The following is a 72,089-nucleotide window of genomic DNA, read 5'->3' on the forward strand; positions in this document are numbered from 1 at the left end:
ACATCAGAGCCACGTCGCCAGTAGGGGCCGGAGCAGAGAAGCAATGGCGGCGGACACGGCGCTGGGCCGACTGCAGGCTCCGGTCACCGACACTCACAGAGGCGAGGTTCTGTGGTCTTTCTGGGGTGCACGAGCCAGAACTTGTCAAGGGCTACCCCCCTCATTTAGCGATTCATCTGGGAATAAATGGCCCTGCGAGAGAACCTAGAAAGTCTTGCTGAGGATTGTGAACTCCCAGGAACAAAGCGAAGGCCTCCGGGAGCAGATGGTGTTTTTGTCACTGCTGTTGACTGAAGGCAGGAACTTCAGGAGGGAGACGCAGATCTGGGAGCTGAACAGCTGGTTAAGAGAATGGGGTCTGGAAGCAGGATTCGGAACTTTGGGCTGCGGCTAGAAATACCAGGAGAGTGAACTCTTTGCTGAAATAAATCAACAAAGACAATAAATTGGAATAAAGTGGACCCAGGAAAGTTTAGTAAATGCACATTTGTACCCTGTGTATGTTTACTGTGGGTGCACATACATGAACAGACATACAGACATACACGTGCTGTCTATAGCTGTTCACGTGTCTGAGCTGGTCTATAAGCACATCCATGTGTATGGACACGGCATAGACACGTACACTCATATACATGTGGCTCACTCACGCCCGCTGCGGGAGATGTTCTCGGTGAGATGCAGGACACAAATGCAGCAGCAATGGATGAGACGGCATCAGGTGGCTCCGTGCGTCTTCCTGAACGCTGCTAATGAGCCGAATGATGGAGGGCTAATGTCGTCACCATGCGTATCTCTGAGTGGGGGGAATAGGACTTAGCATGGGATACGTGTCAGGAAGGAAATGACTGACTCAGAAAAGAGATAATATAGCAAATTTAGGTTCAGACAATTGGACCTAAGAAGATGTGATCAGTGAGAGAGTCCAGGAAACAGAGAAGGGTAGAATGTGGGGGGAAGATCAGCAGAGGCAGAGAGAGAGTCAACATTGTTGTCCCATATTCAGTGCACCATGAGGCAGCATCATAGATGATTTCAGGAAACAGATCACAAGTCTGGTCCAGGGGCAACAGAGGAGAGATGGAGGTACTTGTATCCTTGGGAACAAGTTCCCTTGGCCCTTTCCCCAAAATAAAAATTTCCTGGACTATCATGTCAATTTGCAACAGGAAGAGAAAATAATAATTAAAGGAAATAAACTCGAATCAGACTAAGATGAAGGAATTGGTGACTTTGTGGAGCATGTTACAGGCAGGGACTGCACGTTGGAGCCCTGAAGTGGCCCCTGTTCCCCCGGCCACAGATTCATCACACCCGTGGCTCACTCCCTTCAAGTGGGTGTCCATCCTTCATAGAGACGTTTCCTACACCTGCAGAATGACTGTTTCAGAATCAGGGGAGAATATTTACAGCCACTTTGTTTCCTAGGCCATCTTCGTAAATGCCTTTGGTTTGACCTAATTGTGTCTGGTGGCTGATTTTTAAGAGGAAGCATACCCGTAGGGACACATGCATGTGTTAGAACTGAGCATCTGCCGTGAGCGAAATCTGGGACTGGCAAGCACCTCTGGACAATGGCTCGTGACCCCAAACACGGGTGGGTTCACAAGGGGCGTCGGTCTCTTCCAGAAGGAATAGCTAACCTGTTGGATGACAGGCGCACCCCTAAACCACGGGGCTGATTATCAAGTCGATGAAATTGAATATAAGTAAAAGCCCAGTTATATATTGGCAAGTTCAAGTTGACAACGGTACAATGAGTTAGATTTCCCGAGTGGACCCACAGAAAAGACAGTAATAGGGCTCTTTCAGCTTGCAAAGGGAGCTTGAGGGTCATGCCTTAGAGATCCGTTCTCGTATGCTTTGCTGCTTGCCCAACCTGGGCTGGGCAACATGGCAAGTAGTTAAGAGAGGTGCTACGCTATTGAGAAGACAGGTTGAAGTGATGATTTGGGAACATTCAGTCAAGAAAGGAGCGATTACAAAAAGACTTTATCCAACAAATAAAGGAGCAGACCACGCTAGACAAACCCTATTGTTTCTGTCTCTGTCTCTCTGGGCTTTTTTTTTTAAAACAAACTGAAAGTAGAATGCTATAGGATTTTTTTGTCAAAATTTCAGTGAAGCATTTGATAGAATCAATCAGATTGTTTATTTAGAAAAGATGGAGAATAAGAATAAGGATATCAGAAAAATTAGTTGGATTGGAAATTACTTTTTGTATCCAAAGAATAGACTGTCAATAATAGATCTGTTCTAGTGTTAAAAATGCTTAATAGAACATCTGTGGGATGTGTTTTGATAATTCTATGTTGCTTGTATTTTTTGATGGATTTAGATGAAAGTCCACATAATATGCTTATCCAATTTGGGAAATGGCATGAATCTGGAAGGAAGAGTTAAGTTGCTGGGTGAGAAGTTGGGATTCAAATCCACCAGGGGAGAACATTGTGTCAGGTGGGAAATGATGAAAATTTAATACTAATAAACATCATTGAATGTATTGCCAATTACAAATAGCGTTTTAGTCTCTGTCTTTCCACAATGCTCCCACCATTAAATTCAATCAAACTTAAAACAAATTCAAAGCACTTAGTTCGTGCCTGACACTGTTTGTTCTCGAGGATGTGAGACAAAACCGAAAACTGTACCCTCCAAAGGTTTACTTTCTATTTCAACATTAATTGAATTTGATTGGTTTTTCCCCATTTGGGGGTCATCTTCAACAATTTGCTGGATGTAAGGTACAGCATCAGAGATATTTTCATTTTCATTTTTATTATTAGTTATTTGGATTAATTTTGTTTAGGATTGCTGAGAGTTTTCAATACTTTTGAGAACTTTTTTTCCATATTATTTGACTGGGGATTGGCTCAATATTACATAATGGTACCAGTTCTTTTTAGAGCTTGGATAACAGACCTTCACTAGAGATATTTGAAACAATAATTTTTCCTAAGTGACTATGTCTATTTTAACTTTTACATTTTGTGTAGCTGAGCTTTTCAACATTTTCTGGGAGCTCCTCATAAGTTATTTAGTTAATAGTTCTTTCCTGAGTCCTAGTTGTGAATTTTCTCTTCCTTAGAGGGACCACACTTACATTTCTAACTCTACTTCAACTCTCCCTGTTCTTACTCTATTTTCCATATCTTCTCATGGTGGTCGATAAACTAAAGAAATTATTGTAAATTTTCTGTTCACATCTGAGTCAGGTGGGAAAATAATTTTACTTTCCCTTTTTTCATTTTGCCTACTTTTCCCCCACTTTACCAACTTCCTATTTTGCTATTAAGACTTCCTTCAATGATTAACTTATAAGAGAATATGTATTTTTCTTGATAACAGTAATTTAATTACTCTCTTTTCTTTTGTTATGACTCTTTAGGTTAAATCTTTAGTGCCCTAGATTCTTTATTTTCTTGAAGATCTCTCTTTGATCTTCCTTTTAACCTTCAATCATATTTAAAAAAACAATATCTTTACTCCCCCTTAGAAATATAACGTATTAATTTAATTGCTTTGACACTATATATATTTGGTATTTTTAGGTTTTGTTTCTTTTGCTTTGAGTGTTTATATATTGAATGCTCTACTCATGTGTAGTTTATTTTACAGAAAAACATTTCAACATTTTTCTGTTTATGATTTTATTGTTTATTAGGTTCAATTTTGAAAAAAACTTCACATGTTTATTGGGAGGATTCTGGGAAAATGGCAGAATAGGTTAGAAAATTCCAAACTTTCCAGATTTTCCTCACAAACAAAACAAACTTGAACTTTAGGGTGAATATAGACTTGGAACAACTCTGAAAAGACCCAAAGAAAGACCCTTAGATTGGGCTTTAACCAGTGTGAAATATAAATACTTCCAGGCTAGCTCTTCAAAATACCAAGTGGAATGCTCTAGGACTAGTGGGTTCAGAGGAAGCCTCAGGCCAAGCCACAAGAACTTTTACCTCCCCCAAAGCAAGAGGAGTCTGAGGCTAGAAAGACTTCGGGAACCTCTATTAATAAATAACACCTATCTTAGCTGTGCTGCTAAGATATAACCCTGGGTGAAAAAGAACCAGCATACCCAGAGAATGCCGAAGGAGTGGACAGGGATGCTGCTAGCTGTGGGAACTTGCAGAAGAGGGAACCCCTGGAACCCCAAGTTAGAGATGCCAGCTGACGTGAAGTCAGAGACATGATACTCTCACCTCAGGATTAGAGGTATTTACATGAATACTCATCATTTAAAAATTGAACCGGCAAAAAAGAAAGAATCCCACTATAGAAACTTACTATGGGAATAGGAAAGATTGGAGTTTATCTTCAGAGGAGGAGAGTGAAGTAAAAAAAAAGCTTCTTTTATCTCAAAGGGTAATATTCAATGTCTCCCTGCCCAGAAAGAATTTATAGAAGAACTCAAAAAAAGACTTTAAAAATCAAATGAGAGAAATTGAGGAAAAACCCAAAAAACAATCATTCAAGAAAAATAATAAAACATTATTTTTTTAAAAAATAATTAACTTAATAGTTAACTTTTTGTTAACCAACTAGAAAAAAAGATCCACAGTATTAAAGAAGAAAATAAGTTTTTGAAAATTAGAATTGGTCAAGGGGAAGCCAGAGAAGCTCTAAGAGTTTAAGAAATAACAAAACAAAATATAAAGAATGAAAAAAATAGAAGAGAATGTGAACCATCTTACAAGAAAAATAATACATCTAGAGAATAGACTGAGAAGAGAAAACAAAAGAATGATTGGACTATCTGAAAGCTGTGACCAGAAAAAAGTATCTTGATACAATAATACAAGAAATAATCAAAGGAAATTGCCCTGGGGCAACAGAACATGGGAAAGTAGAAATAGAAAAAAATCCACCAAGTACCACCTCAAAAAAAAACACATACAAGGAAAATACCTAGGAATATTGTTGCTTAATTTCAAAACCTTTGGATCAAAGAGAAAATTCTATAAGAAACAAACAAGTAAAAAAAATTCAAATATACTGAAGCTACAATTAGAATTGTACAGGATTTATTAGCAACTACCATAGAACACTGCAGTTTCTGGAATAATATATCTCAACAATAAAATGAACTAGGCTTGTGACCAAAAATATCATATCTGGCAGAACTAACCATAATATTGGATGAAAAACTGCGTTTATTACGCTAAAATATTTCAATTTCTTTTTTATTTTCTTGAATAACTGTAGTTAAGGCAACTCAACAAACATTAATTAAGCACTTCATATATACCAAGAAATGTATTAAATTTTAGGAATTAAAAGAAAGGAAAAAAAAAAAAAAACAGTTCCTGATCTCAAAGAGCTCATAGGCAATGAGAATACAACATCCAAACAATTGAACGCAAATCATACATAGAGGAATAGCATGAACATAAAGGAGGATTAGGAAAGGCTTCTTGAGGAAGATGAGATTTTAGGAAGACCTGAAGAAAATCAGGGAAGTTGGAACCCAGCTGGGAAGGGAGAGAATTGTAGACCTGGGGGTCAGATAGTGAAAATGCACTGATTCAGGAGTTCATTCAAATTGACTCTTTTTCATAGCTTCAGGTTCTTCTCTTGAATGCTTACTAGATATGTGGTTTGTTATAAAATTCTGAAATTTAAACTCTTATGTATGTTAGAATTTCAAGAATGTGGTTTCTCCTCTGTTAGTGATCTGTTGATTCTATTAATATTTTGTTGCCTGTTTTAAAAACTTACACAGTTTTCTATTGCTTTCTGGATTAGGGTATTAACTTTATTATTATTATTATTATTATTATTATTATTATTATTAGGTTGGAAGAGCTATCATTATTATTTTTCTGTGTGTGTATGCATCAGTATATTTGCCTTATGCAAAATTCTATGTTCTTTCTTTTGCTGTTTTTCAGCCACATTTTCTTTTATGTCTGTGTTTTTAAGTTCCAGATCTATAATTTTCTTTTTTAGGGCTTCTTTTATTTGGAAACAACCTATTATATGTTCTTATGAATTCTCTGTTGCTTGTCTATATAATTCTCCTTTTTGACTTTTCCCTCATCTTCATGTCTTATTTGGAATCTTTTTTTTAAAGCCATTCTGGGATTCATTGCCATCTTTACACATAATATTTAGAACTTTTGATTAATTTCTTGTTGTTTTTGCCCAGGACTTAGAACTCACTTACTTTTAGGATATAATGCTGAGTTATGTGAACATATTTTTGGAATTTTTGTTTATTTTCCTATCAGTTTATCTAACTGGGATCTGAGATCATGCTCACCTTTTTCTCTTGGTCTTTTTGGCGTTCAACATTTCATCTTCCTACCTCCATTTTGTCATTTATTTCAGGCTTTGCCTTTTGAACTGATTCTTGTGAGCTCACCTGGGAATTTATATCATATTATCATAACATCATATTACCATTCTCAGAGGATTTTCCTCCCTAAGATGATCAATGAAAGCAAAGATTGCAGCCCCTTTCTCTCAACACTCAATGCCTCCCCTAAATGTAGATGGACCTTGTATGGGGTATGGACAACTGTGCCTGAATCCCTGCTGCGAGGGACCAGGAATCAGCCAGGACAGCACGGGCGTACCCAGTGAGGGTGAATGGCAGATGGTTCAGATAATCTTTCTGCTTCTATTTCCAAAGGCTCTCCCTAGTCTTTGTAAGATTCTCTCCTGTCCTCTAATAGATTCAAGTTTAATTGCTATTAATTGCTATTAATCTGTTTGATTTGGGGTGAATTATGTTGCAAACAGATAGTTTACCATTCCTCCATCGGTGGGTCCCAGAAGGGCTGACTGAGGTTCTTCGGCTCAGGTGTGAGCTGGGCCAGGTGTTCCGAAGGTCCGTTCCAGGCTGGGCTTCCTGAGTCTGTGCCACGCTTTCCAGCATGCATCCTTCCTTTTCTATAAATAGCACACTGTCGCTGCACCAAGTTCAGTGTAAAGCATTTTCCACCGCACTCGTTTTAAGAATCCTTCCTGAACCTTCTTCCCCACGCCTGCCTCCCTGCAATTCAGGTCACATTTTATCCCCTGCGTACTTAGCTAAATGTCCCTCCTAGCAGCTCATTCTTGTAGGTGGGTTTAAGCCATTAGCAGCGATTTTCCAATAAAGCTTGTCAAGGAAGCTTCATCGATTCTTTTCTGGGATGGAGAAAATATGTACTTTTTATCGCCATCATATTATAGCTCAGATGACTGATAAAACTGTCACAGGAAAGGAAAGGTCAGGAGCTGCTGAGTGGATGTTGCTTGTGTTTATCTCCCCTCAAAATCTTCCTACAAACGGATGGAGGTGGAGATGTCATGGAGGACTCATGTTTACATGGAGGATGGAAGGAAAAGGGTTGAGATGAAGAAGCCCCCCTGGTCCGCACGTGGCCGGTGGAAGCTGCTCCTGACCCTCCCCTTACCCCCCAGACATCTCTGTCCTGCTCCTGGGAGTGATCACCAGGCCACCAGGGGAACCACAGAACCTGGGAACCTGGCTCATTTTGTCTTTGTAGTTCTGCTACTGTCGGTCAGTCAGCAAGCATCTGTCAAGCGCTGGGCTGAAGGGCAGCCCTGGCCCCCATCAGGCCCCTGAAGTGGAGCTGCTTAGCTGTCCTGCTTCGGGTACCTCCCAAGTAGGGCTGGAGATTTTCAGTGATTGTGCCTTATCACTCACCTTTCGCCCTTGAATATTATTTTCCTGCTCAGATGCCCAGTGTCTTACAAGCCTTACTTGATTGACAGATGGGCCGTTTTAAAGGTGGTTGGTGGATAAGCCCCATCATACTCTGGGTCTGCTTTTCCTCATGCTGCCCTTGGAAGGGCTTAGACCAGGGTGAAAAAAGGAAAAAAAAAGAAGTTAACTTTTCTCTCCGAAGTCCAGGCTTCCCAAGCCTCAGGAGGACAGAGGGAACTGGAAAATGGGGAGGGGGCTCATCTGTTTAACGGATCCTCCCAGGTTTTCCTGGGGCTTAGAAAGCTCGTCTGGCCACGTTTGATGAGGTCACTGTTTGGTTAGCTGTTGTTTCTAGCTCACATTTGTTTATTAGTGCAGCACCCATTGCGGATCTCTCCCTGGCCGAGCCCCTCGCTAGGCCAGGAGGCCTGGGACTGACAACCAGGAGAGACATTATAGTCTCCACCATCGGGCAACTTTGATCTAGAGCCATCAGCTTAAGTGACTAAGGAAGCGGAGACTGAGTGTCTGGGGACCTGGAAAGTATAAAAAGACTTCCGTGTCATTTGGAGTACTTACAGCTGGGGGGAGAGGAGATTTCACCTGCTTCTTGCTCCTCCTTTTGCAAGACTTTTTACAGTTCCCTGTGAAAGGCTCTGGGTTAGGCTGTCAGAGGCTGATGAATGTAAAGATGTGCTCACTGTCCCCAGGAAGCTCAGAGCTTAGCGAGGGAGATAAGGAAATCACAGAAAAGCCAGAGAACACCTCGCATGGGAAAGCTTGGTGAGAAGTCATTCCAGAAGGCTTCCTGGAGGAGGGGACTCGTGTGGTCCTGATGGGCTCTGTCTTCCCAATCCCAACCTTGGTGCAACCTTTCCTGATATTATCTTTCTCCCCGGATTGGGATCTAGATACCAGGTCAGGCTGGGGAGGGCTCTGAGATTGGAGACACGGTAATTGGTTATTAGGAATATCCACCTCAGTATGTGCAGGGTGAAATGAATCTGAATCTGGGGGACCCCCGAGCTCTGACTGTCTCTCGGACGGCGCCCTTCAGGTTCTCCTGGTTTTAGGGTTAAAAGTCTGTTACTCACCACCTGGGGATGTTGACTAAGCATTGTCACTCCTGGGGCTCAGTTTCCTCATATAAAATGGGACTGAGTAGACTCTATGGTTGCTGTAAGGCCTTCTAAGCTCTTAGGACAATGCCAGATATCCCGGGAAACAGGGGAAGGAAGATGAGTCCTTCCCCTGCAATTACAGAATGGATGCTGGAGATGCTCAATCATCACTAACTGAAAGAATTTGAAAGCACAAGCACAAAGCCTGCTCAGCTTCCAAAGACTACTGAGGGGAGAGTTTGCTTCATGCCATTGGCAAAGACTGAAGGAGGAAGGGGGAAGGACACAATTTCATTTTAATACCCTTTACTTTATGGGGGAATTTCCTTGGAACCCTAAAGAGGCAGAGATCTCAGTGAGAATGGACATCTCTTTTGTTCTACAGAACAAAGGGCGATTTTCATTTTCATTTTTCGTGAGTATCTTGGGTACAGAGTTGAAAAAGTCCCTCAGAAAAGTCTTCCCCCCCCAGCCCATGCAGGGCACAGATAAGTAAGCTGAGAGGGCAGGGACTGTGGGACTCAGAGTCCCATGGATGGTAAGTGGAAGTTTGGGGATGGAGAGCAAAGAAGTCGGCTTCAAATGGAGAGCTCTTTCTGGGACCTCCACTGTGACCCATGCAGTCATGGGGAGGGGGTCTGTCTTGTCTCAGCCATCCGTTATCTACCAGACCCGAGGCTTCTTGGCTGTCTCTGGGGCCACAGGAGGGATGTCTGGCCTCTAGAGGCCTCGGTCTGCTCTGGTGAGAAATGTATGATGTGAGATTGGCCCTGCCTGCTTCCCTGGGGCCTCCCAGACTTTCAAGGGTCCTGAGAGTGGAGCCCATTGGCCTTGCCCTTGGAATAGGGAGCGATCTGGCTCCTCTGAAGCTGGCTGGTGGCTAAGGACCCTGGGTCTAGGTCCTCTCCCTGCCAGCGAGGGTCTCTTACTTAGCAGCCTGTGAAAGTGCCAGGCTGGCAGAGGGGGAGGTACGTCCTGATTAAAAGGCTTTAGAGGATGGGAGCAGGCCAGCTAAAAATAGCTGACAAGTCTGAGCTCTCTCCCAAACTAAGTGAAGGATGGTTATTAGAGGCTGCCCTGGCAGCTCACACCCCCCGGCACTGCCTCCGGCACAAACGGGCTCACAAACCCCCTTATTAACTTCTATGACAACCCAGGAGGAGGTTGGAACTGTGCAGATGAACCGGGAAAGGAAGGTCTCACCCCATCATTAAGAAGCAAGCAAAGTCCCCAGAGGCGAGCCAGCCCTCAGTTTATGGGAGAAGGGGATGGGGGAGAGATTTTCCTTGGAATCCTAAAGGGGCTGAGACCTCAGAGAGACTAGACAAGTTCTTTGTTCCACAGGTGAGCCCAGAAGGGCAAGAGCCAGCTGAAAGTCACAAAGCTCACTAGCTTGTGAAGTCAGACTGAGCCTCCCAGGCACAGAGGAGAAAGGGGGCCCATTGGATTGGAGGTGGGGGACCAGACTTGGGCGACCGGCCTTGGGAAGGGTCGCCTCGCCATGGCACCTTAATCTCAGTATCTTCTGGAAGAGGGTGGCCATCACCTTGTGCCCATGACCTTCCAGGGGAAGTTGAGAAAATCAGCTGGTGAATGAGGGGAGTAAATGCTGGGGGAAATGGGAAGGACTCTTTCACCTTGCTGGAAACTCATGGCAACAAGGAGCGGGCTCTTCCCTTAGCCAAATCTCTTGGGAGGGAGAGCATCATTCACCTGTTTCCTGGTGAGGAAGCTGAGGTCCAGAGAGCATAGGGATTTATTAAGGCCATGACTCCAAGGCCAGTTCCCAATTCAGGTACAGTCACTTCCTCTACATAAAAGTATGACTGGAGGAGAGCAGAAAGCCCAGAAGTGAGTTGCTCTTATTGTCTGAGAGATTAGCATTGTTTTTTTTCTGTGGTGTCTTACAGTGTTCTATATACCTATGTATACACTGACATAGGTACATATGTATTTATACATATTTATTTCTTTCTCTCTACCTCCTTTTCTCTCTCTCTATCACTCTCTGACTCTGTCTCTCTGTCTCTTTCTTTCTCTCTAGGTACCCACCTTTCTCTGGTACTATAGAGCAAAGACCTGGAAAGAGAGAAATAACTAGTAATAACAATAATGTCAAATAGGGTGATGATGATGATGGGAGGAGTTTGGTATAATGACTAGCTTGGCTGAGAACTGGCATTAATAAGGCTTAGATTCTTATCCTGACTCTGATCCATACTTTTGGATAAACCGTTAGCTTCATTGTTCTACGCCACTCTATAATCTAAGTGATAATGCAGTGACAGCTCTGCACTGCTCTGTATCAGGAGTGGGCTGTACCATTGATATCACAGGCCCAGATCAAACGTGAAAAATAATCACAAATGAACAAGAGAGAAGCTGAAGGGAAAAGGCTAGGAAAGAGGAGGAGGAGAAGAAACAAAAGGAGGAAAGAGGAAGCAGGAGGGAAAGATGGAGAAGGAGGTAGGATGCTGCTGTTGCTGGAGAAAAGCCTAGGGCACCGGCACGGCTGGCCATCACTGCAAGGGAATCAGTATCCAGAAACCATTTTGCCAGATGATCTGGATGCTGCTGGCAATGCTTCCCCTCCCAAAGAGATCTGGGTACCAATGTGTCTACCCTACAGCACAGGAAGGACAGACTGTCTCGTGTAGGCTTCACATCTATTACAGGGTCCAGTCTGGATGCTTTCATCCCACTGGCTAATCGTGAATTGATGACTGGATTTATAACACTGTCCACTCAGTCCAGCTGTCAATCAGGGAATATCTGAAGAAGAAACCCCGTGCAGCTCCCATAAACCTGTCTGCTTTTGTCCTCTTGTTCCTAACTTCATATCACTCATGGTTAGTAAGTACTCCTGGCATCATCTAATAGTTGTCCGATATAGAGACTAAAAATTAAACCTCAGTAAGTAAAGACGTGTTTTTTGGTTGAAGGTGAAGTATCTCTTGACAATTATCATACCCTTGTACCACAGGGAAAATTCCTAGCTTGATAGCAAATGCTGAGTCCAATATAAATTGAGAACAATCCAATGTCTGGGCTATTCCCAGAGAGAAAAATATCCAAATCTTTCCAAAGTGCTTCCATCTCATAAAAAGAGAATTCTTCATCATGACTTTCAGGTAGTCCAATAATTGTTAGATTGCCTCTTGGATCTATTTTCCAAATCAGTTGTTTTTCCAGTGAGATATTTTATATTTTCTTCTATTTTTTTATTTTTAAAATTTTGTTTGATTGATTCTTGTTATCTCATTGAGTTATTCACTTTCATTTGTTCGATTCTAATTTTTGGTAAATTATTTTTCAGTTAGCTTTTTTACCTCTTTGTGCATCTGATCAGTTCTGTTCAATGACTTTTCCTCCCATTTTGCCAATTCTATTTTTAAGAAGTTGTTCTGAAAAAAAAGAATTCTTCTTTAATTAATTAATTACTTTTTAATAAACATTGCTTTATGAATCATGTTGGGAGAGAAAAATCAGAACAAAAGGGAAAAACCATGGGAGAGAGAGAAAAAAAAACAGAAAAAAGAAGTGCACATAACATGTGATGATTTACATTCAGTCTCCTTAGTTCTTTTTCTGGATGCAGATGGAGTTTTCTGTCCAAAGTCTATTGGGATTGCTTTGGATCACTGAGTCACTGAGAAGAACCAAGTCTTTCACATTTGATCATCATTCTTGCTGTTATTGTGTACACTGTATTCCTGATTCTTCTTGTTTCACTCAGCATCAGTTCATGTAAATCTTTCCAGGCCTTTCTAAAATCAGCTTGTTTATCATTTTTTATAGAACAATAATATTCTATTACCTTCATATACCACAGTTTATTCAGCCATTCCCCAATTGATGGGGATCTACTCATTTTCCAATTCTTTGCCACCACAAAAAGAGCTGCTACAAACATTTTTGCACGTGGGGCTTTCCCCTTCCTTTATTATTGCCTTGGGATACAGACCCAACAGTGGCACTGCTATAGATGGTTTTAATTTTGTCATCTGAAAATGGTCTGTATTCTTTGACCATGAAAATCAAATTTTTAATGTTAATATGAAAACATAATTATTCATGTAAAGAGATTAGCAATGGATCACTACTAGATCCATCAATTAAACCCAGAGGAGTTGAGAATGAATGCAAAATTCAGGAAGGCTCTTGAGCACAACAGGAAAAGAGGATAGAGGACAAAAATAGGACAGGAAACTCGATAGAGCTCTGCCCCACCATTACTATTGGAATGGATAAAGAAGCCTGAAAAGCACAACCAAATAGCATCTCTTGTCTGGCCAAAAAGGGAAAAAAAAGGGAAGGGAGGGAAACCAAAAATCTGCTGCTCTTGTTCTTGGCAGAGAGAAAAAAGACAACTTTATGAGCAAGACTTCAAAAGATGTATGTCTGGGACCCCCCAGTCCTGCTGCTGGTCAAACAAGGGCACTTCTAGGAAGCTGTTTTTTTTCTCCTGATTTGGTTCTTTGGCTACTTTGTCTTTGAGTGTGAAACATTGTTTTAACTCCAGCTTTTCTATCCTTAAGGTTATCATGGGTATCATTCTTTTTCCCAGGGAAGGAAAAAAGTATTGAAAAAAGGATGCCTACTAATGCATTGTCGATGAAGCTGAGAGCTGTTCCAGCCACTCCAGAGAACAATTTGGAACTATGGCCAAAGGGCTATAAAACTATGCATACCTTTTGATCCAGTAATACCACTACTGGGTCTGTATCCCAAAAACATCCAAAAAAAAAGGGAAGGACCTATTGTATAAAAATATGTATAGCAGCTTTTTGTGGTGGTATGAATTAGAAACCAAAGATATGACTATTGGTTAGGGAAAAACTAAGCAAGCTGGGGTCTATGATTGTGATGGGATATTATTGTACCATAAAAAATGATGAACAGAATGATTTCAGAAAAACCTGAAAAGACTTACATGAACTGATGCATAGAGAAGTGAGCAGAACAAAGAGAATATTGTACACAGTAACAGCAACATTGTTTCATGAAGAATTGTGAATGGTTTGGCTATTCTCAGTGATACGATGAGCCAAGACACTCCCAAAGGATGAAGCATAATATCTCTCTCTTAAAAAAAAAAAAAAAAAAAAAACCTAATACTGTTGGAATACAGATTGAAACATGCTATTTTCTCTTTCTTTCTTTCTTTCTTTCCCCCTTCCCTCCCCCTCTCTCTTTCTCTCTCTTTCTTCCTTCCTTCCTTCTCTCTTTCCTTCCTTCCTTCCTTCCTTCCTTCCTTCCTTCCTTCCTTCCTTCCTTCCTTCCTTCCTTCCTTCCTTCCTTCCTTCCTTCTTTCCCTCTTTTCTTCCCTCCTTCCTTCCCTTTTATTTTAGTCTTCTTATACCAAATGACTAATATGGAAATGTTTTGCACGACTGCACATGTATAACCTATATATCACAGTTTACTCTCTCAGGGAAGGGGGAGGGAAGGAAAATAGAGAGGAATAGAATTGAGAACTCAAAACTTAAAAAAATCCAAAAGTTAAAAATTGTTTTTAGCATGTAACTAACTGGGAAAAAATAAAATATATAAAAAGAAAAGAGGAATCCTGCCGCATTAAAAATAGAAAATTTCTTCTTCCTTTCATTTTATATGACAAGTGAGATACCTCAGTTGTGATTCAAGGGTCCTGACCTATTCAACAGAAAAGCAGTCCTCCCTTTAATCTGGGATGCATTCAGGACCATTTTTTTTTTTTACTTTGGATCTATTTTGACAGATGAAATCAAGTGAAGAAGAATTGAGGTAGTCTACCTACTTTCTCCTTAACACCAATACCAAACATTTAAAAAGTAACAGGGTTTTAGTTCTTAATTTTTCTATTACTAAAGATGTAAGCAAACAGAATAGTGCAAAAGCTTCTTAACACTACTCCTCCAGCATTAGCTATTTCAGTTTTGTCATTGATAATTCAGAGTTTGAGGCAATAAAAGGTGATAAAAATATGATTTATTTTAATAATTGGTGACATCATCAGGATCTAGAATGATTATCAGAGAGTCAGAGACATCTGGTCTTAAGATTCCTCCCCTTCCCAATACACACACAGACATACATGCACATATATGCACATACATACACACAAAAAAACACAATTATACCCAGAAACACACACACACACACACACACACACACACACACACACACACACACCCTATTTTAGGAGCAAGAGAGAACATCTAAAAATGTCCATGTGAAATTTAGGCAGGGCAAGCAGAATATTCATATGATATCATTACAGTTCATGAACATGGTGGTTTCCATGGTATTCTCAGCTCCCTTTTCTCACTCACTCACCCTTATCTGCCCTCATTGGCAAGAGTGTGTGTGTGTGTGTGTGTGTGTGTGTGTGTGTGTGTGTGTACAGATGGGTATTTCTCTCCAGATGGATATAATCACACTGCTCCTATTCACATTGTCAGGGACCTAAGGAACATTGTTGTCAAGGAGGGTAAATATACTCATATTGTCCCATGTGGCTTCTGAACTACTCCCATCATTGGGCTTATCATTTACATAAAATTAATTACAATGATACCATTTACTCTTAAAAATATAAGTTTTTTGATGTCCTTCATTTTATAAAAGTATCACATTTTCCCAGTATTTCCCCCTTCTCTTCCACCTTCAAGAAAGCCATAAAATATTAGAGATATTCTTAACGACATAGAAAAAAAAGGGGAAAAATCAGTATAACGAATTGATTGATACATTGAAAAAGTCAAACTATGTACAATGTGTAACACTTGGAGATCTTTTACCTTTGCAATGGAGTGGGGGGGGCACTTATTCTCACATAGCTTCTTTCAAGCCCTGCTTGTTTTTTATAATAGCATTCATTTTTGATTTTTCTGTGTGTGGTTATTTCCCTTTCCATTGTTATAATCACTGTATATTTTGTTTTCCTAGGTTCTGTATCAATTCATGTAGTTCCTTTCATTTTTTATTAGTTTATCAATTTCACATTTTTTAAAATGTACAATAACATTCACAGAAAACAACTTGTTTAGCCATTTTCCAATTAGTGAACATGTATTTTCCCCAATTCCTTGCTATCAAAAAAGAACAGTTTTAAATATTTTGCTGCCCATGAGGACTTTCTTTTCATTAATGGCCTTGTTGGGGTATAACCTTAGCAAAGGAATCGGCCGAGTCAGAAGATATAAACATTTTGATCCCTTTATTCACACAATACCCACTTGCTTTCTGAAGCCATTGTATCTATCAATCCACAGTTCTACCAAAAAAGTATCTTACCACAACCCTCCAGCATTAGCTATTTCAATGTTTTGTTATTGACTATATACAGAGTGTGAGACAAAGCCTCAGGCTTGTTTTGATTTTCATTTCTTTTATTATTAGTGATTTGGAGCATTTAAAAATATTTGTCAATACTTTGCAATTATTCTTTTGAGAACTGTTTGTTCTATCCTTTAACCCTTCATATATTGGGGAATGACTTTACCCATACAAATATATGTTGATGTTGTTCATACTTTAATTCTGAAGAGAACGATTGACATCAAAGGTCATGTCTTGACTTGTTTGTGAATTGAAGTGAGGCAGAGTTGCACAAAGTCACCAGTTTCACTTTCTCTTCCAGTTTATTGAAGTCCAGTGGCAAGCGCAAAGTCCAGGTGGCCGGCAATGGTCCAGGACAGAGTGGATGCCAAAGGCACCTTCCACCTTCATTATTGTTGGAACAAATTGTTCTCCCCCACCCATTTGGCTGAGAAAGTCTTCATGTGCTTGAGGTAGACATTTCCCTGATTCATCAGCGGGTTTGAGGTCTGTTGATTTAGCCTGTCTGCCATGATGGTTTTACTGGGATGTGGCCATAGCACATGCACCCATATATACATACATTATGTATGTACATCTAATGCCACACATATATGTACGCATGCACAAATACATACTTGTTAATTGAGAATATATTTTGGATGTCAAGTCTTTATTATAGAAATCTGATACAAATACTTTTTTTAAAAATTTGACTGCAATGTGGGTTTTTTCTAATGTGATCTGTCATTTGTTCATTTTATTGAATTGTCTAATCCATTCACATTTAAAGTCATGAAGCTTAGATTTTATATTTTCCTCTATTTGTCTGTAATATTAAGTTTTTGTTCAGATAAGCATTTTTTCACAGTTTTCTTTTTAAGCAAAGTAGTATGCCCCTTCAGTTAATTGAACTTAATATCTTTTAAGGGAAACCTATTTTTACTAGTTCTCTTCTATTTTCCCTTAAGCTCATTCCCTTTCATTTGTTACCCATTTCCTTAGTTTTGCTAAATGTATTAATTCCCCTGTTCTTCATTTTATCTAATTATTTAATTCTCTTCTTTCAATTAAGTAGTCAAGTACTTTCTTTCAACTTGTTTGCTAGTTTTCAGATTTCATTTTCTGTGCCTTTTTCTATAAAAGAATTTTATTCTCTTCATTATTTATCTTGCCTTTTAATATGCCCTACACTCATCATTTGAGTTATGGTCTTTCTACTTATTTAGTCCTTCATTAGCTTCCCTATTTCTTAAGGAATTAAAGCTTCTAAACTATTTTGGATTCCTTCCAAACATTTCCTATATTATTACCTCTCAGATATTACCCCACTTTTTTGTTGTCTCACTCTTAGAAATACAAATTCATACAAATGATAGAAAGGATAGTGCCCCATATCAGGAATCTTTCTTTGGCCCTGATTATTTGGTAGATCATTAAATTTTACCCTCCTCATTGTCATTTTATCCCTGTTGCTTTAATGTACCCTTTATAAGTTTAGGCCCTCCTAACTTTCCTGAGGTTCCCCCAAAATCCTGATTCCCCCTCTTTTGAGACCACATGAGTGATATCTTCAAACACTGGATCCCTGAAGATCATATCAATTGTATTTATAGAAACTCTTCCTTCTCCCGTGAGATTATTGATTAGTGGTACCTCATTTTGCAACTGAACCTCAATTTCCATTTCTTCCTCCTCTTTTAAAATCACCTTCTTTGCTTCCTCAGCCATTATTCTGTAGGTTCTCTTCTTTAGATACTTCAGGAGTGATTCTTCTTTTATTTTCAGGTCTTTGATTTTGATAAGTGTACATTACATATTCCCCTTTTTTTATTTCCACCTCCACTCTTGTGTGCCCTCCTGTTTTTGTAATTTTGTCTGCCAAAAAAAAATTTACTTTCAGGCAGAATGTTGTGAGATTTTGTGATGTTTCAGGTCTGTTTCTGTCATCACTTCCATTTGACTTCTGCTTTCTCTAATGTCTCCTTACGTGCTTTTAGAAAGAAATCTCTTAGTATCTTTCTGTTATGATTTTGTTCTTACCTTTACTGTATATTAATTGTTTGGGGTATTTTAAAAGCAAATAATTTCTTTATGTCTTCTTTTCTTTCTGGGAGTGTTTTGAATGTCTCTTTTTACTGGATGTCCGGTTTTTTAAACTGATGGCTTTGGTTTTCAGAGTAGATTACATTGGGTCACACCTTGAGTTCCTTTGCTCTTCCAAACACATTACTCCACTCTCTTTGGTTCCTGGTGGGTACAGAAATGGTTATGTTATTTAACTTTCCTTTTTATGTTTGCTGTCCTAGATGCTTGCAGGCCTTGATTGTCAGTGAAGTTGTTACATTTTACCATCACGTGTCTTGGAATTTTTAGCATAGAACTTTTTTTTTTTTTTCCTGAAGGTGACTGTCACTTTGTTTTCTGTTTTCAGAAGTTATCAGCAGTTTCTTGCTTTATGATATTCAGGGGTTTTTGATGTATGTTTTTAGGGAGATACCTACAAAATTGTCTCTATCCTATTTTGGACATCAATGTTTTGTCTGCATGGAGATTTTTGCTTCTCTTCTTCAGGTTTCCTTTCATGTCTGAGTGTTTGCATTCCCATTCATTTATACCCTCTTTTGTCTCTTTGATAAGACTTGCCAAAATTGGATTTCAGCTTTTATATGTGTCCAATTATTTCTGTTGTGTGTGAATTCTGCTTTTACAATTCTTATTTCTATTAAAAACCATTCAGAAATATCATATGGTGGTTTTGTGCTATTGAGGAAATCCACAGGGTCTTTTATCTCATAAATATCATTTTCCTTTGACTTATAATTTTTATTTGTAAATGTCTGGATTATTTTATCTGATTCAGAGGAAACATTTCTTCTATTAATATCTTCTCTTTTGCTTTATTTGATTATACTCAAGGCCTTTGAGTACCAAGATTTTGGTAATACCAGAGTTTTTCTTATAGTTTTCTATTGCTCATCACTTTTGGATAATTTTTCCCTTTGAGTATGATTTCTCTGGGGGCTAGATCTCAAAGTCATATTTACCTCTTCAAGCCATACAAGTTAGGGTCCAACAGCTTTAGTATCTGTCCCAAGTGATTTCTGGTTGGTCCGAAGTGTCTCCAAATTGAAATTGAGTTCTTTCCTTTAGGGTTCATGAAGTGCTATATAATCAAACACATGTCCTGCCCTATTTCCTTCTGTTCCTCAGTTCTCTGGTGGGTTTTATTGTGGGACAGACTGCTACTGAGAACAATCAACTTCTGCCTTTTCGTTTTTTGTGGTACTGAGAAGTATTATGAAAGCAATGGTGTAGAATAGAGCTCTGTTGCAAGTCTATGGATTGGCTTGTTTCGGCCTTGCTGCCAAAGAGTGGTGAGTAAGTGAGAGGATAGTCATTAGTCTTCATTGACATTAACTCATTGAATGTTTACCTCATTTGGATTCTTGGGGTCATAAAATATGGAGATAGCTGGTGCATAATTCCTGATTAGTAACATGATATGAGCCAATTAATACTTTAATATAAAATTTTTGTTAAAGGATAAGATAAAAAAGCATGGATAATCATAACATTTATTCAATAGAATGCAAAATCAGGAAGGATAATTGCAGTTAATAACTAGAAAGTCAGATCCAAAATGATCATAACATTTGATCAAAAGATAGCAAGATAAAGACTAATTAAAAATATAATAGTCCATAAACTTCCATCATATTCTTTTACCAATGCACAGTGTGGGAGGTAACTCTTCTGCCTTTCACGGTTCTCCTGTTTGAAAGCTACTTGCTTGTTACTCACAGATTGGTTAACTAGCAAAACCAAAAACAAACAAAACAACTTTTATCAAATACTTATACTTGGCTGGATGATGAGAAAATGTTACACTCTTTCAGTGACGGCCAATTTCTTTAAGTCAGAGAACTGCCAAGCTCCTCGGGTCTGCTAAGGATCTATGGACTTTCTCCCTCTCACGGTGTAGTCAGTGATGGAACCATGTAGCCAGCTCTTGGAAGAGGAAGAGATTCTGCTTTATCTAATCAGCTCTCAGCAAAGCCATCCCTCTTCTCCCAAACACAAAATTCTATTTCCCCCTTTCAAACCCCAGGCAGCAGTTAATGGCAACCCAGTTAACCACCGGAGAAATTTTCCCTCTCTGTTTTTATATAGAACCGAAAGGAGTTCTTGACTTTCTCTAATCAGCTCTCAGCAAAGCAATATCTCTCTTCACATCAGCACAGTTCCCAGGAACTCAGCTGCACGTCCTACCTGTCACCTTTGGTCAGTCCCTGTCAGCTTCATCTACCATCTACTTTTTTGCTTTCTGTACTGACTGTTCCTTTCAGGCTTTCCTTTTTATCTGACTGTATCCTAGCCTGCCTCTCCTATAACTTCAAATACCTCAAATCAAGGCCTGCTAATAAACATCACTACTTTGTGATGTGAAATTCAAAAATTTTATCTTTATTTCTGATATGACCCTACCACCCCTTATTCCACATTCCCTCAGCACTCTATTCTTGCTTTATAATTTCTCATTTATAACCTTCAAAATTTTTAAAATCATCATGTGCAAATGAGCTGATGGATCCCAATGCATGGCGCCCACCTTTTGCTTCCACCTAAGCTCTGCCTTCAAACAGGTACCCTCAGGACATTCATCTTTGGGGAGGGTCAGTTCTCTTTCATGTTCCCAGAACAATCTGTGTTTCTCTCAATCCTTTTAATAAAACAGTTCTTTTCTACGTTATTTTACCAGTATTCCTTAAATGCCTGTCCCTTTTTCTGTCCCTTTCAGCAACCAAAACAGTCACACACAATAGGGATAGTAACACATACGTGACTGCAAACTGCCTTGCTCAGCTGCCTGCCAGGCTCTATAGAAAGAAAAGCTGGGATTCCTCCCCTTCCCTAGGCAGGTAAGGGGCACAGGAGCAAAAAAAGACTCCAGGACCCCATTAGCCCTAGATTTCTGTCTGTCCATGTTGGTGCTTCATGTGGAGCCAGTGTGGCCAGAGGGATAAATTCAGTAAAATTCGCTTTCAGCACTTGCTTCTGCTTTCCCTGCTCCTCTGGCCAACAGATCATTTTCCTTTGACTGCAATGTCCGGTACCCTCCTATGGTCTCCTGGTTGCCTTCCTTCTCATAGGGCTCTCTGAGTAGATCAATTGACTTCCTAATTATCTCATGCCAGGGTACGAATGGCTGCCCACTTTCAACCATCCAAATATGTTTATGTATAAACAGAGAGACACAAGGACTTGATTCAGAGACGGCACTCTCTTTTGGTGAAGTCTCTGGCCTTGTGACACAGCTTTCATCAATGCTTTAAAATGCATCTGTTTAAACCTCATCCCTGGTTTTCCTCAGATCAAGGCTAAGTCCAAGGTTTTTAGGAACTCTGGCTTCAGGTCCTGTTCAAAGTCATTGTTAACATGATGATTCTTTCCTAAAAGCCTGAAGTCCTCTGGCCACTTGCCCTAAAAATCTGTCCTTTCCTTTGTGTTTCTGGGTGAGAATCCCACTAAGTGCTTACCTTAAACATCAACAGACTGCTGGCCCTTGTGTGGCTCCTCACTAAGGCACATGGACAGCTGAACATTCGGGTGTATGGACAAATGGCCAGAGAGACAGATGGACAGACAAAGAAACGGGTGAATTATCAGATACAAGCTCCGTGACCTTGGACAGTCACTTCCCTTTTATTTGCCTAGGTTTCTTCATGTATAAAGTGAGGACAATGGCAACATCTACCTTGTAGGGTTGTGGGGAGGATCAAATGATCATGTGCTTCCCACAATGCCCAGCACCCAGTAGGTCCTCTATCAAAAGCTGATTTAATCCCTTTCTCTTTTCTCGCTTCCTCTTTTTCACCAGACTCCTCATCTGCACTGATTTTCATCCTTTGTTATGAGAACATATCTTGTCTTTCCCACCTCTTGTGCAGAAAGGGGTAGAGATGAGGGCAGAAGACTTTCCATTCTCTGAGACTCTGAAGTATCCTAGCACTTTCAAAGTAAACACTCTCTCCCCCAGTCCCTCTTATTAAATCAGGGTACCTAAGCAATAGGGGGAGCATAGGACGTTCCTTGAGCCTCATGCTTTGTGTTGGTTAAGACTAGGATTATGTTCATTAACATCACTTAGTGGGAATATATTTCATATTGAAAATTTCCTGGAAATATTTGTTTTCCCCTAAGTCTTCTCAGCCCTGACCAGAAGGAAAGTAGATTGAGAAAGGGACAGGTGGAGAAGGAAGAGGAAAGCAAAAGCAGGACTATGAAGATAAAGAGAAATGACTAAACCATTATGGAGAAGAATACAACAGGTGAGAAAGAGGAAGATGTAGATAGACTAGGAAAGTGAATAGAGGTGGACAGGGTGAAGAAGGAAGAGAGAAGGAAAGGATAGTGAAATGGGAATGAAAGAAAGAAGAAAAAAGGTAGAAAAGAGAGAAAGGAAAGATGGGGGAAGGAAAGGGAGGGAAAAAGGAGAAGAGGGAGGTTAAAAGGAGGAAAAGAAGAAAGGAGGGAGAGAGAATGGGGAGCAAGGGAGGGAGGAAAAAAGAAATGAAAGCCGATAATTTTATGAAGTAAATATGCTAGAAAATGTGGAGAGGACAGCAATCATATTGAAGTGCTTAGAATTAATGTCATATAAATGGTTAAAAATTTAGATGGGAGAAGAGAAGATTTGGAGGGAACATGGTAGTTGTTTTTAAGTATTTGAAAGATTGATTTGTAAAAGAAGAATGTTTTGGTTTTGTTTGGCTCTAAAATGCAGAACCAAGAGCAGTGGGAGAAGTTAATAAGAAATAAGTATTGCTTCAATGTCAGGAATCAAATAAACTTGCTTATACAATACACAGTAGAGCTGTTACACAATAGAATGGTTTTTTCCTTCTTGGAGGGCTTCATGAAGAGGATGGATATCAATTGTTGGGCATTGACTAGATGCCTTTGGAGGTCCCTCTCTGATTCTGTGAGGGCTGTAAACTACCAGGAAGGAGGCACGGGGAAGGGAAGGGTGAGATGAGGACAGAGAAGAGGATGTGAGATAGTGAGCAAAAACCAAGTTCTTATTCCAGGCTCTGGCCCTGTGGTCTTCTTAAGCTATAGAAATTCTATTTCTGGAAGCATCAGGAGACTTTGGCAGCAGCTCTCGTTAGTGCCAGTGTGGCCCCCATGGTCTGCTGTTTGCAATGACTGGGATTATCTCTACAGGAACTGCTTAGAGGTGTCTGGAGCCCTCGTCCTTCCAGGAGAGAAACCCCACCTACCGGTCCTGCTCCTTCTATCCCTTTGCACTGTGATTCTGAGACCCTAAGCAGCTCTTCTTAGATGGAATCCAAGGCTCACCCTTAAGTCAGACCTCTTGGGCAGGTAGGTGCCCCTGCCAAGCTCAGGGGTGGTATACACAGAGCATTTTGCACCAAAGACACATCAGTGCTGTGCTGGAGAGACTGGACAGCAGCAGAAATGATAGCTGGATGTCTAACTTTAGAAACTTGTTTATCCCAGCAAATGTGTTGATATAACCTCTTGCAGATTCAGTGCAAACTGCCTCCAGAAGAACTTCATGTTTGAGCTTATATTGTGATATCTTGCAGAAGCCGCAGCCCTCATAGCTGCGTGCTCCTGTCTGGGAAGAAGCTTTGCCAGCTCCAGGTCTGTTCCTTCATTCTTGATTCCCTATCAGTAGAAAGAAGGCTTTGCTTCCTCTTGAGGTGTCATAATTAGCCACCGTTAAGCTAAACAAATAAGATTTGAGACTGCTTCAGTTAATGCAATTACAAGTCCTCTTCATACTGTGTGCCAAAAATAAATTCAAGAAAAATTAAGCAATAGGATATTCTCTGGCTAAAAAAACATCCGTCTTGGGGAGCTACTATTATGCCTCTTGTCAAACTCCTCTGAAACAAAAAGATTGAATTGTACTCCAAACCAGGTGCATAACATTGAGGAAATGATTTTCCTTCCATCCCTCCTCTCCTTCCTTGCATCCTTCATGCCTTCTTTATATACTATAGTGGGAAGCTTTCCCATATAGATGGAAAATCTCATGATCCAGTTGAATCACCTTTTGTCTGTGACCCTATGAGAATAGTATTCCCAGAATTTCATGCATATGAACTCTTTTCTCCTTTGTTCTTGCCTCAAAGGAAGAAATAACCATTTTCTTTTTCCTTTTCTTCAATTAATTTTTTTTATTTAAAGTTTTGAGTTCAAAATTCTATCCCTTCTTTTCTTCTTCTCCCCCCTCTTTGATATGGTAAGCAATCAGATATAGGTCATACATGTGCAATTATATACAACATTTCTATATTAAACATTTTGTACAAGAAGACATGAAAAAAAGCCTATAACAGTCTTCAGTTTGCATTTCAATCATATCAGTTCTTTCTCTGAAGGCAGATGATATGTTTCATTATTAGCCCTATGGGATTATTTTGGATCATTATATTATTGAGAATAGTTAAGTCATTCACAGTTCTTCATCGACCAATACTGCTATTACCGGGTAGAAGGTTTTCCTAGTTCTGTTCACTTCACTATGCATAAATTCATGTAAATCTTTCCAGGATTTTCTGAAATCAGCCTTCTTGTCATTTCTTATAGCACAATAATATTCCATTATAATCAACCAGTTTAAACAATGGTAAACCTTTCCCATTTGGTGGGCATCCTGTTGGTTTTCAATTATTAGCTACCGCAAAAAGAGCTGCTGTAAATGTTTTTGTACAAACAGGTTTTTTTCCCTTTTTTTTGGCTGTCTTTAGGATAGAGGCCTAACAGTTGTATTGCTGGATTAAAAGGTGTGCAGGATTTTATAATCCTTTGGGCATAGTTCCAGATAGCTATCCAGAGTGGTTGGATCAGTACACAATTCCACCAACAGTGCATTATTATCCCAGCTTTCCCACCTACCCTCCAACATTCAACATTTTCCTTTTTTGTTACTGTAGTCATAATAATGGCTTGGAGTTGTTTTAATATGTATTTCTCTGATCAATAGTGATCTAGAACATTTTTTCATATGAGTATAGATAGCTTTGATTTCTTGGTCTGAAAACTGTTCATATCCTTTGACGATTTAACAATTAGGGAATGACTGTTTAAAATTATACATTTGATTTGGTTCTCTATATATTTGTGAAATGAAGCCTTTATCAAAGATGCTTATTGCAGAAACATTTCCCCCAGTTTTTTTCTTTCTTTCCAATTTTGGTTATATTGGTTTTGTTTATGAAAAATCTTTTAAATTAACTATTTTCCATTTTATAATTCCTTCTATATCTTTTTTGGTCCTAAATTATTCCCTTATCCATAAATCTGACAGATAAACTATTCTATATTCTCTTAATCTGCTTATGACATCATTTTTTATGTGTAAATCATCACCCATTTTGACCTCATGTTAGCATGTAGTGTGAGATGGTGTATACTTAGTTTTATCCATACTCTTTCCCATTTTTTCCCAGCAGTTTTTGTTACAAAAACTTAGATCTTTGGGTTTGTTATATACTGATTATTATAATCACTTACTATAATATAATTTGTACCTACTCTAGTCCACTAATTTGCCATTCTATTTCATAGCCAGTACTAGATTTTTCTGAAAATTACCACTTTATGATACACTTGAGATCTGATACAGCCAAACCAACTTCTTTCACATTTCCTTCTACACCTTTGGTTCCTCTGATATTCTTGAGTTTTTGTTCTGATGAATTTTGTTATTTTTTCTAGCTCTGTAATTTTTTTGATAATTTGATTGACACGGTACTGAATAATAGGTTAATTTAAGCTAGAATTTTGATTTTTGTTGTATTGGCTCAGCCTACTCATGAGCAATTAATATTTTTTCCATTTGTTTAGTTCTGACTTTTTATTTGTGGGAAAAGTTTTTTATAGTTCTGTTCATATGGTTCCTAGGTTTGTTTTGTCCATAGCTATTTTAAATAGATATTCTTTCTATTTTTTGCTGTTTGACTATGTCGGTAATGTAAAATACTGTTGATTTTTGTACGTTCATTTTGTAGCCAGCAAGTTTCCTAAAGTTGTTAATAATTTCAAGTAGTTTTTTCTTTGATACTCTAGGATTTTCTAAATGTAACATAATATCTTCAAAGAATGAGAGTTTTGTAACTCCTTGCCTATTCTGATTCCTTTAATTTCTTTTTCTTCCTTTATTGATGTAGTTAACATTTCTAGTACAATATTAAATAATAGAGGTGATAATGGGCTTCCTTGCTTCGCCCCTGATTGTACTGAGGAGGCTTCTGGTGTTATCTCTATTATAGAAAATGTTTGTTGGTGGTTCTAGATCAATATTACTTATTGTTTTAAGGTAAGCTGGACCCGGATCCTGCACTGTCCCAAGCTTTTTGTGCTGGAGCTTGGGGTTTTACTGCTGGTTTTCTCTGGGTTGGTTCCAGGAGGCAAGTGCTTGCTTTCTCTAGATAGCAGACTTCCCTGTTGGCTTGTACCTGGATGTGGGGACTCCTTGTCGATCTCCCCTGGGTGTGGGGTTTAGCTGCTCGTCTACCTCAGGATTGGGACCTTGCTGCTAGGTTGCTCTTGCAGGGTCTCTCTGCTGGCAGCCCCCAGGGTTGAGGTCTCAGTGTTGACCAGGTCATTGGGTGGGGCTTTGCTATAGTCAGTAAAGAGGTCAAGCCCTCACGAGTGGCTTATTCTGGGGATGGGTCATTTTGGTGGGGCTTTGGTTCAAGGCACAGACTGCTCACTCATCCCAGGCTAATGTTTACTAACACTATCTCTTTAGATCATTTGATCCCAGGCTGTTAGCTTTCTGGAAGGTGGGAATTATTGGTAGGTTGTTCCAGGTTTGGAGCCTTGCTGCAGGCCCCCTGCTTTGAGGCTGGTTTCTGCTGCTACCCTTGGACCCCGGACCCTTCCCACCTCAGTGAGCTATTTCTGTGTTGCTAAATCAATTGTGTGGCAGTTTTCTAGTATTTTGGAGGGGAATTTGGAAGGGAACTTTCCTTATTCCACCATCTTTGCATCAGAAGTTAGGTTAACACTTTTCTATTTAAATTTTTGATGTTATTATTCAATAATTCAGTCGTGTAAGACTCTTCATGACTCTATGGATTGTAGCTGTCCATGGGGTTTTCCTGGCAAAGCCAACAGAGTGAATTGTCATTTTCTTCTCCAGTAGATTAAGACAAGCAGGTTAAATGACTTGCTCAGGGACACACAGCTAGGAAACATCCAAAGTTGGATTTGAAATCAGGTCTTCTTGATTCCAGAGCCAGCACTCTATCCACTAAGCCACCAGCTCCTCTTTCTATTTAAACAGGAACACTCTACTTATAGCCTCCCTTCCATATTCTTTTATTCCATCCACTATCATATATTGGCTCAATCATAATTCCTTTCTTTTTAATTTTCTATCTCTCCATGCCTCTGGCTTTTTCCTTGTTGACTACAAACAAATTTAGGTTTCTCCATCCTTATACAAAGGAAGGACAAAGCTTTACTTAATCTTACTATGCATGTAAATTATCATCCTATATCATTTTTCTCTCCTTTCACAGCAAATCTCCCGTGGGGTGTATGTGCATAGTGAGGAGCAATGGGTTCTAATTTCTAATTTCCCTCTCCAGCTCACTTCTTGACTCACTGGAGTCTGACTCCTGCCGTCCAATTCTTCTCAAGCTTGCCAATATTCTCTTAATCTCCATAACCAGTGGCCCTCTTCATCTTTATCCTTTTTGACCTCTTTACAGAATTAACACTGTTGCTCATTCCTTCCCCCTTCCCAGACATTCTATCTTACAGTTTGTTATCCTTCTCTGATTCTCCCCTTCCCTAGGTGGCCACTTCATTTAATCCTTTGCTAGTTCATAATCCTTGTATCCTTCCCTCCTCCATAAATGAATGTGTTTTTGTTTCTCTCGTTACAAGGCTCTGTCATGGATTCATCATTTCTCACCACCCTTTCTCTCTTGGTAGTCTCATTTGTGCCTGTGGGCTCAACTATTCCCTCAAGTTCTACATTACCAACTGCCTAATGAACAATTTTGCCTGGATACCCAAGAAGCAGATCAAATTCAGCATAGCCAAAAGTGAACTAACTTATATTTGTCCACTGCTCTTCCTGATTTTTCCATTTCTTTCCTGGAAGATGTCTGGTTAAGATGGTCAATCAGCCAGCCAGCCAGCTGGGGAATGGAACAAACAGTTGTTTAGCACCTCCTCTATTATTGTATGTCTCTATGTATCATTTAGCACTGTGCTAAAGTTGACTAACATTTTCTCATTTGATCAGCTAAAATCTGTTAAGTGCCTACTGTGTGCCAAGCACTATGGAAAGCACTGTAGAAACAAAGAAAGGCAAAAGATACTCCCTACTCTCAAGGATCTCACAGTCTAATGGAGGGGAAAACATGTAAACATTAGAATAAAGCACAAATCTTCCACATAGATTCTGAAAAAGATCTGAAAAAGACTCCCAGGATTAAGAAAATGGAAAAGTAACTGAAGTGACTCCACCTTTCCAGAGCTGCAAAAACACTGGCAGAGGAATGTCATGGAAGCCAGAATGATCTCAGATAAATTTAGAAGCCGGCAGAGGGGAGTGGGAAAGAGGAGAAATAATAGGGAAACCAGCACAGCTCCTGCAGATGCACCTGTACTTAGTGGGGAGCCACACTGTGAGATTCAGTGATGTGGGTCCTAAAGCCAGATCTCTGCTCTGATCTGTTAGTAAGCAACAGAGGGATGGAACCAGAGCCAATTTAGCTCTACTCATGTACGATGGGGGGAGACTGACCAACAGGGGTGCTGACTGTTGAACATACAGAGACAATCTCTGCTTGCTCCCAATCCAAAAAGTGAAACTTTGGAACTGGTTTTGTCCATAATGATTCACAGGTTTATATTTTGTTGTAATGAAGAGCCTAATAACTGGCTTTGGAGCTGGAGGGATTCACCAGTCAGCAGGAATGGAGCCACCACTGAGTTCTCCCATAAAGGGATCAATAGACACCTCCCTAAGTTCTTTTGCACTTTCCTTTCCTGACAGAGCGTAGAGAAAGAATTGTTGCTAGCCATCAGTGGATTCCACTACCCCATTTCCTGCCCCATAATGTGTCCCAGACTGTGGTTCCTCAGTTACTTTTGCATTTCCCTTTCCTGATCTTAAGTGAGTGAGAGTAGCAGTCAAGGGACCAGTGAGACCAAGAAACCCATCAGAGTCCGTGAAGAGGGCTCGTGGCCAACGGGAGCTGTGACAGCTGAGTGTGAGGGGACCCGGTTCCACCGAGTAAGGGAGTGACTCAGCCATTACCAAAGCCATACTCCTTTGTGAACTTGATGGGGATCCTGCAAAGGGGACAAAAGGATCTCCAAGCATAATTTATGAGTTATCCCTTGGCTCTCTTTGTTGCCTTTCTTTGTGTCTCATTACCTTTGAGATTTAAATTTGGGCTCTTTATTTTCAGGGACTGAAAAGGTTAAATAAGAAGAATGCACACTGGATTTAAAAGATGTAAAATTTCTCTCCATACCTTTTCAGTATTTAGACTTTTATAAAAGACAATAAAAATCAGAAGATTGATTGATATCAGAGAGCAGATTGATTGGGGATTCGGAAGTGATAGTATTAGAAGTTATGACTAAGGGTTTCTCTAGACCTCTGAAGGGAGAAGTTTCTCCCTCTTGGGACCTGCCCAGCCACTGTCAACAGTGGTGGGGAGAGTGGAGGAGGAGTTTTGTTGTACCTGCCCCTCTCAGGGGCCCTAAATATCTTTGGAAATTCAGCTTTCCCCAGAGATCCCCAAAGAACTAAGAGAATTTGTATATAGTCAAAAAAGTCCTATCTGTGGAGTGATCATACCTCTGCTTCCCAGCTATTCTTCCTGATGTTCAGCATGGTTGGTAAGCCTTGCCCGGAAGTCTAGGAGTGAGCTAATGCGGCAGCCTCCTGCTTCTCCTCCATTACATGCAAGGTTTTATTCCTCTCTGTGCCCCTTCATGTGGGCATTTGTTTTGGGGGCTGCCCTGTGGAATGCAAGCCTCTCAGGCAGCACCTGGAGCCACATGATTTTTGTCACATAGGCATGTGACAAAATAAGCAAGTTAGACAATGCAGGGACTGCTGCTAGTTGACATTAAATTCTCTTTCTTTCTTTCTTTTTTCTTTCTTTCTTTCTTTCTTCCTTCCTTCCTTCCTTCCTTCCTTCCTTCCTTCCTTCCTTCCTTCCTTCCTTCCTTCCTTCCTTCCTTCCTTCCTTCCTTCCTTCCTTCCTTCCTTCCTTTCTTTATCTTTCTTACCTCCTTCCTTCTCTCCCTTTTTCCTTTCTTTCCTCCCTCCTTTCTTTCCCTCCATTTCTTCTTTTTCTCCTTCTCTCCTTCCCTCCCTCTCTCCCTCCTTCCTTCCTTTTCTTCCTCCCTCCCTCTCTCCTTCTTTCCTTGCCCCCCATCCTTCCTTCCCTTCTTCTTCCTTCCTTCCTCCCCTCTTTCTTTCCCTCCTTCCTTCACAGGGTGAATATGAAAAGTATTGAATGGACGAGGAGGGGGGGAGGAGGGAGGGAGAGTCTCAGGACAGGGAGCTGGGGGAGGAAGGGAGAACCAGGTAACAGCCATGTCTGGGGGGCATGAGGAGAAATCTGTGCTGTCCAGCGGGGGGAGGGGAGGTGTGGGGGAGGGGGAGGGAGAGTCAAAGTGGAGGTTCAGGCTCTTTGGTTCCGGTGCCGAATGAGCTGGAGCCGTGTCCCTCTTGCCGCATTCAGCCAGTGTGTGGGCATGTGTGTGTGCCTGGTGCCTGGCTGTGTGGAGCCAGCTTGACCTGCGTGATGAGTTTCTTTGGAAACAGCTGGGGAGCCGGTGTTGTTGCTGCAGCCTGAGCTGTTCACCATGGCAACAGCCTGGCCCGGGAATCTACGGGGCCAGACTGGAGCAGAGTCTCCAGAAGGACCAGATGATCATCGAGGATGGGAGGGAGTGAGAAGGGATGTGTGTGTGTGTGGGGGAGTGGGGGAGTGTGACTGTGTGTGAGGGGATGTAGATGCATGTGAGGGGGGATGATATTACACTTTGGTTTTCACTTGCTAAGCTCAGCTTCCAGAAAAGAAACTTGGCATTTTGTGATTCAGAAACTGCAAGAAAAACAAAGGCTTTGATGTCACTGCTCTCTGCCCAGTCACACTTTTCCTATAATTAAAATGGAAAGTGTCAAATTCTATCCCGGGGAGCCGGGCAGCCTTAGGCCAGGCTGCAAAGTGGAACCAACTAGTATCTCTTTCCTTGCCCTCTTCCCTCTTACCTGGCAGCCCTTGGCTTCTAACTTCTTGACCTCAAGAGGGGCTTTACCATCAGCCATACTCTTCAGCATAAAGAGGGACTACAGGGTCGTCCCAGAGTAGCCCACAGGGTGGACTATGGCAGACACGACTTGGATTGGCTTGAACTGTGTTTGCTCCTCTATTTTAAGCCCTGGGCTTGACTCAGAGGGAAGGAGAAAGAGGCTCATAAACCCTGGAAGTTTAATTATTCCCTGATCCTCCAAGGTAGCCAGGATGATTTCTTATTGTTTGCATAACATATCACATATGGGCTCCCAACAACCTTGGATGCAGGTACTTTCATTATCCCCATTTTATATAAGAACTGGAGCCTGAGGTGAAGGGACTTGCCTAGGGTTCATTGTTAATAAATCTCCAAGTCGGTATTTAAATACAGGTTTTCCTAATTCTAAGTCCAGCAGTCTTATCACTGAACCACTTTTAACTTAAAAAAAAAAAAAAAAAGACATACTTACAAGGTTATCCAGTGTCAAAGGCTAGATTTGAACCCTGGTCTTCTAGATTCCAGATCCAGCATTTTGTTCATGGTCTCATCCTGTCTCTTGCAAGCTCAGACTTCTACATTGAAGCAAATTTACTCCTAATCCTCAACCGTCCCCAATAATAATAACTAATATTTAGACAACATTTTAAGGTTTTCAGAGAACTTTATAAATGTTATCTCATCTCACAATAACCCTGTGAAGTAAGTGCTATCAACGCCTTCGTTTTATCAATGAGGGAACTAAATCGCCCAGGGCCAGAGTAATCCTCTCAGAGGGACATCATTGATCTTCTCGGGGATCTGGAAGCTACCTGGTACTGTTTACAGATGGGGGTGAGGAGCCTCAAAGTTACAAATCTGGATACACCCTCTGAGCCACCACTAATTCTGTACATCAAAGAGATCAGAGAAAAAGAAAAAGACCCATAGGTACTCATTCGTAGCAGTTCTTTTTCGTGGTGGCAAAGGATTAGAAATTGAGGATGTGTCTATCAATTAGGGAATAACTGAGCAAGTTGTGGCACATTTGTATTATAACGTGTTACCATAAAAAATGACAAAAGGGACAGCTTCGGTGAACCTTGGGGAGACCTGTCTGAACTGATGCAGAATGAGATGAGCAGAAAATGGAGAACCATTTAAATGTTAATAAACAAATTTGTAAAGAAAACAACTGAGATGTCCATCAATTGGGGAATGGTTGAACAAACTGTGGTATATATTTATAATGGAATATTATTGTAATATAAGAAATGATGAGCAGAATTATTAAAAAAAAAAAAACTTGGGAAGACTTATATGAACTGATGCATAGTGAAGTGAAAAGAACCAGGAGAATGTAATAAAACAGTAATAGCAGCATTGTATAGTGAACAATTGCAAATCTTAGCTCTCTCTTGATTCAAGACAACTAACTCCAAATGACTCATGATGAAAAGTGCTTATCTGCCTCCATAAAAAGAACCGATGATTTCTGAATACAAACTGAAGCATCTATTTTTTCTTTCCTTTCCCTTCTTCCCTTCCTTCCTTCCTTCCTTCTTTCTTTCTGTCACTTTCCTGTATTGAGTTTTCTTCCACAAAATGACTAATTTGGAAATGTTTTATGTGATTGCACATGCATAGCCTATATTTCAGAGAGAGGGGAGAGGTGGGAGAAAGAAATAGATTTTGAAACTCAAAACTTAAAAAAAAATCCAATGACTATTACAATTTGTTTTCACTTGCATTTGAGGAAATGACATATTTAAAAAAGAAAAAAGAAAAACAGCTCAGAAAGACTTAAGGACTCTGATCAATGTAATGACCAATCTGATTAGAGGGCACCAATAATAAATCCTGTTCTTCACCGTCTAACAGTGGGATGATGGACTGATTGTGAAGAATGAGACATCCATGTTTGTACATGGCCAACATGGAAATTTATTTTGCTTGACTGTACATATATGCTGCAATGATTTACTTCATTCTTCTTTTATTTTCATGTGGGGAGAGGAGATTGGGACTTGAAATGGGGCTTCCCCCTCCTAATTGAAAATATATCAAGGAAGCACAAATAAACTGGGCAGCTTTGATGATGACATATTGAATTTACTATATACTTAAAATGAAAAGCTATCTTGGCATAATAGAAACTTGAACTTTCATGTACAATCTTCCCCTTTTATTCAACAATGTATAGGACAATGTATATTTTATTTGGTGTTTGTTAAATTTAGAATGAAAATAAAATGAAAAAAATTGCCCTAAAATGATGATAAATCTCATCCAGATGGCATCTTTAGGCAGCGTGTTGTTTTCCTCACAATACCTCTTCCCTGAAAGGGGATAAAGTTGTTGTTATTTTAACATCATATTTAAGAGGCTCAGAGAGGGTGAGGCAATTATTCAACTTCACACAGACATAAATGGAAAAGGGGTAGGACTAGATCCACATCTCCTGTTTCCTTCCTCAGTCCCTCATTTTTTAGAAACCTCACTCCATGGGCATTTGTGGAACCAGTTCAACTTGAGCCACCCCAGCATGTCAACTTTTCTGAGATGAGAGAGGTGGATCAGGAGTGACTCCATGAGCCCTATTCTACAGAGAAGGGACTCGTAGAGCCCAAGACTCTGGGCAGATGAGAGCCTGCCAGGGAACAACACTCAGCATCCTCTGGCCTGGCTGATGCCATGTTGGCTCTTTGGCTTTACTGCTTCCATTTCTAAATACCCACCACCCATCTCTTTTTCATTAATGTTCTTTCTGGAGCAATGGTGGTTTTTACAGGAGGAAAAGGCTTTCCATTCCGACAAGGGAACCCTGCCATCAGAGGTTTCTGCCCTGGGACCCTCAGAGAGCAAAGTACTCAGGAAAGGTCCTTATTTTGGAAGGAAAAACCTATTTCTAGACTGTGATGAGAAAGGGAGGGAATTTCACACCCACTATGCTAATAAGGTGTACAGCTCGGCTTTATATCGAAACATATCAACAAAATTGTCTTCCTGATAGTTCATTATCAAGACATGGTGGGATTTTTATTTCACCACTAATTCTTCTCTCTTTCTTTTCTGTCCAGTGTTTAATATCAACAAAATTGTCTTCCTGACAGTTAATTATCAAGACATGGTGGGATTCTTATTTCACCATTAATTCTTCTCTTTCCTTGCTGTCTAATGTCCGATTTGGGCTGGCTTGGGTTGGCTTTGTTTGTTTTGTTGAGGTGACTAAATGGAGCAGGTTTTCTCTTTCCTCAGGCTGACACTTTTTTTAGTCGTCAGAGGGAAGTCTATTTTTCACATATCCTGGAGAAATTAATGTTTCTTGTTGTTGAGAAAGAAAGTGTGTGTGTGTGTGGGGGTGCTGATGGGGAGTCAGAGGTTTCTCTGGGAGTGACAGGAAGGAGGGCTGGACATCGAGCAGGTGGGCAGCACATGAGTGCACCCAAGCACACAAAGAAGAAGGGCTGTGACAGGGAAACCCTGGTTAGGGCAGCATCTTCTCATCTTTGGGCTTTGTCCTAGACCAGACTAACCAAATGGCATCCTGGAAGTCCTTACCGAGCCGGGGAAGACACAGAACACAGGTCCCTGGGGAGGAGGCTGTTCCATGCGGACCCAGTGCTTCGGCTTGTGTAAGCTACCAAGGGGGTCTGCGTCATCTTTTTGGGCAAAATGTCAGGAAGGATTTAGAGTTTTTTTGCACTGTGTGAGGTGGCCCTCCTCATTCTGAACGTGCACAATTTTCCAGCCATCTCTGTACCTTCCTTCTTTCTTTCCCAGCCCTGAGTTAAGGCATGGAGTCTTGCATGTTGGAAGATGAGTCAGCTGAGAAAAAGCCCAGAGCCACGGGAGCCATAGGGGCACCCGGGAGACTTCTCTGCCTGGGCTAGAGAGGTGAAGGGACTGGGGGACCTTCCTCAGGTTAGAAAGGAGGCTCTTTCAGTGGGCCTCTCACTGGGGTGAGCTTGGCTCTCCTAGGAGCTTCTTAGTAGCTGGTAAGCAGCGCTGCCGTATGCCCTGGCTTCCTGGCTGCCAAGTTTAGGGAGCCGTGGCCCCATTCAGAGGCAGCGAATCCTGCCCTGTCTCTGGGCAGACTGGGAAAGAGCAGCAAAGCCCACCCAAGCCCCTTTGGAAACTCCAGAGCCATGACTAGTGCAGCAAAACAGCTAAGGCGGCACCTGCGGCACCTGCGGCAATCAGGGCAGGCTGCAGGGCTCTGGTGAAAGTCCCTCCTATCAGGACAGTCTATGCTGCTCCCCGGGACGCTGAGAAACAATGGCACAAATGACCCTGGCTAATGATGATGGATGCCAATAATAAAGGGAAAATTGAAGCAAGGAAAGAAGAAATTCCCTAGTCTGTTCCTTGGCAGCCACCACATCACTCTCATTCTAAGTTCTATTTTTGAAATCTTATTTTAGACAGGGCTTTGGTGGTTAAGAAAGGGGGAAAATGAAATACTGTATCTTTCTGTACTCATCTCCATCTCCTGCCCTTCAGCTTCCTACCTGGCTCTTTGCAGCTCTCCCGTCCATGTTGTCACACAAAACAGGCATCTTTAAAGAGAGACAAGCCCATCTCCTCCCCTGAGAGCCTATGAGGAGCTACCTGTCTTTAGAATGGAAACAAGGGCAGAGCTAGTGGGCAAAAAAGGGTCGATGCGCTGTGGTCTCCTCCATCTTGTCTCCTGGGGCTCGAGGGTTAAGCCTACTTCCTGATCCCAAGGACCTTTCACTCAACTCACAATGCATTTAATCCTCTACAAGTGGTCTCTGCCCCTTTCTCCGAGACACATCCCCGTATCCCTAACTTAGTTCTGGCTCTTTCTACTCACTGGCTTTCCTAGAGTCTCTTCCCTCACTGGGAGACATGGAAGAAGCACTGGAGGACTTGGCTCTGGTACCTCCTGGGACACTTCCCAGCTGGGATGTTGGGGAAGTCATCTCCTATCTCTGGGCTCGGTTTCCTCACAGCGATGGAGGAGTTTGCTACTTCTGTAACACAAACTTCTCAGTGCACCCGGGCTCCATCTAGGTCACAGTCCACATCCATCAGGCCCAATTCACATGTGTGAGGCACCCGGCCAGCGTGTATCCTGTTCCACAGCAAACTCAATGGCTCCTCGGTGCCTTTCCAAGGCACAATGAGGGGATGCCAGAAACAGAAGTGGGTGGGAAGCTCGGCATTCCCAACTCAGTGGCCTGAAGGTACAAAGGGATCCTTTCTGAACCTGGAGGAAAGTCAGCCTACACACTGGGCACCTCTGAGTGGGAGTTTTTCCAGAGTTATTCCCATGGATGTCCCTGTCTAACTCAGGGAACCAACTGATCAAATTCCTTGGAGGGGCTTCTGCCCCCTGACCCCTCAGGAAGAAAGAAGCACCATTCTCCCTCATATGTCTTACAGAGATATTGGAGGGGGGTGGGGACAGGCCAGACATTGCCCTTTAAGTGACATTTATGACAGTCAGTTCTTCCCAAGTCCCTTCCCCTCAGCATCTACCGAGCTAGCTACAGTCCAAAGCTGAGTGTCATGGCGTCTCTACTTTCAATGAGCCTCAAGTCTAGTGGAAACAAATCAAGACTTAAGCATAAGAGGAGTTTTACAAATGATACAGGAGATGCAAAGGAATACTACCTGGCAAGATTCTTCAGAGTCGGCCAAGAGCCACTTATATGATTTCAAGGGCATGGCTCCACAGGCCAGTGTGAGAGGGATGGTCCCCACTGGAAAAGGGAGAGAAGCTCGGGGTCAAATGATGAATAAATGTCAGAATGAGCTTTGAACAAAAGTCTTCTCAGCTCCTAAGTCCAGACTATGGTCCCCCATAACCTCCCAAGCAACCTAGGACAAGAGCAAGTGAGCTATCCAAGGAATGGCACCAGTAGGGTCAGCAGGGAGTAGAGGAGGTAGAAAGAAATCATTTGGTCTGGAACAGAATTGTGAACAGCAGGAAGAGGGGGGCCAGCAGTCAGGAGAAAAGGGGAGACTTCTTACTAGGGGCAGAGTGAGAAGATTTGCCAAGGAAAGGGAAGTCATTCAGAATTACCCAGGTCTCCCTTTTTAGTCCGGGAGGACTCTTCTCTCTTCTCCAGACTCATTCCAAGCCTTGGGAAGGTTTGCTTTCCCAGGTTCGATTGAGAGGCTCCTTGGAGGTACAAGAGGGCTTGGGATTTACTGAATACCTTTGAGGCTTTCACTGCTACCTGCATAAGCTTTTCTTATCTGCTGAATCCAGATACCAACGTTTTTTATTTCTCTGGAGCTGGTGACGTGGATGGGCTTGGGGAATGGAGACTAGGTTTTAGAGCCCAACTTCCCACATAGCCCTCTGGGACAGCTCTTTCTTAGAGTCTCTTTCTGAAGTATATGCAAAGACTAAAAGCTCTCTGAATACAGTAGGGACAAAACATCCCCCTTTCAAATTTTGAAAGTTCATGCACATGGGTCGGTCACTGACATAGGCAGAGAGGGTTTTCAACACTGTGAAAATCCTGTCCTCAAGACTGGCACTGGGCAGGCCTAAATGGAGGAGCAGGCAGGTAGTATGTGAGATGATGAGAAAAACCCTGAAAAGCCCCCTCTCCCAGTTTTCTTCCATCTGACTTCTGCTCTGCAGCCTCATGCACAGGAGAGGTAAGATGGCCAGGGGTGACCTAGAGGGCAGCAGGGCAGTCCACTGACATGTCAGCAAGGTTGCCTTGACCTCCTTACTGGGAGCAGAGCTATGGGGCAGCTGGAAGCTTCAGGTGCCATCATGCCATCCACCTGCTTCTGTGTGCTAGTCGGTTGTCTCCTGTACATCATATTACTCTAGATACCAAACCTGTGCCTCCCCAGACTAGAGTCACTCCCCCAGGAAGCAGTTTCCTATATATGGTGTCTTTTAGAGTGTCAACTCCTTCAGGGCAGGAACTGTCTCATTTCTTCTGTATTTGTATTGTTGAAGTTTGACACAATGTCTGACATGGTTAACTCTTAGAGAATGTTTTTTTTTTTTTTATATTAATTGACAATTAATTAGTTAAGCTATGAAGTCTATGTTTATTTTGCTAATTCTTATCTAATCCTTGACCAGGCAATGTTTTAGATTATAAACTCTTGGAGGACAGGGGTTTTCTTTTTTGCCTTTTTAGTTGCTCAGTATAATTCTCAGAAAATAGTAAGTAATACTTAAATGCTTCTTAAAAAGACATGCGAAGGAGCTAATACAAACTGAAGGGGATTGTCAAGAGGGTAACACATCCTAAAGCCGTTGTGACAACCTGGGCCATTTGTCCAAAACTCTGCGATTTCTTCCTTTCCACCTTTAGCTGCTGTTAATATTCAGCTTATTGCTGGTGATTTTCAGATCAGAATTTGATCAGTCATCCATCCCAAGCTTATCATGCCTGGTGCCCTTTGGGACACTTAGCCGGAGGTTCATCTCTATAGATTGGCTGACTTATTCCATGTGCCATCTATTGTATAAGAAAGCAAAGTTCTGGGACCAGCACTTCTTTTTTCCTGACCTCTATTACCTGGCAACCTAATTTATATGGAGCATAGCTGAGAACCATGAAAAAAGCTTCCAAGATCTCTGAACAGCCAGAGTAAAAGGTACAGAGTCCTTGATTTATGAGACAGCATTAAAGCCCAGCACTCTTATTTTATATACAATTCTAATGAACCCACAGCAGAATTAGAATAGGGAAATTAATAGAACATTTGATTATACAGAAGGGTGCACGTTCTGCTTGGCCTGGATAGCTGAGGTTTTATTATTCTAACGTGGTCAGATGTTCCTTATTGAGAGTCTGCATGTTCTTGGAAGTTCACTTTTTATGATTGTGATGATCGCAGCCTTGATGCTTGATAACCTTCGGAGGTCATTAGATGCCAGATCTAGAGAAAACTCTGACCGAGCTATTGTGGCAAGCTTTCCATGTCAGCAGCATAGATTTCACAATGAAAGAAGGGAAGCAGGGAGAGGAGTAGGGGGTGAATGGGAGATAGATGCAGTAGCAACAGCGCAAATCAGGGAGCAAGAAATCGTCAAGTACAATAATTCTGTCTGGGCAGTCAACAAAAAGCAAATGCTTCCTGGCTCCTCATACTAAAAACAAGTTTGGGGAAAAAAACAGTCGAAAGAAGCTCAGGATAATTATTTAGCCCTCTTAAATATTTATGAGTTCCAGTGCTCTGCTCCATCCATTTGAAAAGAGAGTTGACAACAGTAGCATCTATCATCACATTCCCAATGCAGGCTAAAAATAGTGACTCCCTCTCACGTGCTTTCTGTCTCCCCCTCTCTCCATACTCTCCACCCCTCTCCCTGCTCTTTTTCTCTCTCTCTTCCTCCCTCCTTTCCCCCCTTCCCCCTTCTCTCTCTCTCTCTCTCTCTCTCTCTCTCTCTCTCTCTCTCTCTCTCTCTCTCTTCTCTCTCTCTCTCTCTCTCACACACACACACACGCACACACACATTTTAACATAAAAACAAGTTTTAGATTTGTCTCCATGAAAGCTGGAAAATAAAATCAGGGTTTACAAGTTTAACAGCAAAAGACATAACAAAATGAGTCCTGAGGACCCTGTTAGCAAAGCTATCCAGTAAGCCAATCTCTTTTCTTGTGTCCTGCTTGAAAAAAGAGGAAGGGGTAGAGAAGGTGGTAGACTGTCAGTCTACAGTGATGAGGGATACTGTGGTACTATGGTACTGGTAGGTTAAGATGGATTACATCTTTTCCCAATCCCACCCCAGGAATATTAATTTATTTCAGTCAAGAGAGCCTGATACTGTGCTTGGTATGAAGTAGATACTTAATATTTGTTGACTGGATGAGAACTCAGTTCAATTGTGCGTAATTAGTATTACCTTATATCTCCAGAGCTACTTACCTTGTCTTTTCTTCTGGTCAGTTTTTCCCCCATTTTAGAGAAGAATGTCAGTCTACATGGTTCCTACTGCATGTGATAGCTTGAGACCTGCTATTACAAGATCTACTTATTCTTATTCTTTCCACTCCCTGTTTCTCTTGAGATTCTTGACTTTGTGATTCTCAAAATGAGTTTTGCTATTGTCTTGTCTACTTCCATAACATATCTACCAGGTGGTTGATTAATGTAGAATGAAGCTTGTTGTTTAATGTAGATATTCTCTTCATGCTTTTATATTTACATGAAATAAATATGAAGGGGTAGGGAACTCTCCAGATCTTTATCTTTTTTCTTATTTCTGTAAAAAGAGTCTTATATTTCCATAAATCTCAACTATACTTGGTAGGTTAACTTTTATATATTGATGCATTAGGTAATTATTGTAAATAGAATTTTTCTTTCAATCATTTTCTCCTGTTTTTTTATTAGTACTACATTGAAAATCTCATGATTTTTGTGAATTTATTTTGTATCTTGCTTCTTTACTGAAGTAATTATTCATCTTAAATAGATTCTTTTCAGAGAACTTATAAGTAAGTCATCTTCTCATCTCTAAACAGAAATAAAGTTGTCTCTTTTTTGTCCATATTTATATTTTTTATTCTTTCTCCTCTCTTACTAATGACCAATCTTATTTATGCAGTGAGCCAGAGTACTGCAACTACTCTGGAAGACTCAAATCTAAATCCTGCCTCAGATACTTCCTTGCTGTGTGACCCTGGGAAAAGTACTTATAGTTCTCTCTGCCTCATTTGGAAAATGAAGAAAATAATAACAGTGTTGCTCTCAGGCCTAATGAAATAACATGTGGAGCACTTTGTGGACTTTAAGTGTCTATATTGAGGCTAGCTAGCATCATTCTCACTACTACTATCACTACCATCAGCACCATCACCATCATTGTCACTATAGACTGGGGATTTGATTTCTGGAAAAAGATAAGGGATTAGTAGAGAGAACTTTTCCATTCAGATCCATAGCATTCATCACAATGTTTTGAGCTAGATGACTTTTTTAGGTGAAGTTCTGTACTTGGAGTTAGGATGACCTTCTTCAGATACTTAACTATGCATATCTGGGCAAGTTATTTATTTTCTCTCAACCCCAGTTTCCCTAGCTGAAAATGGGAATAATAATGGGATTTTCATGAAAATCTAATTAAATAACACACATCAAAGCTATTTGCAAACTTTAAAACATTATATGATAGTTCTAATAAGTTTTAAATGAGTACTTTTTTCTTATCTGTCCTCCCTTTCTTAATTTAATATGATTCTATCAAATACAGGGACATTGATATTTTTGCTCTGTACTTAGAGGGTTTCTCCAGGACAAAAACCCATCTGGGTTTGAGGTTTGGGTTTTTGATAATTAAAACATAGACACACACATATATAATTACATGTTTGTTTTAACATTCTTTTTTTTAAATTTTGAGTTCCAGATTTTTTACCACCCTGCCATTGTCTGTCCTACCCACTGAGAAGGCAAATGATACAATGTCAGTTATTTCTATTTACCCTTTTTGGGGAAAGCAGACAAATGACATGATGGGGTGATATCCTAACTTGCTCAAGAATTGGATTTAAGTGAGACAGAGTAGCACAAAATTCTCACTCTATTCAGTGTCATTGAAGTCCAATGGCAAGACAAAAGTCAAGATGACTGCTAATGGCCCAGAATGCCCAGTGGACGATCTTGACATCTTCCATGTCTGAATAAGATCTAAGCCTTCTGCAGCATCTACTTCAGCTACCTTCATTTTTTTTCTCCATTTGGCTTGAAGTATTCACCTGCTTGGGGTAGACATCCCCCAAACTCACTGATAAGTCTGAACCTCAACTTAGTTTTGCCCATATGCCTTGACGCATTTTTAAAAACCAGGCTTCTGCATGCCTTGAAGCTTCTTGAAGACACAGGTGAGAGTTGGGTGAAATGGGGTCCCCAGAGGTAAATGGGGAGCTGGATTGGCAAGCCCTCACATAACAATGCTAGTCCTCCCTGAATGGTCAATTATACATGTGAAATCATCCTCGATACATTTCCATATTATCCTGTCATTCCTCCCCTCAAGAAATAAAGCCTTCGTCATGTACTTCTCTCTGGAGGTAGAGGGCATTTTTTCATCATGATTTTTGTAGAATTTCCTTGGGTCAATGTATTGATCAGAGTAGCCAATTCTTTCACAGGTGATTATCATCACAACATTGCTATTACTGTGCACAGTGATTTCTTCATTCTTCTCACTTCACTTTGCATCAGCTCATATAGATCTTGTCATGTTTTTCTGAAACCACTCACCTTATCATTTCTTATAGCACAATAGTATCAGATATCACAGCTTGTTTAGCCATTCCTCAATTTTAAATTCTTTGCTGTTACAAAAAAGCAGTTATAAAGATTTTTGTACATGTAAGTTTTTTTTTTCGTTTTTCTTTGATCTCTTTGAGAAATAGAATTAGTACTGGTATTGCTAGATCAAAGATTATGCAGTTTTTATAGCTTTTTGGACTTAGTTCCAGCTTGTTCTCCAGAAAATTCAAACTAGTTCGATATTCCACCAAGAATGGTGGTCTAGGTAGATGAAGTGATTTGGCCAAGATAACCCTGGATTAGGATTCTCATCACCAACACCCAGTCCGTATTCTTTGCTCTGGACATTTAACTGTGGAAGGACAATATCCTGCAAAATAATAATTCTTGTGTTAGTCGAGGATTTGAGTAAGAATCCATAGATGTACATGCCATTTTGAGGACTTTGGGTTCAGAGTTTTCACAGAAGCCTCCCACCAGTTCCTGGGATGAACGTCTCTTCTTTAAGCCAGCATCACCTTTTCTGATGCCAGTCGGGGTTCCAAATCAGGGCCCTTCCCTTGAGGATGAAACTGGACTAGGGCCCATTTGGAAGCCAGTAGGCAGATTCCACAATCCTGTGGCAGGGAAGGAAGATTATTGAGCCACCTCAGCTGTTTTAGAGCACAGAGTGCTGATGAAAATGTGTCAGAAGCTGTCATTCTCTCCTACCACAAATTGTTCCTGGAGGCAAAAAAGTTTTCAAAACCAAAAGTCAATAATGGCTTTGTCTGGTCTTTCTTGGAGAGCTGCCCATGCTGATTGACTGCTCAGTGCTATTTAGAACACTGGAGGGCTATGCTCTCACTTCTATTGGGATCAGCAGCACTGCCTGTGGGGAAGAGATGGGTAATGGGGATGAATATTAGGGAAAAAACAACAACCACCTCAATAGAAGAAACAAAGCCTCAGAAACCCCTTGAAAAAGAAGGTTCATTGAGTCCCCATATTACTCTTCTGCAGACAGTTTTAAGTAGCACAACTGGTTCCTACTGCTGAACTGTCTGGTAAAGGTATCATGGTCAGTAAATGGGCAAGACCCTCATTGTTTCTCTTATGGTATTTTGAGATTATTTCTCCTACTTTTATTTTCAATACATTTTTGATACCTTTTTTGACATTACATTTGTTTTTTAATATATCCCTCCCTCTGACCTTCCCCCATATTCTCAGGCAAGAGAAATAAAGGAGACCATTTTTCTTATAGCAGTGAAGTAAAAAAAAAAAAAAAAGTTCCATGAATCAACAGCATCCAATAGGGCATGCAATATTTCCTAACATAGCACCTCTTAAATAAAGGAAGCAGGGGATGGAGTACATTTCAAAATTCTTTCTTAGAGTCAATCTTGGACATTAAAATTATGTAGCATTCTTTTTATTTTATGATATGTTTCAGTACATTGTTGCAATTACTTTACAGTTTTTGTGTAGTACTGTGTCTCTATATCAGTTCACACAAGTATACCCATGTTTTTTTCAATTCCTCATATATAACATTCATATATGTATATGTATACATCTATCTATCTATCTTATATGCTTTTAAAATTTGAGTTATATCCAAAATCACAGTACAAGAATCCCATTCTCAGAATGGCACCCTATCATGAGTACTCTTCCCTGCTAGAGCACATCCTCACCTCCATCAAGACCACTCCTTCCCCTCCATAAGAAGTCCCAATTTTCTGCTTAATAGACCTGTGCTTCCCAATGTAGCACTGCTTTTATATGAGTTATATTCTTAGTATTTATAGCTGTGTTTTATATTGGATACCCTTTTCCTCTTTCCTCCCTTACTTTGCTTGCAATAAAGTTTTTCACTGAACTGACTCCTCTTGCTTTACATGTTATTCTCAATACCTGAGATATTAAGGGATTATTTTCCTCAACGTATCTAATTGGTTAACAGGCCTTTCCTTAGACACAAATTGGACACTTAGAGGGGACTTCATCTATTGACAGTCACAACTGCATTGAGAGAATATAAAATTGTGAACTTAATTGTAGAAAGCAAGGGTCAATAGGAGAATTTTATGTCCTTTCAGGAGGAACTCCCTTATGCCAGAAGATTGTCTTAAAACAGAGGTGTCTTAAAACTTCTTGAAGGAAAAAAAAAGATTTTCTTTATCAGGAATAATTCTGACAGTCACAAGTTTCTCTTCATAAAATATGTCTCTGACAGATCTAACTAAATTATTTTTCTTCCATAAATATAAAAAGATGTCCTCAAGATACTTTGTTTATCTATCTACCTATCTGTCTGTCTGTCTACTTATCTATGTTTCAATTTATTTATTTACTCATTTATTTACTTATACATTTGAAATGTGAGAGTCATGGTTTGTAGTTTGAAAGAATTCAGAGAAATTCTCTTAGAGTCACAAAAGAGTTTATTTACAGCATTGCTGACAGGCTAATCTCTAAAGGAAATGTAATAATTAGAAATAATTTGGGGAGAGCTATATATATATTGAAAATTTGGAGCCGAGCTAGCAGATTAACAGCCTACAAAGTTGTAAAGTATAAAAGAGAGATAAGGAAGTAGTCAGGAGTCAGGAGTTTGATCCAGGTAAGAAGACAGGATGTCTTTTAGCAAGGTAAATCAGACAGGATGGAGTTTTTGAAGAGTACAAATAAAGAACACCAGATAAGAGATCTTATTGCTCTATATCCCTTAGCTAGGTATGCAGTTTTGGGTAGACCTCAAATCTGAGCCATCATTTCCCCCCTTTCTGTCTTTTGGGGAGAAAAAATTCTGGGAACAAGGGCTGGGGACTCATTACAGCAATCAGATATTTATTCCCTAAGTCTTGTTTTCCTAGATTAATTATCAAATAGGGAGCTCTTTCCTCAAGAAATTCATAATATCAAGTTGATCAAATGCTGGAATATTGAATTTAGGTGTTTCTAAGTTTGCCCTATTTGCTCTGTCCCAAAGATCTGATGACTGTGGCATTTTATTTTCATAACTGCCGAACAATGTGTTCAAGTGCTTTGTAATAGAATTGGAGTTCTGGAATGGGAATTATTTTCTCTTCTTTCTACATTTTTTCCATGACTTCCCTTGACATTCTGGACCTTTTGTTCTTCCAAATAGTTTTTTTGTAATTTTGAATAATTTTCTGAGGGATGCCCTTGATAGTTTTGATAGAGCATTGAAACTATAATCTAGTTTAGGTAGATAATGTATAGTATATTGACACAGTCTAGCCATGAACAATGAATAACTCTAATTGCTTAAGATGTTCTTTATGTTTGTAAATAATCACTAAACGAAGGATGGGAAGACAGGCACAGCTTCATAAGGGAAGTTATAAAGGAACTTTATTGAGCATCAGACCGTACCTACTCTTTGTACCTTAATAAGAGAGTTCATTTGAAATAATAGTCAGCAGGCATTTTAAAAAATTGATTAAACCTTTTTAGAAAAGACAATGAAAAGATCCACATGCATGTAGACTACTTTTCTTAAGGAATACAAATTTATAAGGTTCTCATTGGCATTAGATGTCTAGGCTTCCTAGAAGCTTATTTTTTGAAGGTCACAATATTTACAATCCAGATTTTTCCTTTTCTTGTTTACTTTACCAATGCTTAAAAACCCAGGGCAAAGGGTCCTTGGCCAGTGATTTGGTCAAAGATTGGAGAGAGCCACTGAGGGGAACTCTGTTGCACTTGGGGGCATTCTACTTGGAGAAAATCTAAACTGGAAGAGCAAGGGGATCATCAGACAAAGCCCTTTGAATGAATAAGAACACAAAGGAAGCTCCCCCCCAAACTTTTCATCAGCTTTGTAAAGAAAAAGAAAAATTGCAGGAAAATTCACTATGGTGCAAGGGTGGCAGAAGCAAATATTCCCTTTTCAGGCTGGGCACTGGGAGCCTGGAGGAAGGACTTGTCTCTTTTTCCTTTGCAGATGTAGGCAAAATCAGGGAACCTTCCTTTGTCCCCTGAATTGCAGCAACCTGTCTGCTGCAATTTCTATTGGTGAGGTCACAGCAATTGTTGACAAGGCTCCCATAGGATAATTCGACTTCCTCCTTTATTAAAAAGAGAGTGAATGCCTTTCCCCAAGGTATGAACAAGCATGGTTTATAAAAAAGATGGCAAACCATCAAGTACCAGGAGAGAAACTGCCCCAAATCAAGCATCACAAGAGGAATGTAAATACAAATCACTCTAAGTATTTATGGCAGTGAGGATGAGAGAAACAATTGGTATTGGAGGGGCATGCTAACAAGTTATTGGTAAAGCCGAAGACAATAGGGAATTATCTAATAAAAACCTTGTTCCTTCAATCTGTCCAGTGACTCAGCTCTCAGGCAGGCACCCCAGGGAAGATACAAATAGAAGGAAGTTCCCATTTACACCCATTCATAATAGCATTTTTCTTTTCTTTTCTTTTTTAAAGCTTTTTATTTTTCAAAACATATTGCATTTAATTCAACATTAATCATTGCAAAACTTTGTGTTCCAATTTCTCTCCCTTCCCCCACCTCCTCCCCTAGATGGCAAGTAGTCCAATATATGTTAAACATGGTAGAAATATATGTCAAATCCAATATATGCATACACATTTATACAATTATCTCATAGTGTTTTTTTCTTATGGTAGCAAGGCCATGAAGACCAACAAAGAGTTTCCATTATTTGAGAAGTGGATGAACTATTGTGATAAATGAATGTAATAAATGATGAGAATATGGTGTTTAGAGAAACATGGGATGATTTGGATAAACTGATGCAGGGTGAAATCAGCACAGTTTGTAGAAGAGAATACCCAAAGATTCCACCAAGGGATGGGTATGTGAGGCTGGGAAAAATCTTCAACTCACTTCTAGGCTGTGGGACTATTTGACTGAATTCACTTCTGGTTTGTTCCATTTTTATCATGTCATCAAATCCTAGTTACCATAGCAGGGCAAGCCCTGCTCAAGAAACCTTTGGCCAGTTGACTTTAAAATGAATTTGGACCTTCCCAACCTGCTTTGAAAATGCACTAAACATTTTTGAAAGGATCAGACATCAAAGTCAAGGCTTTTTGCTTACTTTAGCTGTGTCTGAGTAAAGTAACATTTGGGGACTTCAAGAGTGAGCTGGTTAATGTGGGCCAATGGGAGGCTCAGGCCAGAGGAACTGTCTGGAGACAAATGTTCCAGGCCATTTTCTGCCCTTCTTGTTATAGCTGCTGTGTCTCAGCAAGGGTCTGTCCTGGGGAAATCAGTGAGGGATGCCCTGGTAGAGGCACAAGTCCTAGGTTTGGGCAGAGGCTCTCCTCTGACCAGTTATAAGTGCTTCTTTTGGGGGGTAGGGAGAGGGGAAGGAGGGCAGACATTGGAATGTTTTACATCTAGCACCACCTTGTTGTTTCAGCTTTATTATGTATTAATCTGCTCTGTGATCTCTATGGGTCTAGGCAGAGTAGTCTTGCTGCTCTATCACCCATTCCATTCATTGGCTCTGGAGAGCCCTCAGCTCTCTTCAGCATCTCTCCATCCTCTTCCTGCAGGAGGTTTTTCCTGGTGTTTGCCTGCTAACATTGTTCCCCAGCCCAGCTTATCTCCCTGACTTGTGTGTATGTGCGTCCACATGTGTGTGTGGGGTGTGTGTGTGTGACACACATTCATGAGATCTCCCTCCCCTTCTTTGTGTAGTGAAAGGTTCTTGAGGGCAGGGACAGATTTACTTCTGTCTTTGTCCATCTGGCACATTGGAAACAATAACTTTTTGGATAATTGATGCCATGAATGTGCATGGAATGAGTGATGAGAACAAGAATGCATCTTGGAGATTGTGAAATCTCTCGCTTCTGGCTTTGTGAGACAATACAGTGGATAGGGCTCTGGGCCTGGAGTCAGGAAGATCTGAGTGCTCCAGCCTCAGACACTTACTGGCTGTGAGTTTGGGAAAGTCATTTCAACTTGTTTGTCTCCGTTTATTTATCTGCAAAATGGGGATAATAACACTACTTATCTCATAGGTTTGTTTTGAGGGTAAAATTAAATCTTATTTGTAAGGTGTTTAGCAGAGTGTCTGGCATGTAGTAGACACTTAAAAATAGTTGTTTCTCTCCTTCCTTCCTTCCTCCCTCCTTCTCTCCCTCTTTTCCTCCCTTCTTCTTTTTCTTCCTCCCTCATTTTCTCTCTCCCTCCCTCTCTTTCTCCCTCCCTCCCCCCTGCCTCCCTTCTTTCCTTCCTTTCTTCTTTCCTTCCTCCCTCCTTCCTTCCTTCCTTCTTTCCTAACAATGTCACAACAGGATCAGAGAGGTTGACTGATTCCTCATTGTCATGGATCTCGCTTCAGCCCTCCCCTCACCCCTGGATCTGATTAAAGGAAGCGAGGGCATTTTCTGGGTCATGACTGGAGCCAGAGCTAAATTGCATTTCCCATACCAGCTGCCAGAACTACCTTAGCTACAGCAAATTTCCGAATTCCAATTGACCAGGATGGGACATGTTTTGAAAGAGGCTATTTTGACTCTCACAGATTCAACTGTGTATTCTAACTGAAAAGTAATTAAATTTATTGACATACTTAAAATGAGTAACCTTGAAGAAACAACTCCCAGGCATTAGAGAAAGAAAATATTGGAAAACAGGGAGAGAAACATATCTATAGCATTATCGTATCAGTTACAAAAAGAAATCTATTCAATATTTCTGCCCCAAAATAGACAACATTTATTTCCCCAAATTTGGGAATTCTTCTTCTTACCATTTTGGTGATGTGATCTGGCTAACTCAAATGACAGAGGGAACAGCTGTCCCTCCCAGCCCTGCTGCCCTCCCCATCAGGGCCAGTACAGACTTCATTGCCGAGATCTATCTTCTGACTTTTGCTCCTCTGCAGCAGAGACTACAGAGAGCTTGGAGGTGTGTTGTGTAGATAAACTTTGATTGGACCCTCTTCACAAGTCCTTAATATTGACTTTGCTGATTGTGTGTGTGTGTGTGTGTGTGTGTGTGTGTGTGTGTGTGTATTTGGATAAGACCAGAGCTCAATCTAGTCTTCTACCACACTCACTCTCACTTGTACCAAGTCCAGTGCCCCTATGGGACCCTGCATTCCAACCTCCCACCCTGAGAATTTCCCTGAGGTTCTCAGCTCTCACATTTCCCTCTGGCTTCTCAAAAATATACTCTGCCCATGTGCCAAATCTCTTCCCATGTGGTAGGGCCCCTTTCTCCTATCATGGCTGACATCAGTGTCTAAGGTGTGGCCATATGTTCCTTAAATATGGCCACACATCATGATTTCATCCTCATGTTGCTTTGGTTCTCCAGGCAGCTTTCTTTCTGCTCATTTATCACCAAACTTGAGAATATATTAAAGGGTTATTTTTTTCAGAGCCAGATTAAGGAGAACTTCTTGGAAAGAAAGTCATTCACAGAACCAAAAAGCATACACTCTTGCAGACACGTTAATTCCCAGTATCTCCTTTTTTTTTCATATTGGAACTTGGGAATCAGACCTCAAAGGTTGGGTTCTGAAATTTGCTCTGGGCTCTTCATTCCTCCATGAGGGCTGTCGAGTACTCTTTTTCTCTGAGGCTCCATGTGAATATTTCCTCCAGGAGCACAGTTCCAAGAGAGAAGTAGTACTTTATCCTCCTTCATTGACAAGTCCTCAGTAAAGTCACCTGTGCTCCTTTTTGTACAGATCATCATTGGCAGGATAATAAAGTTAGCACAGAGGAGCCATCACACAGAACTTTCTAATGGTCTTTGGATTCGTGACAATTGGGACCTTTCTGGGACTGTAGTTTCCTCTGATTCACTGCTGGGAGTTAAAATAATCAAGAGAATGATGGTGCTGAATGGATGGACCCTTCTGGCAGCCTTGGGATTCTTGAAGGTATTGTTCAGGTTTCCAAGTGGAATTCAGCTTGAGTTCCATTGTGTATTCAATTCTGGTTCCTGACTCTTGTCTGAAGCAGCCAGACCTTCAATCATACATACTCAAAATAAATTTGTGCTGGAGGAAAAACAGTGTTAGAAGCCTCATGGCCAGTGGATTTCACAGAAGGAACATTTGGATTTTCAACCTGATATCTAAAGGAGTGTTCATGTCCAGCCTTACTTGATAATCTCAAATCAAGGAGAAAAATAACAAAGTTAAAAACAATAAGAATGAGAGGGAAAGGAAAAAAGACATATTTGGAAAGAAAACCTTCCAATTTTTTCCTCCCAGGTAAAGTAGGAAAAAAACAAACCAGAAAACCTGAGAAAATCTATAGTCCTATGAATAAATATCCTAGGGATAGAGAAAAGCAAGAAGAAATAGCAAGGAAGAAGGGCTGGTTTCTGTAACAGTAATAATGAGGCACTAAGAAATAAAATGGAGCAATCACAATGGCTTTCAGGCTGACTTAGAAGATCAAGAAAATCATAGTCAAAGGAAGATAGAAGTATAGAAAGTAACACAAAAATGTGATCAAAAGGCAAATAAGAGAAATTATGTGTTTAGGAAGACATTGGAAAGTCCAGTGAAGATATGAATATCTGAAAAGGGTAGTAACAGGGGCAAAAAAAAGATTTTCTGTAAGAATAAAACCCAAAGATAGAAAATTCTGAACAGCTGAGACTTATACAAACCAAAGTAACTGATTTTGAATAAACCTAGACAATATCATTGGAGAACCAATGGTCTTATAGAAAACCAGAATAAAACTAAGATCAGAAACATTTTTCCCCTAAAGCAGAGAAGCTCAGAATGGCCTGACTTCCTTCACTGACAATTTCATCCTTTACAAATGAAGGAATCAACAAAGGACAATGCTGTTTTGGATCTTATTTTCACTAGTTGGGAGGACCTTATTTCTTGGATTGAAATATTAGAAATCTTGTAGTTCCATCACTAGACTCCACCTTCTCCTTTACCTACCATCCTATATCTTTCTTCCCTTTTTTAGCCAAATACCTAGTGAAAACCACAACCAAATAAAATTGTCCATACTCATGTTTTCCCACCATTTCTCTTTTCCCTCACTTCCAGATCTCATTCAAGAGAAAATTCTTCATGGTCTCTTATGTTAAAAATTGGGAATAGGAACAAGGAAGTCAGAATTACTTGAAGGCTCACCTCTAATTATGATGAGTCCCAAAAGGGAAATGAAAGAGAATGCCATCTCTGAGGGATGGGGCAGAATTAATGAGAGAGAGTTCACTAATCCCCTAGAGACTCTTGGCTTCAAGTCTTCTTGGAGTGGCAAATTGTTTTGAGACTTTCTGCCTTCTAGCTTTGAGAAAGAAAGTGGAAGAGGTCAATCCCACTTCCAGTGGCTGAAGGAAAAGACTCTGGAAAGAATGAGCAGGGCTAAAAGTCTCCATCATGTTCCTCTTCCCAGCTTGCCACTTTAGAAACCTAGGAGAGTTTCCATTCTCTCCCAAATAGGACTCTCTCTCTTGGTTGAGCTGTTGCCTTGCTCCCAATAGGAGCAATAGGAGAGCTCCTCCACTTTCTATATTTCTGATACATATTCTCCTATGTAGATTTTCTCTGATTTCTGTTTTGTTCTGAGTTTATAAACACATCTTTTTGATTAATATGTTCATTGTGGAGCTGGTTATTAGGGAGAAGGGAGACCTCAAGTTTTATATCTAAGACTTGATCCTTTCCCACCAAGTTCCATACAAATGGGCTTTGGGACAAGGAGTTCATACATGAAACTTTTCCTGATCTCCTTAGTTACTTATATCTTCCCTCCCACCATCTGCTATATATTTTTTTATCTACTTATCTAACTGCTCGCTTCTGATCCATTCAAAAACATGTAAGCATTTCAAGGGCAGGATTTATGTCATTATTTGTATTCCAAGTGCTAAGCAAGGTGCCTGGCATAGAAGGAACTCTTAATGCTGGTAATAAATGCTTGTTAATGGAAAATTTAGGCAAACTTTTCCTACAACATTTTTTTTCTTATCTAGTAAGTCAGTGGGTTTTTCCAAAATGCAATTATTCTTGTCTACCATTGTCTCTTCTTGATGAAGACATGTGGAATTACCACTCTTCTTTAAGAGATCCACCACTCATTCCTGGAATATAATTTGCATCCAGATAATAATTGAATCCAGAAATAATGAACCATCAAAGAAGTCAGGAAATCAGTGTTCAGATATAGAGAAGGATCACAATTAGTCTCATCTGACTAATTTTGCATATGAGGAAACTTTAGACTATAAATGTCGCAGTGCTGAGCCCCAACAGAGACCTAAGAGAGAATAGTGCCCCAAACCTGAAGGACATGATATTAGGTGCAGGTGGAAGTCTGGAATTCCATGTGCAGTGGGAGATCAGGGAGGACAAAAACTTGAGCAAAAGCTCTCAGATTTGGCAATTAAGAGATGGCTGGTAACTTTGGAGATTGACTGAATTAGTGAATCAAGGAAGGAGTATTTGTTAAGCACTTTTACAATATAAGTCTTATGTAAGTTGCAGTGGGGAGACATACAAAAGCATAGATAATCCCTACCCACAAGGAGCTTACATTCTAAGAGGGAGACAACACACAGTGGTACGATGATGGCCCAGGAGTTGGTACTTTTCAGGGATGGTCACTGTGGTCATGGAGGAATGGATTGATAGCACAGAGGTAAAACTGAAAACTAGATTTCCAGGATCTGAGCTGTGTATGGGATGTGACAAAATGGAGAAAGTCAATATGGACAGACTTTTCTTGGAATTTGACTGCAACAGGAAGATAAAATCATACATTCCTGCTGCCTGGCTATAATCTAAATTGGTATTACTTTAACTGAGCTCACATTGCACTAACACAATCTCTTTATTTGTCCTTATTTGCCCACAGAAATTATTCCAAAATTTCTCTTCTACTTTTAGACATCCTATACTATTTCCTCCACTACTCAGTTATTAATTTACTGAGAAAACCGAGGACTTTTTACTTCCTCTTCTTCCATTCTTTTTATCTCAAAGTCCCTTGGAATCACCCTCCCTTCACAAAACACATCACTATTGCTCTCAACAAATCAATCAATTTATTAAGTCCCTACTATATACTGGGCACTGTGCTAAATGTTGCATATGCAAAAGGAGACAAAAGAAGGTCTCTGCCCTCAAGGAAGGCACAATTTAATTAAAAATATGCAGCACAAGCTCTATACAGATGACTAGGAAATAATTAAAACGGGAAAGGCACTAAAATGAAAAAGAATTGAAGAAGGTTTCCTGTTAAAGGTGGGATTTTAGATGGGACTTGAAGGAAGCCAGTCAAAGCAATAGGTGGAGATAATTATAGAAAACATTCCAAGCACAGGGGAAAGCCGGAGAAAACCCCCAGAGCAGAAAGATGGAGGGTTTTATTCATGGCAAGTCACTGGATCAAAGAGTATCTGTTGCGGAGTGAGGTGTACAAAGATGGAAAGGTAAGAGGAGGCCGAGTTGTGAAGGATCCTGAATACCAAACAGAGCATTTGTATTCAGTCATGGAGGTGATAGGAAAGTAGTAGAGTTTATTGAGAAGGGGGATGACTTGTTCAGACTTGAGATTTAGTAAAATCTCTTAGTGCTTGAATGGAGAATTGATTGGAATGAGGAGAGAGGAGGGCAGGAAGATCCCCCCCCCCCTTCATTAGCCATTGCAATAATTCAGGAGTAAGATGATAAGGGACTTCACCAGGGTAAGGGCAGGGTCAGAAGAAAGAAGGGAGCATAATCAAGAGATGTTGCCGATTAAAATGGATAGATGTTGGCAGCAGATTGCATCTTGGGGGTGAGAGAGGTTGTGAGCCTGGGGGACTGGGAGTCTTTACAGTAATAGAGAAGGTAGAAAGGCTCAGAGAGGGTTTAGGAGGAAAGATAGGGAGTTCCATTTGTGGACATGTTAACCTGAGATTTCTACTGGACATCCAGTTTGGATGAAAGGCAGCTGGAGATGTTCTTTCCTCCTTTTCCCCAGTCTTTAATACAAAGGCCCTTCTACTCAAGAAGGTTGACTCTTCATATGTATACTTGGTCCTATCCCCTGGGTCTCCTGAAATAGTGGATTCCCCCACTGCTCAGTCTTCAATCTCTCCCTATCTGCTGGCTCCCTTCTGGCTATCTTCAATGATACTCAGTTCTCTTCCATGCTTAAAAAAGGAACTCTCCATTAGACCAGAACTCTTTTACTGCACTATCTCTTCTTCCCTTCTTAGTCAAACTACTAGAAAAGTCCTGTTGGCAGCTGCTGCCTTCACTTGACTTCATCTCCCTCATCCCCGAGCACTGTGTGATGGGGCTTCTTTCTTTATCACTTAATTAGAACAATTCTCTCCAAAGCTATCCATTTTCTCTTGATGAACCTTTTCTCTTTCTTTATCCTCATTGACCTCCCTACTGCAGTTGGTCCTCCACTAGCCTTACTTTCTCCTTTCTGGGTTTTCATACTGGGTTCCCATTCTGGACTCCTTTGGCCTCCTCCCCACCAATATGGCTACTTCTTAGCTTCCTTTGCTGGCTCATCATCTGGATCTCACCTTGTAGCCACAGGTGTGCCCCACACTGTGCTTCTGTTTTCAATGATGGACAATGCCAGTGACTGCCAGGTCCATAAGTCCAGGCTGAATCTCTTCCTTGAGCTATAATTTTGATCCCCATTGAGATAAGAGATATTCCAAAATTTACATTTTCCATATCTCTTGCATTTCTTGTCTCTGATTCAGCAGCCACTATTTCAGGCCCTCCTCATCTCTCTCTTGCATAATCACAACAGCCTCCTCTTGTTTTTCCTGCCTCAAGTGTCTCTCCATAGTTCACCCTCCACTCTGTGACTGGGATTTTCTTTTCTTTTCTTTTTTCTTTCTTTCTTTCTTTCTTTTTTTTTGCTGAGGCAATTGAGGTTAAGTAATTTGCTCAGGGTCACACAGCTAGGAAGTGTTGAGTGTCTGAGAACAGATTTGAACTCGGGTCCTTTGGGGCTGATGCTCTATCCATTGCACCACCTAGCTGCCTCCCCACGCTACTGAAGCATAAGTATAAACAAGTCATTCTCATTCACTTCACTCTCCTGGTATCTTTAAAACAACATAAGGGCTCCTTTTTGAGCCTTCACAACTTGCCCCCAAACTGGAGGCTGTCCTCATTGCACCTTAGTTATATTTCCCCCTTCTTTGTATTTTAAAGTTTCATAGATTTCATCTAAAAATTGTTGGCAGTTTTAATGCCTTTGATAATTAAAATGTTAATGAGTTGCTTAACTAATATTTAATTATTTGAATTGAGTTTAATAGAAATAAAAGGTTTTTTAAATGCAAAAAATTTGCAATCTGTAAAGCCTGCTCTAGATTCGAGGTATTGTGACTGTCTGCTCAGTCTCCTGTGCCCAAGGCCACATTTGAGCTCTCACACCTCCAGCTTCCTCTCTCTCTCCTCGAATGCCTGTGTTCTTCCTCACAATAACTCTCCTTCCTTCTGCCCATCTGCATCCTCCTCATTCCGGTCGCCTCCGCCTCCATCTCCATCTAATCATTCTCTCCCTCCTCCTCCTCCTTGCTCCTTTCTCTTATTCTCCCTCTTCCCGCCCCCTTCCTCTTCTCTTCAGTTCCCAACTTACTCAGCTCAGCGTTTACTCAGAGCATCCGCCCAAGGAAGAGAAGCCCAGGCTGTGTCTAGGACAGATATGTGGCAGGACTTGGGGATGGGGGGAGCTGCAGTCAAACCACATCTGTGCAAGCCTCCGTGCTGAGCCTGCTGGATGTGGAAATGTCCTCTGCCTTCTTCCAGGGCGAGGAGATAATTTAGCCAATTAAGCTTGAAATGTGACTTTAAGAAACTTAGGGGGACAAGTGATTTCTGAAGGATCCACAAGCCCTTCAGAAACATGCTGTCATAAATTTCACTAATTATCCAGCCAAGAACTGAGTCTGGGAAAACTGAGGCTGGGATTCTCCCCCTCCCCCACCCCCCCAGACAAAGTCCCCAGGGACTTGGGGCAAGAGCTTCTTGAAGCTGCTGAGGCTGAGCTTATAATCAATGAGGCTTTGCCTGAACTTGGTTCTCAATCCCGTGAATGTCCCTTTCTTTTGCTGTGAAATGAGGGAGAAGAACGAGACCCGATTGAAGCTCCCTTGTGGTTCTGTGACTCCTTTAAGTCAAGCAGGTCCTTTACAACCCCAATGGGACAGTGCTCGATGGGACAAACTGAGCTTGGGTCCTAGCAATAAGACTGTATTAAAACCACTCTCCCATTTGAGCTTTTCACCAAGCCCAATGAATCCTTCGGCCCAGATTAGTCCAAACTGGAGGAACTTGTTGCCTAGTCTAAAGGAGAGCAAACAAAATGGACTGAAGCTGGAAAAGGTACTCTTAGGGCCCAGAAGTGAGGGCAGAAGGGGAAGGGGATGAGATTCCAGAGAGGCAAAAATCTGGAGATGGGTTGGAGGCTTCTGAGGAGGAAGAAGAGGGGATTTACATGGACACAGGGCATCTGAGTGAGCAGCAGAGGCAAATTTCCAGTTAAGTAATATGAAATATTTCCAGTTAAGTAATATCATTTTGGACTGTAAGGAGGTTGAGAGATGACCCCTGTAGCAGACTCTCAGTGGACACTGGGAGGTCAGTAACTAGGAAGATCTAGAAGGCCTCTAATCTCTCTCCTTTGGATAAAACCAGCCACTGCAGTAGGTCCATTTGGTCCTAGCTGTTGATAGGCAAATTGCTCTTGTTTGATGTTCTACCAGCAAATCGTGGAGTTTCCTAGGAAACCTTCTTTTCCCCTTAAATCTAATTCTCCCACAGAGCTGGATCTGAAGAGTCATTGGCCCGACTTTGCTCTCATTTCTCTCTACCCATTAGAGAAGAACTGCCAGGTGGTGGGAAGATCTTAAGTGGCTGAGATTTCATTAGTCTTCATTACCTGGCTCTCCAATTAACCCTCGCGTTACCTTGCTTCTGAGTGGCCAAGGCTACAGGACGGACCCACGCTCTGGCCGGGCGGTGGGGGTGCTGACTGGCCAAGGGCCCACAGCTGTCTTGTCCATATCTCTGCTAGAGTGAAAAGCATCACCTGCAAATGAGAGTAAAGGGAAAGCCAAGGCACCCACCTCCACACCTCCCCCTTCCCTCTTCCACACACACACCTGCACCCCCCTCCTCCCCTTACATCCTGGCGCTCACATCCGGCTTCTGCCCTCCACCCCATGCAAAACACTGGTCCCTCATGTTTCCATGGAGATACATTTTCTTTCTCTTTCCCTCTGAGCAGTGGCCAGCCCCCACTTTTAGGATCTCTTTTGCCGTGTGCAAGCAGGATGGATTCTGAGGAAAATGGGAGAAACAAAGGCTGGTCTTTGAACAATCATGCCCATGAAGAATTGCATGTCTCAAGGGACAAGGAGTAACTGCATTCGGCGCGCTCTCTCTCTCTCTCTCTCTCTCTCTCTCTCTCTCTCTCTCTCTTTCTTTGTCTGTCTCTCTCTTTCTCTCTCTCTTTCTCTCTCTTTCTTTGTCTCTCTGTCTCTCTTTCTGCCTCTCTGTCTTTCTGTCTCTCTGTCTCTTTCTCTGTCTCTCTGTCTCTCTCTCTCTCTCTTTCTCTCTCTCTCTCTGTCTCTCTTTCTGTCTGTCTCTCTCTCTCTCTCTCTCTGTGTCTCTCTTTTTGTCTGTCTCCATCTCTCTCTCTCTGAGTGTGTGTGTGTGTGTGTGTGTGTGTGTGTGTGTGTGTACAGGATTACCACATTTGCCACATTTGGACATGAACTTGATGCTATTCATTCTGTGTGTGTGTGTGTGTGTGTGTGTGTGTGTATGTACAGGATTACCACATTTGCCACATTTGGACATGAACTTGATTCTATTCATTCTTTAGCAACTGAGTCAGCTATGAACCCACTTTCACCAGGGACTCGGAGCAGAAAGCATGCCCCGCAAGCATGTTGAGGGGATGTTTGTTCCAGATATATAGTTATAGCCATATAAAATAAATATTCAATTGTAAAAGCCATTGACATTAAGTGGTTAAGCTAGTTATTGGTGCTTAACAATGGAGAATAAAGAGGGGGACTTGAACTGCTGGGGATGGAGAGTAGACCCCTATACCCCTCTCTAAGCACGAGGGGACAATGGCCTGGCTGGGCTTGGTTCTGGGACTGTCCTGCTCCAGTATTAGGAGGAGGCCCTCCCAGAGTGCTAGGGGACAGCTGGACAGGCTTGAGTTTCTAAGAAAAGCCATTCTTTGCCTCCTTTGGGTCTTACCTGGTCAGAACCACCACATGGGCGGCTGATTGGGTCAAAGTGACACCTCCTAAGGACCTTAGCTCACGAAGGCCAGGGCCTCCCACTGCATCCAGGCCATCTGCACTCACCTGGCTCTTTGGGTCGCCACTGGGCACAGATGGCTCTGGAAGGAAAGTGAAGCTGTTCACTTTGTACCCTTCTCGCTCCCTCACTTCAGCTCAACTGACTCACACATCGTGGCTCCACCTCCATGGTTCTCTTTGAGAAGGAAGGATGAACACAACACCAACAACGACGACGGCTGCACAACTTAGTAAGGGAAAAGCCTCAGGAGGCCCTCCCAAGCAGAGCGTGCATGGGCGGCCCCTCCCCCAGCTGGGGTCCTCATTCTCCAGGGATTTCCTTTCCTTGTATCTCCTCATCTAACTCTGTGCAGGAAAGGGAGGCCCAGAGGACGGCTGGGGGGTGGCCTGGCCTGTCCATTCCTTGGCTCAACTCCAGCTAATCTGGAGAGCCCTTCAGACTGCTTCGCTTGGACGTACAGACAGGGCCCACGTCCCTAGGGAAGCAGGTGGCCTAGTGGATAGGAGACTGGGCTAGAAGCCTAGAACTGGACGGGGTTTCTATCTCCGACACTTAGAGCCCATGCTAGGGTTGGGGTTAGTGTCACCAGCCCCCAGAACACTGTTATAATGGTGGAGAGACTTGTCCAGGGTCACAGAGCCAGGGATGTCATGGTGGTCCTCTCCGAGAACCATGGACAGCACCTGTGAGTATCAAGGCTGGACGAAGGCAGGCCCTCCTGGCCCTCTGTGCCTGGACCACCTGACGGCATCATCTGACTTTTTAGCCCCAGCTCAGCTTCAGCATCCTCATCTTTAAAATGGAGACCCCAACAGCAGCTTTGCCACCGATCATACAGATGGAAGGAAAGAGCATCTTAAAAGGGCCGCAAACCTTCAAGTGTTTCACAAAAGCACACTCACGATTATCGGCAGTAGTGTTCTTGTGTTAGTAATCACGCCGTTTTCAGCTCATGGTTCCACTTTCAGGAACACTCGAAGTACCAGAACACATCTTTACAGGGATAAGTTGAGGTCTCAGAGTAGGAAAGCTTCCTTCCTCCACTCCCCCCTTACCCCCCGCCTTCATTTCAGTTCCAGGAGGAAAAGAGATGTAGGAGGGTCAGGAAAGAGACTCACTTACTTAGGACTTCCTAAAGAATTCTAGAAAATGGAAAATCCAAATATAAGGGAAAATCTTTTAGCTACTGGTCTTTTCAAGAAGCATCTAGATTGTGATTAAGAACAAGGTTCAGGGATATGTTGGCCATGGAAAATTCAAAATGAAAAGGACCTTAGAAAGCATGTAACCCCACCTCTAGCATGTGAACTGGAGAAAGTGAGGCTCAGGTAGGTACTATGATTTCCACACATAACTTATTATTGACAGGGCTGGGTCTAGAATACAACTTTCTTATCTCCAAGTCCAGTGGTTTTTCCATTGGTAACAACATGGTATAGTTCAGTGCTGGACATGGAATTGGGAAGATTTGAGTTCAAATCTAGCCCCTGACATTTATCATGTGAGTTTGGACACATTAGTCTCTTCAGGACTTGATTTCCTCATCTGTAAAATAAGGGGATGAACTCAATGGCCTCAAAGTTTTCCTTCAGCTCTTTATGTATAATATTTAGTAATAACACTGCACTCCCTCTATACTTTGTGACTGGTCTGCATTATAGTGTTACCTGGGGATATCCTCCTCAGTAGGACTTCCTAATTTCCTATTTTATAGACTTCTTTGGGAGTCTTGTGAAGCCTGTGGAATCCTTCTCAGATTCATATTTTTAATCCACACATTAGAACACATAGAATTATAAGGGAAACTAGTTGTTCTGAAATACATTTACACATATATAAAGGGATCCTGGACTACAGATTAAGAACCCTGTTCTTGAGGCAGGGAGAGTATGGAATACAGAATTTTTATAGATGTTTCTCCTTCCTCTATCTTTTCCAAGTAGTAACAAACTGGAAAAGGGTCCAGATTCTTCCAAGATTTGACTTCCACCGTGGGCTCCACCAGTGAACCAGAGCAAATTCACAGGCAATTATGTTTAAAAAAAAAAAAAAAGCAATAACATCACAAATCTCTCTCCTTCCCCACCTTGCATTATGCATGAACAATTGCTCCATTCCTCAGCAGGGGAGGAATGACACTGGGCAGCCAGAGTGGTAGGACAGAAATATTTATCTTCTACCCCCATCTTTCTGCTTTAAAATCCCTTCAATTCTTAGAAATATAGTGGAATTGTTTTCAACATGAAATTAAGCCCAGGTTTTGCTGTATCCTGATGAAAGACTCTTGGTATCCCATATCAGTTGGAAGGATTCTCTGGAATCATTTAGATAACTCCTTTCTTGAACAAGAAGCCTTATGTAGCATCTTGGACTAATGCTCATCTAACTTTAACCTGAAGGTCTCCAAAGAGAAATAATTAATTAGTAGTTTATTCTGATGAATAAGTTCTAAATTCTATGAAGTCTTTTCTTTATATCAAGCAAAAATCTACCTCTTAGCAATTTTGACCCATTGTTATTTATTCTGTCTTCTGGAGCCAATAAGAGATAATCTATTTTCTCTTCCATATGACTTGTTCTAAAAACTCATTCCTTATACATAGTAAGTCAATCTATAAAAGTTTATTAAGTGCCTACTAAGTGCCAGACCCAGTGCTAAGGCAAAAAGTCTAATGGGATATCTAAGCATATAATAAAATACTGAAAAGAGAAGGGCAGGGATGGAAATGAGAAGGGGAGTATGATGAGGGATAGATATGGAGTACCAAAATGAAATTAGGGTTTAGTTGAGGTCTAGTGGCAGGTTTGGGGTACAAGGAGTCAAATAGAACTCCCCTGCAATCCCATTGGTTGGTGCAAGGATATGGCAGTAAATGAGGTCTAGTGGCGGTGTGAGTCCCCAGTAAAAGCATTTATCGGCTCAAAAAGCTAGATTGATAAAAAAGATTTATTATGAGGTTTGGAAGCAAGGTTAAAGTATATTTAAGGAAATAGGTGAAGGTAGAGATAAGAAGGGTACCGGACAGAGGGTCCAGTGGACAGAAAGTCCTGACATACCAGGCATGAGGTTGGCATGTTTGGGACCTCTGCAAAGAGGGAGTCCCAGTGTGTTCCTTTTATAATGGGTGATTTAGCTAGAGGGGCCTGTGGGTGTAGCCCCAAAGTTGGCTCAGATCCAGGTGGGGGTGGGATAGGTCCAGATCTTCTATTGGAAATCAAAGGGACCAGGATTTGTGAATCAAAAGGTAATTACATTAACTAGGAGGGGTTGGGAATCAGAAAGAAAGGAATCTTAAAAGGACCACACCTGCATCAAGTAGTCATAAGTGAGAAGGTGAATTCCTGAGTTGAAGTGATTGAGCTGAGACTATAGAAAGCATGATAGAATACAAGTAAGAAATGATGACTTTCTCAATTCTCCAAAAGTGAATTCAATTCTCCAGACATGTCTCAGGACAGAAGCCATGGGGACAAGCTCTTCCTTTAAGAACAATTGAACTCTGTGGATGAAGCTTGTATAACATTAGCTTTTTAGGCTGCCATGTCACACTATACCCCATGTTGAGTTCATTAAATTCCTTGAACATATTTATTTCTGGAATCATTGCTTAGTCATCCTCTTTATTAGATATTTGAACAGTTTTTGAACCCAAGTGCAGGATTTTCTATTTATGATTATTACACCATTGTTCATTAGAATGGTACAGCATTGTAGCCTGTTGAGATCTTTGTGGATTTTAATTCAGACTTTGGATGTGTTAGTGAGTCATCCATATTCTATGGTACCCAGAAATTTGATGAACATGTCATCTGTTTCTTTTTCTCAATCGATGATTAGAAGAAAGAACTACACTCCTCATGTCCCTCCAAGTCTACATGAAGCCATTCACAAGTAAGTGCCCTTTGAGATGATGAATCAGTCCATTCAGACCTATATGAGGTTTCATACAGACCTAATCTCACCATCTTCTCTGATATAATGGTATGACTGACTTTGTCAAATTAGAGGCAGAAATCTGGGTGAGCCATAATTACAGCATTTCAGTAATCTACCCATTTGGCAATCTCATCAAAAAAAAAAAATGGAAAGGAGAGTAGTCAGGCATATCTTGATCTTAATTAAGTCATGCTGGCTCTTGGTGATTGCTTTGTTTTCTAAGTGACTACAATAGGATTTTCAGCCTTAAGAGACATAGAAGGAGTTGAAAAGAGTTGAAAGGGACTTTCTTACCCCATGTAAAATAATAGCTTGAGTCAAGAGAGTAGAAGCTGAGGCAGAAACAAAGGAGTCAAAAAGACAGATGATGCCTAAGGGATTCTCTGATAGCCAGTCTGGCAGCTGGACTCCCAGTTTTCTTGCCTCCCTGTGAATTTGAATGACAAAAACTGGAGCTAGTTCCTAAGGCTATAAACTAAAAGAGCTAAAACTCCATCACCACCACAATGGGGAAAAATTCACTTAGCATCTGTAATTCATTAAAGACCCAGAAGATCACAAAACCAGAAATCAAGTAGAGAACAAACAGACTCACAGTGATGTCTCAGTAACGGGAACAATAAGAGCCCAGAAGCACTCTGGAGGTAGATGACATTTTTCTTCATTGGTGCTTGGAATTGTTTTGGATCTTTATTTTGATCACAGGAGAAATGATTTTTCATAGCTGATCATTGACATAATATTGCTATTACTGTATATGATATTCTTCTAGTTCAGCTTATTTCACCTTGTATCAGTTCATAAAATTTTTTTCTAGGTTTTTCTGAAATTATCCTGCTTGTCATTTCTTATAGCACAATACTATTCCATCACAATAATATATTACTGCTTGTTCAGCTATTCTCCAGTTGATGGGCATCCCTGTAATTTCCAATTCTTAGTCACCCAAAAAAGATTTTTCTACAAATAGATTTGCCCCTCTTCCCTTTTTAAATTCTTACGGATATAGATTTAGCAGTGAATCAAACATATTTCTGTGTCAAAGGGTATGACCAATTTCATTGCTTTTTGGATATAATTCCAAATTGTTCTCCAGAATGGTTGGGTTGTTTCACAACTCTATCAGCAATGCATTAATGTCTCAATTTTTCCACATCCCTCAAAACATTCATTATCACCCCCCCCTTTTTTTTTGCCATATTAGCCAATCTGATAGGTATAAGGTTTCTCAGAGTTGTTCTAATTTAAATTTCTCTAACCAAAAGCAACTTAGAGCATTTTTAACATGACTATAACTAGCATCAATTTATTTGTCTGAAAATTGCCTGTTCAGATCCTTTGACTATTTATCAATTGGGGAATGACTTATAATCTTAGAAATTTGACTCACTTTTTTTATATATTTGAGAAATGAGGCTTTTATTAGAAATACTTGCTATAATTTTTCTCTAGTAGCATTGGTTTTGTTTGTGCAAAAACAAATAAATTATCCATTTAACATTTTTAATGCTCTCTATATCTTGTTTGGTCCTAAATTCTTCCTTTCTACATAGATCTTAAAACTAAACTATTCCATCCTCTCCTAATTTGTTCATGGTATCACCCTTTATGTGCAAATCAGGTACACATTTTGAACTTTTTTTAGTATACAATGTGAGATGTTGTTTTATGCCTACTTTCTGTATTGCTATTTTCCAGTTTTTCCAACAATTTTTGTGAAATAACAAGTTTTGTCTCACAAGCTTGGGGGTTTACCAAACACCAGATAATTCTCTTCATCTAATACAATGTATTATGTACCTAGTCTATTCCACTTATTCACCATTTTATTTTTAGTCAGTAATAGATTGTCTTAAAAATTACAATTATATTAACATAGATCTGGTATGGCTACACTACTTTCCTTCAAAACAATTTTTTTAATTAATTCTCTTAACATTGATGACCTTTTATCCTTCTAGATGAATTTTGTTATTATTTTTTCAAGCTTTATAAAGTATTTTTGGTAGTTTGGGATGGCACTAATAAGTAGATTAATGTAGGTAGAATTGTCATTTTATTATGTTGACTTGGTTTGCTCATGAACATTTCATACTTTGCCAGTTCTTTAGATCTAACTTTGTTAATGCAAAAAGTGGTTTGTAATTATGTTTATGTAGTCCCTGGGTTTGTCTTTGTGATAGATTCTCAAGTATTTTATATTGCCTACAGTTATTTTAAGTGCCATTTCTTTTTATATTTCTTGCTACTGGACTTTGTTGATAAAAGGCAGAACTATTGATATATGTGGGTTTAGCATAACAATATGCTAAAATTGTTAATTATTTCAACTAAGTTTTTGGTTGATTTTCTAGGATGTTCTAAGCATACCATTGTATCTTTTTTTGTTTCTTCACTACCTATTCTAATTCTTTCTATTTCTTTTTTCACCCTCGTTGCCATAATTAGTATGGTTAGCACAATGTTGAATTTTTCAGGGTTTTTCAAATTTTGCAGCTTTGTGGTCATATTATTATGAGAAGCTAGTTGCTATAGTGGATAAAGTGCTAGGTCTGGATTCAGGAAAATTCGTTTCCCTGAGTTCACATCTCAACTCAGACACTTCCTAGCTGTGTGAGTTTGAGCAAGCTACTTGACCCTGCTTGCTCAGTTTTCTTATCTATAAAATGGCCAACCACTCTAGTATCTCTGCCAAGAAAACACCAAAGGGGATCATGAGTGTGGACATGGCTGAAATAAATGAACAACAGTAGCAGCAATCATATGATTTCCCTCCTCCAGTCTATTGGGATTTCCTTCCATATCTGGTGACCTGAACTCAGGCAGGACACCAATTTCTCCCCATATCATCTTCCTTGGAATTTTGCCTCCTAGTAGTTATTTCCTTTCTGTCTTTCTCCATCCAATTTTTCTTTGTCAGAGAAAACAAAGCCATTTGAGAGTTGTCCTCAGTTTTGTCTTGTCCCTCTCTTCTGTTGTCACTATATCCAAATCCAAGACCAACCTGTGATTTTGTCCCTCTTTCAAACTTTATGTGGCCTGAACCAGAGCTCCCTACAGACCCCTGGTTCATCTTGCCTTGGCTAGGGCCAGGAAGAAGCTAAGTGACATCCTATCTTCTGTTGTTTCCCCTTCTCATTCTCCTTTTTCATTGAATTATCATTTCTCTGGGAAAGCGTCCGTGATGCTGGCTTCCCACTCCAAGCCAGAAGACACAGCCTGCCTGGAGACAACGTGCAGTGGCCAGAGGAGGGCCGGCAGGATCCTGGAGGACGTCAAGCCCCGTGAAGACTGGCTGGAGAAGATATTTAGTCAGGAGAAGAAGTCAGGAGATGGAAGCTGAGAGCTGAGCTGTGGGAGGAGACTCTGCCTGTTCTACTTGGCCCTGAGTTAGAAGCAACTGCGGAAATGGCAGAGGCCCGGGAGGCTCCATGTGTGATGGTGGGTGAGGAGGAGACTTCCAGGCAAGTGGAGACACCCCAAAGAGGAAGAGCCTCATTTCTAGTGGGTGAGGAGGGCCACTCTCAGGGACAGATGAGGCCTGTCGTTGAGCAATGGCTACTTGGAACGCTCGTTGGGTATTTGGAGGGGAATTCTTGCCCGAGAATGGACCTGATGGCTACGGAGGCTCCTCCTGAGATTCTGTGATGCTGTCCAGGAGATATGATCAGAAAGTTTCACAGTTTTCTTAGGGGTTTTTGCTTGTTTTAGAATGAGAAAAGGAAAAGTAGCTTTGGCTGCCTCCTTCCTAGTTTCCAGTTAGGCAATTGCCCTCCCTCTTTTACTTAACCTGCTGCCAGGCAAGTGGATCCTTGTACCTGGGACAGTTTTGCCAGCCTTTGGGGGGGCTCTTCCTCTCACCTCACAGGGGATGCACCCTCCACCTGTCAGGCTTGAAGAGTTTGGCCCCCCAGGCCCTCTCTGGGGACATCTGTATACTTTGGTCTTCTGGTTAAAGCCGTTAACATGGTTCCGTGCCCTGGGTATGGAATTACTCAGGGAATGAGGGCAGAGAAAGGAAATGGCTCGGCTGGGAGTGCTGAGGATTCTGGGCATCAGATACCAGATTTCTCTGGGGACTTTGCTCTCCAACTGCTTCTGCTGCTGTCACTCAGGGTAAACTAGGACTCTTGTCATGCTTATGGTGACAGTGAGCCTGGGCCCCCCAGCTGCCTTCAAGGCTCCTCCAGGCCTTGGGTCAGCTGGTACCTGAGAGAGGTTTGGGGCCTGAAGCAGCATCTGTGGGAGAGCAAATCTGTGGGAATCGGCTGGCATGGAGGCAGCACAAAGCCGTTCTGTATTCTGTCTGGGCTCGGGGCAGGATGGCGCTCCTGGCAGGTGGTGACTCCTTGAGCAGGGATGTTGCCAGGGCCTGGGGCCTGCCCTGGGTGCTCAGGATTGAGAAGATGTCTGTATGTGTGCATGGGAATGCACACATGTAATCATACACAAGTGTGTGTGCAGGTGCCCACACTCAGAAATGTGTGCACCCTGTGTGTGCATCCTGGATGTGCATCCTGTGTCTGCATCCTGTGTCTGCATCCTGTGTGTGCATCCTGAGTGTGCATGCAGATGTGTGCATCCTATGTCTGCATCTTGTGTCTGCATGCAGGTGTGTGCATTGTGTGGTTTCCTCCCCCTCCTTGTGTTGTAGTTCATTTGACAACATTCCTTGTTGCATTGGCCCAGAGGAACTTGCTGACAGAATGGAGCACCAGCACCCACCTTTGGGCATTTCCTTTCCTTGGGAGATAATTTATAACCCGAGATGACACTCAGCGCCTTCACCTGTTCTCTGATCTCTTTTCTTGCTCCCGTCTCTTACTGCAAACCCCCCAATCGCCCCAGCCCCATCAGGCTCTTTGTTTTCTGGGCCACCAGGCTGGAAGTAGATGAGGGTTGAGGGAGAACGAACTCTGAGACCTGCACTTAGCAACTCGAGGAGTCAATAAGCTGGGGTACATGTTACCTCTGACTCCTGTGCTTCTTCCTCCAGCCGCTCACCTTGGGAACCCAATGCTCTCATCAACCATTCTCCATAGGGGAAGGGAGAGAGACAGTAGAGCTCAGAGACATCATTTTGGCTACTGGTTAGTACATGGAAAATCTGATGGGGACTTGGCCCAGGGTAATGTTCAAAATGGTGTGTTTGTGTGTGTGTGTGAGAGAGAGAGAGACGGAGACAGAAAGAGACAGAGAGACACACAGAGAGAGGGAGATGGTGATCTTGTAGAAAATATGTGCACATACTAGAGAAGAAATGGAAAAACAGCAAGAAAGGATGCTTAAGATGGGAACCACACATGTATGTACACACGTGACTGACACGAACATATGTGCACACACATGCACATTCAGGCTTCTGTTATTCTTTGATGTGTATTTTCCTTCTCTGGATCCACACATTCTTTGACCTTCTTACTTTGATGATGGCCTTGCGATCTGCACAGTGCTGTCACTCCTCTGGGTGCTTCCTCTGTTGCTCAGATTGTCACCCTTAGTAAGAATGAATGAATTTTAAAGGGGATTTCCTATGTGCCAAAAACTGTGTCAAGTAAGGTGGACACAAAAAAAAAAAGCCAGCCTCTGCCTTCGAGGACACACATTCTACCAGGTAATCAGTCTTCTTCTCACCCTGTTCTGATCCTTCTTTATTCCTCTGCTTTACTTCTCCTTACCAATTTGTCTAACATTGCTTAACCTTCATCCTTCCAAGAATCCCTTTCTAATCCTTTTCCCAACCTTATCTTCTTGTGCTCTTATTTCTCTCTAAATTTAGGAGGGTTTTTATACATATATAATACATACATATATGTATGTGTGTGTTGTTCCTTCTCTAACTCTTTCCTAACAATTTGCACATCTTCCTATGCTTCCCTACCTTGTTCTCTCACCTTTGCAAATGTAAACTTTTATACCCTTCTAAATGTATATGTTGTTCTCTTTTTTAATGCATAGGTGATGTGAAGAGTTCCAGAACTATCATCCCCATCAGATTCTTCTTGATCAGTTCTTCCTCTTCCACCTCATTTGTATGAAATAATTATTCTTTTCACTTTTCCTACACCATTTTGCTTTTTATGGTCAAATCATATCAACTCTAGCCCAAGCTTTCTTTTGAACTCTCCAATTAGAGAATCTTAGGCATGCTGTTTACATTTTCATGTATAAAAAGCATACAGTGTGTTTTACTGAGTCCATTGTAATTGGTCTTTGATGTTTATCTTATTTTTCTCCTGGTCCTTGTATGTCAAGTTTTCCATTAAGTTCTGGTCTTTTTGTGATAAAATCTTGAGAATCTGTCAGTTCATTGAATGGACATTTTTCCATTCAGGATCATACTTAATTTTTCCAGGTATGATATTTTTGACTGCACCGCCAGTTCTTTTGCTCTTTGATATATAGTATTCCAAGATCTGTAGTCTTTTAATGGGGCCACTTGTAATGACCGCGTATTTAAAGTCAGCCGGAGTCAGGAATTCAGGTTAAGGAGAAAATCTTCAATATTTATTGAAGCGAAGAGGTGAATAAAGATTGCTATAGCAAATATAGGCAAGAAAGATTGCGATAGCAAATATAGGCAGTTGCGACAGGAAGCCAGCTAAGAGAGAGCGACGCGAGCCGAGGCAACCATGGAGGCAACTGTGTCGGCAACTGTGGCAATGGCCGTCCCAAAAATCTCTCCTCCCCTTCCCTTTTCCACTCCCCTGCCTCCACCCACCAAAATCGTCATTTCCTATACAACACATCAGGACTTGCACAAAGAGTGGGTCGGGGCCATTCTTTCTCCAAGCTTATCTATTAATAGAGTATGGTCCAATTACTATTTAGCCTCATGTGCTTGGGACCTCAGTGCATCAACTCAAGCCTCAGCCCATTACATCTCCCGCTTTCTTTTGTTTTAGAACACAGGTGATCATGCCATCCCTGACTCTTCAGGGAGGTCAGAGCCCCCAAGGGGAGGTGATCACACCCTCCCTGATTTCTCAGGAAAGGAGGTGAAAGCACCGAAAAGGAAGTGATCACGACCCCCCTGACTTCTCAGGAAGGGAGGTGAAAGCACTAAAAAGGAGATAATCACGCCCTCCTGACATCTCAGGAAGGGAGATGAAAAGCACCAAAGGGAAGTGGGGGTTGCTAGCAGGTTTCTGGGCTCAAGGGTCTTATTATGCACAAACCCATCAGCATGGGAACACATAGCACATAGCAACAACGCAGAGACTATTAGTGATGACTCTCCCCACAGTCAGTGCAGGCTTGATGTGGTGTAACAAACATGAATTATGCACCCAAGTAACGGTATAACAAACAATATAAATCAACAAACAGTATGATGTAAAAGATTGCCAGAAGTCCTAGAAGGAGAGTATGTAAACAGCAGTCACACATACACCTCTTCAGCAGCCAAGAGATAGTCCAAAACCAGTCTATTGTCCATTGCTTCACATATCAGGGAATCCAATGATCCCCCCAAGTTTTTGAAGTCCAGCAAAAGTCTTTTTATGTCTTAGGGAATCCAATGATTCCAGCAGATTTTGAAGTCCTGTAACAGTCTTATCATTTCTCAGAAAATCCAATGATTCCTGAGGGCTTTAAAGTCCTACAACAATCTTATGTCTCAGAGAATCCAATGATTTCTGAGGGTTTTGAAGTCCAATGATTTTCTATGTCCATGAGTCAAACGCCATAACTGCCACACTCTTTCAATGGTGAGCACAATCAGCAACAGAACCACCCGATGTTTCTTGGGTCTTCTCCTTCGTTTCAAGGGTCTGCTCCGTCTCTCTGTGATGGACAAGGCGAATACGGCTCGTTGGCACCCATCTGATTCCTTCTCCACCTGTAGAGATACAAGCAAACCCTCTCCCCCAAGCAGTTAGCCTATCTGGTCCCTTCCATTCACCACTTTCTGGGTCTCTCCACATCACCTGGCGATTATCTAAAGATAGTGGAGCTGCTCGCACTGGACATTGCCCTTCCGGTGGGTTATAAAACCTGTCTGCCGGAGCCAGTGCATCTTTGTCAAAAATCAAGAAGTTAATAGTATAAAGTGCTAGATTTAGAAGCTCTCTAGGGTTACCTGTGGCTCCCCCTTTCTTTTGTTTTTGGAGCAGCGTCTTAATATCTCTGTTTCTCCTCTCTACTATTGCCTGTCCTTGAGGATTAAAGGGTATGCCAGTGGTGTGTAAAATCTTATACTGTGCACAAAAGTGGGCAAAATGTTTGGAGGTGTATGCAGGACCATTGTCTGTTTTTATTGCTTGTGGCACACCCATAATGGCAAATGCTTGCATGAGGAATTCAGTGACCACTCGGGCTGTCTCTTTTGCTGCTGGTATGGCAAAAGTGAATCCTGAAAAGGTGTCTACCACAACATGGATAAAAGACAGACGACCGAAAGATTTATAATGGGTCACATCCATTTGCCAGATTTCATTGGGTCTCAAACCACGAGGGTTCTTCCCTGGAGGCAGTGTAGGAGCATGGAAAGGAAGGCAAGCTGTACAGCTTTTTACTATGCTCCTAGCTTCCTCTTTTGTAATCCCAAATTGTAAACGCAAAGCTCGAGCAGCCTGATGGTACTTAGAATGGGATTCCTGTGCCTCCTGAAATAAAGGTGTACTGGCCAACATAGTTAAAAGGCTATCTGCCTTTGAGTTCCCATCAAAAATAGGGCCTGGGAGTCCACTATGTGAGTGGACATGCAAGATATAAATCTTACCTGGATGTTTTCTCACTTGCTCCTGAAGTTCCTTAAAGAGCTGATATATATTAGAAGCTGCAAATTTTATTTGGGCTGTGGCAATTGTTTGTACCACACCTACTGAATAGGCTGAATCAGATATTATATTTATGTCTCCTGGGTAATAAGTGAGAGCTAACATGATTGCATACAATTCGTTCTGCTGAGTGGACTGAAAAGGAGTTCTGACTACTCTCTTTATGGTTAAATCATGAGAGTATACAGCACAAATATTGTGTTTGGATGCATCTGTAAAGATAGTTGGTCCTTTAAGAGGAACTTTAGAAACTTTTTCTTCAAGAATCCATCGCCAATTATGTAAAAGTCTGGTTATCTTTAATGGAGACCCATGTATAAAATTAGGAGCCATGGCTAATAAAATTTGCCACTCTGGGATGGTCTCACAACACACATTAATTTGTGTATTGGTGTAAAAGGTGTATATCTTATCAGGTCTTGCCCCAGATAATTGTACTGCTCGCTTAATGGCCTTTAACAAAATTCTAG

The sequence above is a fragment of the Antechinus flavipes genome, chromosome 1, assembly GCF_016432865.1.
Source record: "Antechinus flavipes isolate AdamAnt ecotype Samford, QLD, Australia chromosome 1, AdamAnt_v2, whole genome shotgun sequence".
NCBI lineage: Eukaryota > Metazoa > Chordata > Mammalia > Dasyuromorphia > Dasyuridae > Antechinus > Antechinus flavipes.